The sequence below is a fragment of the Lepus europaeus genome, chromosome 3, assembly GCF_033115175.1.
Source record: "Lepus europaeus isolate LE1 chromosome 3, mLepTim1.pri, whole genome shotgun sequence".
NCBI classification, from domain to species: Eukaryota; Metazoa; Chordata; class Mammalia; order Lagomorpha; family Leporidae; genus Lepus; species Lepus europaeus.
The window spans coordinates 151,137,347-151,207,390 of record NC_084829.1 but is presented as its reverse complement, the minus strand read 5'-3'; the positions used below and the strand labels follow the sequence as shown (position 1 = coordinate 151,207,390).

General features: G+C 52.4%; 2 protein-coding genes across 2 annotated transcripts; one reads left to right on the top strand and one right to left on the bottom strand.

Moving 5' to 3' along the window:
- The first annotated feature begins 18,522 nt into the window (after positions 1 to 18,522).
- Positions 18,523 to 26,409, top strand: LOC133757153 (UL16-binding protein 2-like). The gene is made up of 6 exons (XM_062187762.1): positions 18,523 to 18,628; positions 21,040 to 21,143; positions 24,085 to 24,342; positions 24,727 to 25,002; positions 25,831 to 25,936; positions 26,291 to 26,409. The coding sequence occupies exons 2-6, from the start codon at positions 21,056 to 21,058 to the stop codon at positions 26,343 to 26,345; spliced, it is 783 nt and encodes a 260-aa protein (XP_062043746.1). The 5' UTR covers positions 18,523 to 18,628; positions 21,040 to 21,055; the 3' UTR covers positions 26,346 to 26,409.
- Positions 26,410 to 33,609: 7,200 nt separating this feature from the next.
- Positions 33,610 to 60,825, bottom strand: LOC133756255 (UL16-binding protein 2-like). The gene is made up of 3 exons (XM_062186922.1): positions 60,731 to 60,825; positions 37,446 to 37,703; positions 33,610 to 37,059 (listed from the first exon to the last, which is right to left on the bottom strand). Exons 1-3 carry the CDS (start codon positions 60,816 to 60,818, stop codon positions 36,770 to 36,772), a joined length of 636 nt encoding a protein of 211 aa, XP_062042906.1. The 5' UTR covers positions 60,819 to 60,825; the 3' UTR covers positions 33,610 to 36,769.
- Between the last annotated feature and the right edge of the window lie 9,219 nt (positions 60,826 to 70,044).

The following is a 70,044-nucleotide window of genomic DNA, read 5'->3' as shown; positions in this document are numbered from 1 at the left end:
TTGTCCCAATCAATCTAAGCGATGCCACGGGGGAGCTTTAAGAGCTAATTAGAAATGGCGCTGAGTGACTTTCCAGCTGACCAAGGTGAACCTGCATCCCAGCTCCTCAACGTTGCTCCTCAGCCTCTAGTTCTCACGTGGGTGCAGCTGGGACACAGGTGGTAAAACACAAGGGTAAGACTGTGGAAATGGAATTAAAGGGTCTGTTTATTTTGGTGCAAAAACATTTTGAAATGCATGCATAGTTTTTTCATAATATGCATTTCCTGTGAACTTTTTGAAATCCCCTAACACCTACAAGTAGAACATTCCAAGCCTGATATTAGGAGGAGCCCCACAGCTCAAAGACTTTCCAAGGACTCTCTCCTGCCAGCGGGTCCCTCTCCGGGCCCTTGCTATCAGCCGGGGTCTCAGGAGCCATAGCTGGGAGCCTCTCTCCCCGGCGTCAGGGCGGTGGGTGAGAAGTCACATAATTGCCCTGACCCCTGTGAGAGTGTTTATCAACCCTTCAAGGGGAGAGCCCTTTCCTGTCCCAGTTTTTGATTCCACACACGGAGAGAACTCGAGAGCCCTCAAAACGTCTGTGAGGTCAGCACAGCCTGAAGAGTATTTGCTGCCTTTCCAAAGACTCCTCAGAACTCATTGGTATGAAATTAATTATGTGAGGTCTGGAAACAATTGCCAACCGATGAGCTCACACATTGTGTGTTTTCTTCACAAGACACACGTCCAGCAAGGAGCTTTCTGGCACGAGGCTCAGAGACGACTTCAAAAAGTTTGATAGGATGGGAGCCAGCAGGATCTAAAGAAATAGCCCTTCCTTAATGTTGTCCCGGGGTATTTGAACCCCAATCTGCTTGGGTAGGGCCAAGGCTGATAACATCTGTGCAAGAGATTTGATCAGAAGTCTAGGGAATTGTAAATCAGAATGATTCTCTCATTTGGAGACTCACTGTTTTCAAATGTTATTCAGTTTTTCACTTATTCATCCATTCACTCTTTATTCAAGGATTTCGTGACGTTCCAAGTATGAGATTGTGGTAGGTGACAGTGACCCCCAGACACAAGGCAAACAACACCTGCCTTCATGGTGCTGTCAATCCATCAAGAAAGACAGAGGCACAAGCCCTGGAGGGAGTGAGGACACCAGGTAGACATATCCCAGGAGCACCCAGGCGGGAGTCCTTGGGCAAGTTGACCAGATGCTGGGTCACACACAGGGGGTACAGAGGAGTTTAGGGGACAAGAGGAGTGGGAATGCATTGCAGACTGATAAGACACAAGAGTGAAGCACTTAACGTCAATGTCTTCATGCAGACGGAGGAAGGCATAGACCTGTCACTCCTGGTGTCATCTCCAGAAGTCTTTCTTGGCAGGATTAGGGAGCGAGTGTGAGCACAGCGTCTGATTCTCAGTTGGTACTCAAGGAGCTTGGGCGAGTTCCCATCTCCCAGTGATGCAGGTGGGTTTATGAGGATTCCTTCCAGCTCTTACTTATTCCTCCCAGTAACCGGGAGCACCCAGGAGCACAACGAGGAGAAAGCCCCGTCAAGAACAAAGCAGAGCTTAGCAGTGGGGATGCTTTGATGAATCACCAAGCACAGCCTTAGCCAAGGGCAGGCATCTAGAATTGTGGGGAACCCACCTCTGAACTTCCATCAAAGTGACTTCAGCTGCGGGATTCATCTCTGGCCTCCTCCTCTTTACTCGGCACTTCAGATTTCACATCTGTTATCTGGTTTGATTCTCCTAACAACCCTGTGAGGCAAATGGGATGAAACACTGAATCCCTTGCTCAAGCCGCACGTGGGCAGGTGGCATGAAGAGACTAGAGTCATGGGCCTGCCTAGGCTGCTCCCTGAACCACTAGAGCATGCCTCTCTTCTTTTTTAAAATGTTTATTTATTTATTTGAGAAGTAGAGTTACAGATAGAGGGAGAGGTCTTCCATTTGTTGGTTCACTCCCCAAGTGGCTGCAACAGCTGGAGCTGGGCCAATCTGAAGCCAGGAGCTTCTTCCGTGTCTCCCACATGGGTGCAGGGGCCCAAATACTAGGGCCATCTTCTACTGCTTTCCCAGGCCACAGCAGAGAGCTGTATTGGAAGAGGACAGCTGGGATACGAACCAGTGCCCATATGGGATGCTGGCACCACAGGCAGAGGATTAGAGCAGATGCCACAGCACCAGCCCTGAGCATGCCTCTTCTAAATCTTGCAATTAGCCAAGACTAAGGCTGGGAGTGGCAAAAAAACAGCTAAGATTAAACTGAAGAAGGAAGGTGTATAAAGTACAGATCTCATTCATAAATGACAAGTCTTCTTTTGGTGCCAAATGAGATTGTTAAACAAGAATCTGGTCTCCAAACACTGCCCCTGTAAGTACTGTTACTGGAAGAAGCACTGAGCACACGTATTACTCCTGAGGATCAAAAACACCCCGCCCAAAGCAGCCTTTGCAAGAAAGAAATTTCTTTCAAGTTCTTCATTTCACCAGGGAAAATCTTGCATACAGTTCTGCACTGTGCTCCATAGGATAACTGGATTTGTTCTAACAAAAGCACAAATTGTTGAGTTTACCCCATACCAATTTTGACTGCCATCGACTCACTAGGGTGATGCATTCTTGCCTTCTTGTCCTGCAGGAGGGAGCCAACAGGGGCTCACAGTTCAGTGAGACACATCTCCTTTTTTAAGATTTTATTTATTTATTTGAGAGGCAGAGTTACAGACAGTGAGAGGGAGAGACAGAGAGATCTTCCATCCACTGGTTCACTGCCCCCAGTGGCTGCAATGGCCGGAGCTGTGCTGATCTGAAGCCAGGAGCCAGAAGCTTCTTCTTGGTCTCCAGGGTGGGTATAGGGGTCCAAGCACTTGGGCCATCCTCCACTGTTTTCCCAGGCCATGGCAGAGAGTGGGATCGGAAGAGGAGCAGCCAGGACTAGAACCAGCACCCGTATGGGATGCTGGCACCACAGGCGGAGAATTAACCTACTATACCACGGCACCGGCCCCCATCCCCACATCTTAAAGATCTGACCAGGGCCTCAAGTAAAAGTATTTAAAGTCAGGTTTGATAATGCATACCAAGAAGAGGTCACTTAATTACATTTGTATGTGCTCCATAATGGAGCAGACAGTCACCCACACCAACCTGGCCCAGGACCCAGCTGTTCCCCAGCAGGGCATCAGACAGGTGCCAAGCAAAGAGCTGTCAGAAAGCAAAACACCTGCTCTGAGCTTGACAGACGAGTGTGCCACAGTCTTTAGAACAAGACGTAACAACCAGGAATTCACTGTGCGAAGGAAAAACTACTCCATCATTCACAATCGCTAAGCGAGTTTACAGTCAACCGATGATGAGAGGCATCTGTGCTCCTTTATAGACGATGGCATCGCAAGCATCAGCTGAACTGCTGCTCTAAACAAGAGCTTCTTTTAACAGCTCTTGACGACCAAAAGCATTTTGCTAACCTTATTTAAGCACGTCTTTCTGTCGAAGTAGCTAATGTACTCCATAGGATGTGCTCGGTTTAGGGACTTTTCCTAAGTCAGAGCTGGCGGGTCCATTCCTCTCTGGGCTCATGGTGCTACAGCTGTGGCTGCAAGAATGTCTGACCCTTCAGGTCCCTAAACATGCAGTGCTGGGGTGAAGGTGAAGGCCAGCAGTGTGCTTGGAACTTTCTGTCCCTGATGGAGGCTTCATTGGTCTAGATTTTCATCACTTCTGAACTATTGGGCACTTCGTTGTTATAAAACTTCATTTCATAAAGCTCTTTATCTGTTCCCTTGAAATCATGGCAACTAGAAGAAAAAGTGTATATAGTGGAATAGAAACCCTTTTCATATAATCAGATACTGGGAGATCATCTAAGAGCCATGTGTGCAATTTACATTATTTCTACTCCAAAAAGTGTCATCTCTGTGAGAGTTAAAAAAATGGTTCGATTGAATAACTTCAGCTAATTGAAATTGCATTTCTATAATTATCCATCTTTTCCCCTCTCCAATAGTTGCTGCAGTCTTCACATGCATCTCTCTAAGCTCAAATCTCCCTGGGAGACAGAAGTCGCTCTGTGTATACTGCCACAGGGCTTATTTGTTTCCGGGGTCCTGTCCCCCTAAGTGATGTTGACAGGCTGTCCACCCAGATGTTTTCTCAGGCACCAAATGTGAAAATTCTGAACACATTTCCCATTACATAAAAACCCCAAGCAAAAGATAAGGCTTCATTTTTAATTGTTTTTTTTTTTTTTTTTTTTCTGCATGAATGTGACCCTCTAAGCTTTAAGGCAACATCCCAGTGAGGATAACAAAACCATACACAAACTCCATCCCCAGGCGTGCACATCGAGGTGGCTGAGGAAGAGTATCAACAGCACCTTTGCATTCGGCTTCCATGAGGGACCCAGGTCTGCTGCTTCCACTGCCAGGCCCACACTCGCATTTCCTCTCAGGCAACCTTGCTTTCTTCCACCGCACTCTGTGACGCAAGTGCCCTCTGGTGTTGGTCTGGATTTCAGCAACCAAAGCTACTAGCCTGCAACCTGTTTCTCTTAGGTGACAGCTAGAGACAAGTTAGAATTATCAGACTATGTAAAGTCGTCATCATCATCCAAGTGTCTGGGAACCAGGCCTCCCACCTGCTTACTGTAAAACGCTGGGTAAATGACTTCTTTTTTTTTTTCCCAAAGAAACCATTTATTTAATGAGTACAAATTTCACGAGGACAACTTTAGGAATATAGTGATTTTTCCCATCATGCCCGCCATCCCACCCGCACCCCCACGCCAACCCCTCCTCCCTCTCCCATTCCCAGTCCCAGTGGAGTGGGCTGCTGCAGCCTGTCTCACCTTGCTCTCCAACGTTACGGCAGAGGCTCTTGGCTGGTGGAGTCCTAAGTTGTGCACATCTTCGCCCTCCATGTAGGTCCACTGTGTTCCTCCAACTTACGTAGAGTTTCCTCTGCTGTTTTCTCCCTAACTCTTCCCTGAAATTACACTCTTTCCCCTTTTTTAAAACTATCTTCTAGAGTCGAGCAGCAAGCTCCCTCCCTACTCTGCCATCTTAGATTTTCCCCGCTGGGTAAGGACTTCTTCCAGTGCCTCGTTTTCTCCACTTAAGCACTTGGCGATGGTTAGCTCAGGAACTCCCCTTAAAGATCACCAAGGACAAGTTCTCGGCTGAGAGACCAAGATATCAAGACCCAGAGAAATTAGGTGGTTGCCAAGGTGATTTAATAAGTTGGCTTTACCACCTCTACCTTACAAGATAAATCTTCTGTTATCTTATAACAAAAAGAGGTAAAACTTGGGATGGGCATTTGGGGCAGTGGTGAAAACACCCCTTAAGATACCTGCATCCCATAGCAGAGTGTCTGCATTCAAGTCCTGACTCCACTCTTCTTGTTTTGTTTGGTTTTTGTTTTTGTTTTTGTTTTTAGATTTACTTATTTATTCCTATGTCAAAGTCAAAGTGAATCTGGATTTATGGCTGCCAAGTGGCAAATGACTGATACAGGCAAATGAAAGTCACTCTGAAGGAAAAAAAAATATCCTACACTTTATATGCTTTCAACAGCAATGATTAACATATCATCCCAGTACATAGAGAAAAGTATTCAAGTACACAAAGAGATAACAAGATGAGAACCCGCAGAAACACAGCAGAAGCACAGAGCTTCTAGATAAGTGCTCTAAGAGAAATACAATGCAAGCCACAAGTATGAGCCACACATGCGACTTTAAATTTTATAGCAATCATATTAAATAGGTACAAAGAAGAACCGGCGCTGTGGTGTAGTGGGTTAAGGTGCCATCTGCAGTGCCAGCATCTCATATGGGCACCAGTTGGAGTCCTGGCTGCTCCACTTCCAATCCAGCTCCCTGCTAATGTGCCTGGGAAAGCAGTGGAAGATGCCCCAAGTGCTTGGGCCCCTGCACTCATGTGGGAGACCTGGATGAAGTTTCTGTTTCCTGGCTTTTGCCTTACCAAGCCCTGGCCATTATGGCCATTTGAGGAGTGAATCAGCAGATGGAAGGTCTCTCCCTCTCTCTCTATTTCTGTCTCTCCCTCTCTCCCTCTCTGTAACTCTGCCTTTTGAAAAATAAATAAGTCTTTTTAAAAAAAGAAAAATGATCATTTTGGTGCAAACCTTTTTTTGCAGCAAAATGAACTTACGTTTCAACGCCCTTACCCATGCACTTTTGAAGTACCTTGTATGCCTGCTGCCTCATTTTGCTTTTGCATTGTCTCCTTACCCTCAGCACTAAAGCAAAATTTTTTTAAAACCACCTTTTCAGAATAGCTCAGCTTTATATGGTCTATTCAGCTTGATGCAATGCATACCCTAATCATTCCCTGGATTGGAATAAAATCTGAACCTTTCATCCAGCAAGGCTACCAACCAACCTCCACCACCCTCCCTTCCTCCCAGCAGCCTCTGGGGAGCTGACACCCACCTGTCTACCACTCCGTTCTTCAGTTCTCTTTTTATATTTGGTCCCTGGAATTTCCCACTCACCAGTGCGTGTGCATCTCTGTGTGGAACGTGAGAGCCACATCTCAAGACCCAAAACGCCACATTGCTCAGAGATGAGTAAATTCACCTGGAATGTTAACCTGTTAGAAACCGTAAGAAAGACTGCCATGAATGAGTCTCACGTGTTCTTATCCACATGTTCTTATCTGTGTAAACTTCAGGAGAATAAAATGTAGCCTGACATGTGTCAGCCAAGAACCTTATTATAGCAACATAAGTACTAGATTTTTCTCTCTGCATTTCCACCCGTTTTTTTTTTTAAGGTTTATTTACCTGTTTGAAAGGCAGAGTTACAGAGAGCCAGAGAGAGAGAGAGAGAGAGAGAGGTCTTCCATCCGTTGGTTCACTCCCTAGTTGGCAGCAATGGCCCGAGCTGAGACGATCCGAAGCCAGGAACCAGGAGCTTCTTCCGGGTCTTCCATGTGGATGCAGGGGCCCAAGGACTTGGGCCATCTTCTACTGCTTTCTCAGGCCATAGCAAAGAGTTGGATCTGAAGTGGAGCAGCAGGGACTTGAACCGACGCCCATATGGGATGCCAGCACGGTAGGCAGTGGCTTTACCCACTGCACCACAGTGCCAGTCCCTCCACCTGTTCTTCTTCCCATCTAAGCAGGAGCTTTCTGTATTCCTTCCACATGGCTGAGTAGAAAATAGAAAAGGCTCTCCTTTCATCCACAGCCCTGAATCCTAAGAGAATGACCTAGAGTCCCAGGGTGGGGAACGTCCCGCCTGCAGACCACTGATCTGGCCCTGCCAAGGCAACCCATGGTTGGGCGGGACTCAAAATTCCTGAAATCTACTGCAGGATCATTTTTAAGTTCATACTTTTGTATGGCCTGCAAATGATGCTATAAATATCCAAATGGCTCTTGGCAGAAAGAAAATTCCCACGCATCCATTCAGTGGAAGAACCCCAGGGGAGTGCTCATCACATGAATGACAGCAGTGCACCAAGCTCCTGCCCATGACCCATACGACTGACTGGCAGACTGCTCAGCCTCCTCTCCCCGCTCTTCCTCCCCTTCTTCCTCCTTTTTCCTCTTCTTCCTTTTCTCCTCTTTCTCCTCCTTTTCCAGGTCATATCTTCACATCTTTGCTAAGTGCCATAGTTCAGTCCACTCTCCCCTTCCCCAGTGACCACCGAACTAATGCATAGGCCAGGCTTCACGGGGAAATCCGTGTTACTAGCAGTAATCTTTGATGTGGCTTAGTGTCTTCCAGGAGGAGAAATAGAAATAAATATCACATCCGGGAAGTCGGGTCCTTTTGGTGGAGGGCAGGAAATACCTGCCCGGACACCCAGTGAGAGAGGGGAGAGGCAGGAGCTGAATCACATCTGCGAGGTTGCTGTGCACAGAGAGCAAACAGAAGGCAAGCACATCCCTTTGAGATAAGCAATACTGACAAAGAAATAATATTTTAACAATAATAAAAATGGATGGCGGCCTCTTATAGGAGCAATTTTTTAAAAAGATTTATTTATTTTAAAGTTGGAATTACAGACAGAGAGGGAGAGACAGAGAGATCGTCCATCCACTGGTTCACTCCCCAGATGGCGGCAAAGGCTACAGCTGGGCGAGGCCAAAGCCAGGAACCAGGAGCTTTAGCCAGGTCTCCCACATGGGTGCAGGGGCACAAGCACTTAGGCCATCTTTCACTGCTTTTCCCAGGCCATTAGCAGAGAGTTGGATTGGAAGTGGAGCAGCCAGGACTCAAACCAGAATTCACAGAGGATACCAGTGTCATGGGAAGTGGCTATACCTGCTATGCACAATGCCAACACTGATAGGAGCAATTTTTTAAACATTCAATTATGCGGGAGAAAAAATAAGAGAAAGGTCTTAAAATGTACAAAGAAAAGAAAAAATGAAAACTAAAAATTATCTATAAATATACATCAAATGAAACTTTTATCACAAGCTTGCTAATAAAGCAAAGTTTCCATGAAAAAAATTAGATTGTTAGCTTTTCATTTTATGTGCAAACACCAGTTCATCCTATTTATAATTTTTACTCACTGATACAAAAATCAAAACCCCACATGTTGCCTGTTGCTGTTGCTGCTATTGCCTGTTTGTTAGTTTGCTGGGGTTGGTGGGACCTTAGCCAAAGTGCTCTGCAAAAGAAGGCTCCAAATGAGTGGATTTCTAGAAAAACATTTCCCGGGTTTCATTGCCCTGCTGTTGCTATGTCACATGGTATCTGCCAGCCAGAGCTGAACAGTCAATTATGCCGTTTCTAGGCAGAAAAGTGCTCGCCTTGCAAGTAAATGTCTAGGCATCCCAGGAGGTGACTCTGGTAATATGCATTGCCACTGCTCATTTTTGTACTCTTAAAGGTACAATTTTCTGATTTTTTTTCACATATTTCCTGGGGTACCAGTCTGTGTGTTAAATCCAAAATTGATGATTTCTCCTCACATGGAAGGGGTTCTCGTAATTCACACAGCTTGGGTATGTTTTTTAAATGTATTTAAATCTATTTCAATGTATTCATTCAGCTTCTGTTAGAATCATAAAACTATCAAATAATATCTGATTGATTCAGTGGAGTTCAATTGTTAAAGGATGCTGTTGCTCTCCATGTGGTTCTTTGTGTTTAAAGCCTAGGATTCACATGTGTTTCCAGTGACTGAAAGGGATTGGATACTTGATTAAAAATCTATCATAAGCATCACAAAGCAAGGATTCTGTGGGCTGATTTTACGAAATCCATAAAATAGAGAAGTGACAGGAACTGAAAGTGAACCGAATGCAGTTCTAGCATTCTTTTTTTTTTTTTTTTTGAAAGCTCATAATTGTTCACTGAAAACATCCTAGGCTGTCTTCCTCTCTACAATCCTGAAGAAGCACTGTGTGGAAACAAGATTCCCCACGGCATTCACTGGTGGGTATGAGATTTGTGGCTGAAGTAGTATCACCGGTCTGCCTCTACCTGGATCATCTGTGGATACGCCTTAGGACGTGGCCAGTTGCCCACATGCTTCCAATATACTCCCAAAGACTAAGGACTTTATACTTCTTGCATTCAAAAAGCAAAGGAGTATTGTCTGTTCATTATAGCTCAATGAATTGGACTTTTATTTAAAGATTTATTTTATTTACTTAAAAGGCAGAGTGATGTGGTGAGAGGGAGAGACAGAAAGAAAGAGATCCTCCATTGCTGGTTCACTCCCCCAAATGACCTGATAACCAGAGTGGGTGAAGCCGAAGCCAGGAGCCAGGAGCCCCAGCTGGGCCTCCCATTTGGGGGACAGGGGTCCAGGTACTTGGGCTATCATCTCCTGCTTCCCAGGCATATTAGCAGGGCACTGGGTTGGAAGCAGAGCCAATACTTTTATAAAAGGCTGTTGAAGAGAAGACCATTGTGGCTGAACAAAACAATGAGCTTGGCACAACCACAAATACATCCGTGGAAAGTGGTGGGGGCGGGAATAAGGCTTCCTCCACCCCCACAAGACTATGATCAAGACCTACCATAGTTCAAAATCAACTGAAAGGATACAAAAAGCCACCACAGCCTTCAGGATCCCCCAACAAGTGAAAATCTAGAGAAGTGAAAAGGCGACAGCAGCAGCCAATTCTTCAGTGGCAGCCCTGGCCGGAGGGGAGCGTGGCCTAGAACTTTACAGCTCGTCAAATTCTCATTTAAATGGTACGGTGTGTTCATGCTTTTGTATTATAGTCATAAAAATTACCATAAACTTGATTGCTTAATCAATGCATGTTTATTTATCACGCAGATCTGTAGGTCGGAAATCTGTGACTCAATGGCTGTCTTCATTGTGGGTTTTGCAAGGCTAAGATCAAGGTGTCAACCAGCTGGACTCTTATTGAGCTAAAAAATACAAAATAGTGACCAGTGCTGTGACACAGTGGTCATCCTATATGGGTGATGCCGTCATCCTATATGGGTACAAGTTTGAATCCTGGCTGCTCTACCCAATTCAGCTCTTTGCTGATGTGTCTGGGAAAGCAACAGAAGATGGCCCAAGTGCTTGGGCCCCTGTCACCCACAGGAGAGACCTGGGTGGAGTTGCAGGCTCCTGGCTTCAGCCTGGCTTAGCCCTGACCCATTGCAGCCATTTGGGGGGTGAACCAAGAGATGGAATATATATATATATATATATATATATATATATATATATATATATATATATCACCTCTCTGTTTCTCTTTTTCTCCACCTCTGCCTCCTTTACCCTTGGCCTTGACACGGGAGACAGAGAAAGGCAAATTGAAGTTGAGGGGGAAAAATTGCAAGTTCAAAATTTTGCAAGCTTGGGAAATCTTCACTTAGACGCTGCATGCAGACCGGATAACGGCCAGAGGCCTACACAGCAGGTGCATCCAAAACCGCATGGAGGATCCCTTGCCCAAGACCAGTGAGTATAAAGTCACAGCCCCAACTGTCTGTGGGGCCCGGGGTCTCGGCCTCCGTCTGAGCTCTGGATCCTGGCTCGCTCCTGCATTCCTAAGTCATGTACTTCCTTCCCTAAAATTAATTTTGACCATTGTGCTTGATATCATGTCTGAGCCCTGCCCAACTTGTGTGACGTTCATAACAAGCTGGTCCACTCCTTAGGACTCCCCAACCGCACACATTCTTGGTGACTCTGCTGGGACAAGGTAAGCCCCTTTTGGGGGAAAGCTGTTAAAATCACCCCTAAACTCCTTCTTTTCTTATGATTGTTTGTCCTCTGAAATTTCTCTGGACTCTTCTCCTGATCACAGCCAACTTCCTATGGGTGGTGCGGCTGGCAGGGGCAGCTCACCTTGGGAGAATCCAGGCATTCTATTGGCTATGGGGGAGGATCCACAGGTGCTATTGGCTTTGGGGGAGAATCCACAGGTGCTATTGGCCTTCTGACCTCATTTCGATTTTTCTTCCTGGGAACCTCCGGGAACAGAGGTCTGTTAGGGCTACTCTCCAGGAGAGCTGGAAGGTTCTTGCACTGGACACTCAGGACCTAAGGGTGATGACCCTGCCTTTCCATGTCTCTCTCTCCGCCTTTGCCCCGGCTCTCCCTCTGTCCTGTGTCTTGATAAATGAAGCTACAGAGTGGATCGAGAGCTCTCCCTCTGCTTGCTGCTAACAGTCCTGCCTGAAACAACCTGGGTGTTAAAATGACCCTGGCTGAAAGAGTTAAGGTGACCGCTTTGCTCTGTTTGCAGATAAAATTGGGCCATCCTTCCGTGTCAGGGGTCATTCATAGCATCTCTGGGAGTCAAGGCAAAGGCAGGCAGTAGGAGGAGACACAGCCCAGAACAGGCAGGGCTAAGGAAAAGCCAGTGGCCACCACTCACTGTCAGCGAGACCTCTGCCTGGGTCAGCTGGGCACGCTGCTGCTCCATCCGCGTCAGCTTCCTTCATCCGAGGGCTCTCGGAGAACGCAACTGCACCTGGATTCCTTTATTCTCTTCCTGTGGGCTCTCCCAGGATGCAACGGGCAACTTCGCAGGGGTCCCTTCTGACCCCCCTGGGTTGTAATCTAAGGAGGTAGAGCTTTATGCTGAGTAGCGTCTTTAGGAAGCCACCTCAGCTCCTGTCTCTGGGGGAAGCTAAGGTTAGAGTCCTCCACACCCCTTGCAGTCCACAGCACACTCCTGGCCCATAGCCACCCTTGGAAGCTGCCTGGCAGCTACCTGAACATTTGTTTGTCTCAGCCATGCCCTAAGTAGCTGAGTATTGACCAGGCCACCATTGGCCTGGGGCACTTGATGGATTTTTTTTAAAAAATTGGCTTAAATTCAGTGTAAAATCTAGAAAAGTATCTTCGGTGAGAAACTGCTTCATAATATGCCAAATGTGTTTTGTAATTTGGTTTATAGGTCCACTCAGTCATAAGCAACAACGGGTGATCAGAGCTCTAGTCTTATAGCCCCTAGGGTGTATCTTACAAAATTAACAAGTTTTAGTTTAAGCTTACTTAAATTTAAAAAAAAAGATGGTGTTCTACTGTAAAACATCTGGACCTCAGTAGTCCTGAGATTAAGTGAAGAATGGCTATTTGACAGTATCCTGAGTTACATCACTGCTTTCCAACCTGAGTGTTTTACAAAGGAAAAAAAAATGATATTTTTGCTGGTCAAAAATGCTATATTTGATAGCGGAATATGGGGTGCCAATTATGATATCACTGTGTGCTTATTAATACATTCCCAATATTAATAAGCCTGTGGGTTCTTGCCTAATATTCAGAGAAGAATTCTAAATGCCGGCATAAATGAGCGAGGCAGCATGGTAAGCTTTAAGCTTTTTATTCAGTGAGAAAAATGCATAGGTGAGTGAGGGCCCTGTCTAAGAGAGGGAAGTCTGGATTCATATGGAGTACCAGGAGCCAGCCACGTGGAGGAGCTGCAGGCCAGAAAGCATGGGGCGGGCCCACCACGGCTCAATCTCAGGCCTTTTATCCACTTCCAAAGGGGCGTGGTTAAATAACCTGACACACAGGTGTGGGCAGGTAGGGGCAGGAGGTCACACAGGGGCGTGGTGAAAGCGTGGTCTTCCAGCTCACAAACGTAATCAATTTTATCCTGTATGTCTACAACATACTTATCGCTGTTTGTTATTAAAATCATCACAGTGGTATTTTGACTAAGAATAGTTCAGATCAAGTTATAATATGCACTGCATTCTGTGTATTAAGTATGAAGAACCGGCCTTTCCAGTTTTCTTTGACAAGAAAATGATTTAAAATGATGACTATCTTTTCCAATGTATCAGCTTCTTAAGTCATCTAGGACAGTTTCTAAGTATAAATGGGATAAATGTAAATGAGATAAATGTTTCTAAAGATAAATGTAGGCCGGCACCGCGGCTCAATAGGCTAATCTTCTGCCTGCAGTGCCGGCACCCCGGGTTCTTGTCCCGGTTGGGGCGCCAGATTCTGTCCCGGTTGCCCCTCTTCCAGGCCAGCTCTCTGCTATGGCCTGGGAAGGCAGTGGAGGATGGCCCAAGTCCTTGGGCCCTGCACCCCATGGGAGACCAGGAGAAGCGCCTGTCTCCTGCCTTTGGATCAGTGTGCAGCGCGCCAGCCGCAGCGGCCACTGGAGGATGAACCAACGGCAAAGGAAGACCTTTCTCTCTGTCTCTCTCTCTCACTGTGTCCACTCTGCCTGTCAAAAAAAAAAAAAAAAGATGAATGTAAGTCTTCTTAACATCTCAAATTCTGTTAAAAAGACTATTTGTGTCTGCTAACAAATATGTTTTTCTAACTTGTTATATTTTTATGAGTAGCATTTCATGACTGCTTTAAAGTAAGTAAGTGTCAAAATGCTATATGCCCTTTTATTTAAAATGTTTTTCTCTTAATTTAGAGGCTTTAAAGGATTATTTCAAAATACAAATTAGAAAACTTGTGGTAGGAGAGAGAATAAATTATATATATATATATATATATATATATATATATATATATATATAAAAGCTGTATAGGCATTAGAAGGTGTCTTGATAAGTGAGGCTATGGGATGGCACAGATGTGTTTTGACTATGGAAAAAACAAGGAATATTTGTCCTAAACTGAAATACCTGGCGTTCTACAAGACAGAGAAACCATATAGACAAGTAGCTGAGGAAATGCAGGAATGTTACAAAAGATAAGCTATGGAAGATAAAGCTTGTGTGAGATAATCTTGGCTGAGGTCTTTTTAGAGCTACTCACGTGATGCTCTAGGAAGTGGGCATTGGTGTTGTTAGCAGAGATGGCTGGGCTACCAGTTCTTGCTTTTGCACAAGCAAGAATTCGGATGAGAGACATCGTGGCGAGCAAGGAAGTAGGGCATAACGGCGAGAATACACCAGAGAGGCCAGGCAGGCTCTCAGCAAGCAACGGAGAGCAGAGTGCAGTCCGCATTCAGACTGGGGCTTCTAAGGGAATGGAGTTCAGCTCTTCTCACCGCAGGTCTGCTCCCGGACAAAGGGTTTGCTGGGTGTGAAATAGGTAAAACTCCCAAAATGTTATCAGACTGGGCAGTGCCGGGTCCAGCTCCAGCAGGTCCAGGGGTTCCCAAGATGTGGGAGGCGTCGGTGCAGGAAGAAATGAGAGACACTCACAGCAAGGCTGATGGCACGGCTCTGGCTCTCAAGCACCAGCCTTTATTTTTATATCATAAGTCACATAATGGTTCTTTTTACAATGACAAGTCTGTTGTCCATTTTTACCTAGTTACAATTTCTTTGACTTTTAAGAGCATCTTCAGAGCATGGGTTACAATCATGGACAGGTGTGAGATAACAGGCTGCCCACACAAGCCAAGGCCTGGAGCGCTGCCGAGCTATGCAGAAATTGGCTACACAAGCTAGAATAGTACCTTCCTAATCTAGTCTTTACTAGAAGCCTCAATGTTCAAAGCAGGTCCTTTTTAAAAATGTATCCCCTCTTTTGCAGTTCTTTCTGTAACTCTTTCGTTTCTTTATTGTATTTATCTAAAGGTTCACTTAGATCTATTCCACAGTTTTGACATCCTAACCATTGTTATATTTCTAGCACATATTGAATTAAACTTTAATAATGGAAATTTTGGAATTATGAGACTAAGCTCTTCCCTAAAATTAGGAATACAGCAATCGTTAGCGGGACCACCAGGAAGCTCCAGCTTCCTAATGCAGAGTGTAGTTCCCAACAAACCTAAAACCACCAACAGGACCTTAGCTGTCATTCTCATGCCTTGCTGAGACAGACCTTCTGCTGTGACCTTGTCAGCCAACCAGAGTTGCCTTGGCCTCGCCACAGAGGAGCTGGTAGAAAAAAGAGAGACTAAACCAAGGGGCTCGAGGTTTAGGGTCATTTGTATGCCTTTGGCACGTTATATCCAAAGGGAGATTGCAGCGGTTGTACGTCAGCTGCTGTGAAGGCAGGGGCAGCCTTAGTGGAGCCTTACGTACCTCCACCAAAACTAAATCTTGTTGTCTTTGGGCAAATGTTCGTCACAGTGGGCTTCCATCCTGTTCTGTTTAGTGTGTGCATGCTGGGAAGTAGCTGCAGCATACGCGCTGAGAAGAGGCAGCAAGATGGAGCCAGTATGGTCTGCTTCTAGTCCCAGGCTCCCTCATTCCCCCCTCTGCTTATGGAAACCCTGGCTGCTGACAGGGCTTAGGGCGATGACTGCCTTGGCTTCTTCAAACTGAGTGGAGGCCAAGTAGGGGCTCACAGTCAGCCACGGTTCCAGCAGGAAGTGGCCTTTCAAGGGGCCACAGCACCAATGTGCAAGCACTGTTTCCATCTGCAGTTGCCTTTGCATGACCATCTGGAGTGCTATTGCTTCAAACCTGGAAAAAACAAATCTAACCAGCAGGTTGAGAATACAGGGCCCAAACACTAGAGTAAGGATCATCATAGATGAAGTATCCGTGCTGTGGATTGCAACCAGGATTTTATTTGTCCCCAACTCAATCTGTCATTTGTGTCTTAACCGAGAGAAGTGGTTCAAATCAAAAACCTATTTGAGAGGACGAGGCTGCCCAAGGCACACAGCTACCAATGACAGTCAGAACGGAAACCCATCCAGTCCAACTTCAGCGCCCTGTGCTCACCTGCCTGTCCCACCTGTCCTCGTGCCCCTCTGTCACTGGGAGACAGGTCCTTCAGGAATGCATTCTTCACCTGCACACAGCACCCTCGGTAATGAAAACTGCAGTTGACCAAGTTACACACAACCCAGACTGATGCTCCAATGCTGCTTTAAAAAAAAAAAGTTTCTGTTCACTTACTCGAAAAGCAGCAAGAGAGAGAGAGAAACCTGCCATCCACTGGTTCACTCCCCAAATGCCAAGAACAGCCAGGGCTGGACCAGGCCAGGGCCAGAATTCCATCCGAGTCTCCCATGTGGGTGGCAGGAACCCAAGCACTTAAGCCACCTTCTGCTGACTCCCAGGTCGCATTAACAGGAAGCTGAACTGGAAACAGAGCAACCAAGACTCAGACGGGTTCTCGGATATGGGATGCAGCCTCCTAGCACTGTGCCATGAAACCCTCTGATGTCTCCCCTTGACTGCAATTGTGTCGTCCTTATCCCACTGCGGCTGAGTGCAGGCTGAGGTCCTGGGTGAAGTGGCAGCTGAGCAAATGCCAGGCAGAAGGGCCAAGCACCCGAGCTCTGCAGCAGAGCCTTCCGGGCCGAGTAGCTCCGGGGCTTCCATCTCCTCTTGGAGGGCCGCCATAATCCTCTTCTTGCATCTCCCCCGTATTTCTGGCCAGGTGAGCACAGTTATGTTGGCACACTGCTCAGATTCATTCAAGCTGGATTCTCTGCAAAAGCAGGGAAAATCTTTTCCTAAGGTCAGAAATTCTTCAATAAACTGGGCAAGCCACTCCCAGAAGGCAAAGCCAAGCTCCCAAGTACTGTCTCTGTTTCTTCCCTGTGTCCCTTTTTCTGTGAAGACGGCCTTTGCTCGAGTTTGCCGCACTCCCGCATCCCAGTGACTCATCGTCCTCGGCTGTGATAGGCCCTTGAGGGCGTGCCCGGCTCGTGTCCTGCCTTACCTTTCAGCTGTTTGGCTCGGTTCCCTTGTGCCCTGAACAGCCCCCTTTCTGTGTCTATAAAAACTTTTCCCCTCCCAACAAAGTGGAGAACCCGGCTGCGCCCTGGGCGTTGACTCATCTCCCGGCTCTGGGGTGGTTCCTTTGCCGCAGACACTCATCATCCCGCTAGGGCCCCGAGCTCCCCAGGCTGGCCCTGAGGAGCTCCATCGGACCTGCTGCCCCGTAGCGAGCAGCAAAGCAACTTCAACAGACTTGTCTGGAAGGTTCTTGGGGGCCAGCTACAGCCTCATGTCCACTCAAGGCCAAACACGGCAACTCCGCTTGAGCAGCACGAGGAAGCAAGCTCCTGGGCAGGGGGGGGGGGGGGGGGGACGACACCATATCTTCCAGCAGCCTACATTTTTGCTTCCTGCCTCCCTCCTTAAACTAGCACTAGCCTATTGGTTTTTTGCTCCCCCTCCCACCCCCATAATCACATTGTCTTTTAAGACATGTGGTCTTTTCTTAAGCTAGCCTATCTAGGAGAAGTGAGCAGAAATACCCTAAATAATCTCTTCAGGGCCCAGGCATGGTCACAAAACTATTTTTTGGGCTCCTTCTTGGCGGGGGCCACCTGGTCAGGGTGTGGGGACACGTGGTGGGCCCCAAAGCATCTTCCCAGGGCTGCACAGTGTTGTTTTTTTCCTAATTACCAAAGCACCATACATGCCTCCTGCCAAGGCCTTCTGGGGGGGGGGGGGGTGCTCCTAGTGGAGCCACCTCTGCGGGGACTTGGCGCCTTCTGTGGCCAGAGCAACTCAACTCCATCCCCTCAGCGTCATTGGCCCCTAAACAGAAACAACCCAGGCACTTTCCCACTGCCTAAAAACAGATCCCCAGCGGCCCCGCCCTTCCTCCACCTCTTTAAGGGGCGCTACCAGTGATGTGGAGGGAGCCTGCAGAAGCCCAGCCCTGCTGGGGCATTGGGGGATCACTCATTACAAATTCTCCGATACTGGCTTAGGGTATAACACGCTGAGCCGCCAGACTTTTTTTTTTTTTTTTTTGAGAAGTTAGCTTGTACTCTTAATGAGTTCTTTGTTTTATGAAGGGGGGGGGGGCACAGCTGATGAAGAGGCTGCACCGCGCAGCCTCAGGAACCCCAATCCCTTCGGGAGTGCCTGGGTGCAGTCCCTGCCACTCCCCCTGGATCCCATTCCCTGCAGCTGAGCGCTCCTGTACCAGCGCCCCTGTGACCCTCCCGGGAGACCCAGATGCAGTTCTTGGTTCTGGTTTCCTGGCCCAGCCCTGGCTGCTGCAGGCGTCTGGGGAGTGAGGCAATGAATGCGGGTCTCTGCTTCTCTGTCCAATAAAAATAAAATATTAAAAAAAAAAAAAGCTTTAAGAAGGAGGAGAAGAATGGAAGTGCGAGGAGAGGACTGGCTGCGCCGGGCAGCGGGCCCAGGGCTCTGAGTCACCACCTATGAGCACTTCCTACCAGCCCCATGTTTGCAGCGGCACCGCACACCCACAGGCCCCGTCAGAAGGGAACAAGTTCCTTCCTTGCTTCTGGGTTCCGCTCCAGCTGCGGGACCGCACCTTGCGGCGCGGGCAGCGGGCAGCAGGTGAGCTGGGCACTGGTGCTGCCGCACCTCCGCAGGGCGCGGGCGAGGAGAGTGGGGCGGGAGCCGGCTGGCCAGAGAAATCCGGGCACAATGTGTCCTCGGGGCGCGAGGTGAAGCCAGCGCAAGGGCAGCGGAAACCGGGAAACCGCGGGGCAGCTACAGTGCACGGGGAATGAGAGCACAGGCAGGAGCCTGAGCCACAGGGACCAGGACGGGAGCAGGTGACCAGAGTGTAACTGTGGCTGCCTCATGTCTGTCTCATTGTCACTTGCCTTGTGTGCAAGTGCTGTGGGCCTGCGATTGAATCTTTACTCCCGGTGCTTGCCTCACAGAGCTAAGAGTTTAAAGCAGAGGTTAAAAAAATAATAATAAATAAACACCATGCTCACTTGGAGCAGGATTTATTTAAAAGAGAATGTACATTCATGCGTGACTGTGGACCACACCACACAGAGATACCTGTCACGCAGGCCAGAGTTACCTGTGGGGGGAGGGGAAGCCGGAGAGGGACCGATTCACATGCTCCATCAGCCTCCTATGAGATAGAGGGTGGCACCCTGGGCTGACAGGTGAGGGGCACAGAGACACAGTGCGGGGCAGGCAGAAATTCCAGCTCACCTGCCCCTGCCTGGGCTTCCTGCCGACTTCCCCCATACCCAAGGCGGACAAAGACGGCATGCAAATGAATGGAGCCCAGAGTTGGCCGCCATGCTACTTTGCCTACCCCAGATGAGAACACCCAACTACTGGGGTGCAACCCTGCCATGGTGGCTTCAGGTGGGGTCCCTGCTGCCTGTGTAAGACGCGGCAGTGGGTCCTATCTTGCCTGTGGCTTCTGGTGGCCTCTAAGGATAGGAGGGAGTCCTGTGGTTTGGGGCCTACTGCTCCCTTCTCTCTTACCCTGCAGCCTTTTGGCTTATGTGGGCCAGAGGGTCAGTCCCGGAACTACAGGTGTGAGCTGAGGGCAGCAGGTGCTGCCTCAGTGCTGGTATCTCAGAGAACGGGTCGCCTGCTCCTGCAGTCGCTGAGTTCCCTCCGGCCCTGCTCCTGCCAGCTGAGAATCCTGTCCATCTGTGGCTGCCGGGCCTTTCTCATGATCTAGGGAGTGAGGAGTCCAGCTCATGATGGCAGCCCTGAGGCTGGTGGTCACCGAGAGCCCATGACCAGAAGCCTCCTCTCTCCCAGGGCCCAGTCTCAAACCAGGAGTCACACTCAAATGGTGTGCATGGCCCTGCTGTGAGTGGCACGGGACACTGGGAGCCCATGTCCGATTCTCCATTAGGAATAGCCCTGGGGGCTGGTGCTGTGGTGCAGTGAGTTAAGCCGCCATCTGCAGTGCCAGCATCGCATATGGGCGCTAGTTCAACTCCTGGCTGCTCCACTTCTGATCCAACTCCCTGCTGATGTGCCTGGGAGAGCAGTGGAGGATGGCCTGAGTACTTGGGTCCCTGCGCCATCTGCGGCCATTTGGCAAATGAGCCAGTGAGCCAGTGGATGGAAGATCTTCCCCTTTCTCTCTCTCTCTGTAACTCTGCCTTAAAAAAAAGAAAAGAAAAGAAATCACCATGAACTCCACACAGGATCTTTGGCCACCACAATTTCCTGTTGTTTGAGTGGCCCTGATTCAGGGCCACAGTGGCCAGCGCAGCCTCACTCATTCATTCATGTACTCTTCTGTGCTACAAAACCAGAGATGAGTGGATGTCAGTAGAACATCAGGGCTTGCAAAGCCTAAATATTTATAGAAACTTCTAGGAAAATAAAGATAAAAAAAATTAGTGCCAACAACCCACCACTGATTAACCAGGAAGGCATTTTGAAAATGGAAATGTGGAAAAATGCAAAAAGCTGCTTTAAACAGGACGGCGAAATCACTTCGGAATCTTAGACTTGGAGAACAGCTTTAAGGCTTTCTGTTAGGCACACGGTGGCCCGGGCTGTGCAGGTGCTGGCCTCTGGCCTCTGGATTGGACAAAAGCATCCCAAGGACAACTCCACTGGCCACTCGCTGCGCAGCCTCGCAGCCTCGCAGCCTCCGCACCCCTTTAACACCAGAGCCCAGTTAGCTCTGAGCACTCAGGGCAGGACAGGACAGGCTGAGCTGTCCATCAAAACGATTCAGGCTCCAGGGCGAGCTTCTCACTCTCTGCCCCTCCAACTACTGGGAAAAAAAAAAAAAATGAGAAATCTCACAAAGCAGCAAACTTCAAGAGGAAAAACCATTTCCAAAAGTAGAGTCTAACTTGGGAAGATGGGTGTCACAGCCACTACAGATAGGCCTTAGTGGCAGCTGCAAAACCCCAGCTGTAACTCTGTAGACAGGAAGAATGCTGTTGCCTAGGAGCTGGCTCAACCCCCCGCCCCTTCCACCAAAAACCCCCACTTACTGTGTGAAACCCCAACTCTGACAGAGTCACTCACTCCGGGATGGGGCTGCTGCCCGGGCACCGCTTCCCTTCTCTGCTGCTTCTGCTCCTGCGTCTGCTGCCAGCCGGGCTCCGGGCGCCGCCGGCAGGTGAGTGCTTTCAGGGCAGGGCACGGGGCCTGGGACAGAGGCTGGGGACCGGGCCTGCGCTTCCCTGCGGGGCTTCTCCCAGAAGTCACAGGAGGAGGATGGGAGGGGGCGGTGGAAACTGCTGATGCCCCAGCCCTGTCCTGGGGACGGTGGGTGCTGAGCCAGGGGGCACGCGGATGTCAACCCTGCAAGAAGGCGACATGGCCATTTCCGGACCCAGCTCTGCAACCACAACTTCCCCTCCACCCCACAAGCCTCCACTTGCTGCCACACCCCTCACAGCCTCATCAGGCCACTGCCCTCCTGAGTCCTGAGTCCTGTGAGCCCCTGGGTGATCCCAGCACGGACCAGGAACGCCGGGCTTCCCAGCCCAGTCTGCCTTTCTCATCCGGCCACTGCCCTCCTGAGTCGCCTAGTCCCTGTGAGCCTCTGAGCCAGTCTGGACACGGGACCAAGAAAGCCAGGCTTCGGGTCCAATCTCTCCTGTTCGAATCTGGTGGGTCCTGACTTATTCCCTACAAGATGGCGCCTATCCCCTGCCTGAGGCAGCCACAGGCAGGCACACCCAGTCCTAGCCCAGGACCTGAAGTCAAAGGGGTAGGGACACCATCCCCCACCCCAACCCCACACTTCTCCTGCACTTCCTCCTGGCTGCTGGGAGGCAATAATATAAAAGATCAGCCTTATTTTGCACAGAACTGGCCAACTTGTTGTGCAAAGGGTACACTGTACTGGCTCTGAGTCATCTGTGTCTCCCCCAGCTGCTCAATTTTTCTTGGTGGCCTCAGTGACACCACCAGCCAGGGACAACTTGCAAAGGAACTAGGGCCCAGATCTGAGCACGGTCCCATTAGCCCACCCCAGGTTTGTGGCATCCACAGTGCCCCGGCTGTTGGAGCCCCAGCCCGCAGGGTGTCCCTCTCCAGTGAGTCTCAAGTGTGTGGGTGAGAGTCAGCAGCGGGTGCTGTCCTGCGGCGGCTTCTGGTGGCCGCAGGGAGAGGAGTGGGGTCCTGTGGTTGCAGCATTACTGCTACTCCTGTGCTGTCCAGTGGGGTCCTGGGTCCACGTGGGGACACTCCCTGCAGCCGCAGGTGTGAGCTCACCTTGGGGTGAATGGTGCTGCCTCCCACTGGCATCAGGGGACAGGCTCCCTGCTCCTGCGGCTGCTTTGCTTCATCTGGCCCTGGCCAGGCCAATCCAGAGAATCATGTCCAGAGGCTACTGCCAGGCCTGTCACTTGAATGACCTCATGAGTGAGGAGCCCTGCTCATGATGCCAGCTTGGAGGCTGCGTAGTCATCCCTAGCACATGGCCTGATGTCCCTCTCTCCCTGGGCCCAGCCCCCTACCAAGAACCGCACTGAAGTGGTGTGGACATCCCTTGTGTAGTGGGTGTGGCCTTGCCTGTCCACACTGGAGGCCCAGGCTAGCATTCTCCAGGTAGGAGTTCCCTACACGGCCCCTTTCCCAGCACAGAGCTCTGGCCGTGGAGAATGGGGCACATACAACCGCGTTCATTCATTCATTCATTCACATCTTCAACAACTTTGTGGAGAGATGGATGAAAAGGTGTCTAATTGGGGGCAGGAAACATTTTGAAACCTGTGCATACATAGATTTGTTTTCCTGGGAACATGTATTTTCTGTGAGCACCTTGAAGACCCCACGTGTTGTCTGAGGTTCCTGTGGTGCTGGAAGTTCAGAGCTGGGTAGTTGCAGCTGATGCTACATGGCCTGCAAGCCTTTAGCTGGTTACCAGACATCCGCTCAGAGGGAATTCTGGGAATCAGCCTGCTATTCACCCGTTGTTCACCTGCGTCACCACCTGTCCAGGAGACTCAGCTGCGTTAGAGGGTGGTCTCACCCATCATGTGTGTTCAGGTTCCTGCAGGAGGAGGGTCGTCCACACTCAGGGGAGGATGACTCGCACCCTGCGTGTGGAGGGCTGCCGCTCAAACAGCTCCCAGCAGCTGAGAGGCCTCCCTGAAGGGAGGAAGGTGAGCTGGCAGATGTCCAGGTCTTGCCCAACCCCTGCTGACAGCCTCCCTGTGATCTCCAGCCATGGAGCCTGTGATCCTGCTGTGAACTGAACAGACCTGCTGCTCTCTGCCACCCTCCAGAGGCCCCTCTGTGGCCCAGGGTCCCTCTCCAACACCCTCCCTGCTGACTTCCTACCTAACCCACATGCCAGTACCTCCGAAGGAGTTAAGAAGACCCCTGCCTTTCACAGGGCAGCCCACCAGGAGTTCCCCACAGGCAAGGGGCACGGGTGGCTCCAGCTCAGGAAACCGAAGTTCTGGGCTCGATTCTGTGTTTTACCCAGGACCAGCCATCCATGGGATGTGCGTGGGGATCTGAGGTTTCTGGTGGTGGACGTTGGTGTCCTCGTGTGTTCATTCCCCAAGTTACCTAGGCTTTTCTTCACCCAGAGCCGTGCAGTGAAAGCTGTAGCTATTTCCCACTGCCCGCCACTCTGGAAACCTTGTTTCTCAGCCCTTCTCTCCTAGGCACACCTGTCTCTGTCTTCCTCTTGCCTCTTGAAGTCAGTTCTGCCAGATGCTCCCAGAAGACAGTGGCTGCCCGGGGACCATGCACACCATGGTGTGCACTTTCTAAGCACGTGGTGTTGGAGTTTCTGTTCAGATGGCGTGTGAGCTTAGGTACTGTGGGTGCTTACACAGGGCTCCTATCGTCGGCTCCCTCCAAGTCTCGGGGGCCATGCCGCGGACCCTGTGTACTTGGTCAGAGAACCTGAATGAATTACAAGGAGCACAGGAAAGAGGAAGTCAGGAGCCAGTGATGGAGTTGCAATGGCGGGAAGTGATTTCCTGCGTCCCAGCCCCGCCCTTCAGGTGGACTCCTGAGTGTCTTGGAGCTGGGGGAGAGCTTGAGTGTGAGTCCTTCTCTCATCCCCACGCCTCACTCGTGTTTCTCTTCCACAGACAGTCACTCCCTTTACTACAACATAACTGTCAATCCCAAGGCCGGACCTGGACAGCAACGGTGTGATGTTCAAGGTCACGTGGATGACAGGAGGATTCTGCACTGTGATTGCAGCTTCAGTAAGATCAGCTTTTTTGACCCCCTTGGGAGGGAAGTGGATGCCATTGACAACTGGGCAGAGCAGACAGAAATGCTGCGAGATGCGGTGGACGCCCTCAACCAGCAAGTGGCCGAAATGAAACATTCCACGAGCAAGGGTGAGCCTGAAAGACCCTGGGCAGAGGGCAGGTTTCGTGAACCAGGACTCAGGATTTCCACGTGCAGAACTGGACACTGGGCTTCCTTTGGAGGCCCAGCGTCAGGGCAGGAGTGGTGGGACATCAGGGCCAGGCGATGCAAAGGGGACGGAGTGGAGGATCCCAGGTAGGGCAATGGCTCTGCCAAGCCTGATCTGGGCACGGGGACTTTCTATGTTTCTGTGAAGTCACAAGTTGGCCTCACTCCAGTGACCTGGAGGAAGTGCAGGATCAGAGGACAGAGCAGGGCCAGGAGATACCAGAGGGAGGGGACAGAAGTGGATCCCAGGTGGGGCAGAGGATCTGTCAAGACTGATCTCTGCCGATGTCTTTCCAATGGGGCAGATCCCCCAAGCCTGCAGGCCAGGATGTGCTGTCGGCGTGGAGCCAGTGGCGGCACGCATGGGTCCTGGCAGTTCAGCTTCGATGGACAGATCGGCCTCCTCTTTGACCCGGAGGCCAGAAAGTGGACAGAGGTTCACCCTAGGGCCAGCTGGATGAAGACGACCTGGGAGAATGACAGGCAGCTGACTGAGTTCTTGAGGAAGGTGTCCATGGGAGACTGCACAAGGTGGCTGGGGAACTTCTCGTTGCCCTGGGAGGAGATGCTGGAGGCTTCAGGTAACTAGGGATAGGGGTGGCGGGAAGGGGTTTTCCCTGGAGATGAGGTGAAGCCACCCAGTGTGTGCATGCACGGTGTGGTTGTGTGTGCCTGTAAGTGTTAGAATATGTGCACAGGTGCACGTGCTGTGCCAGTGTGTACATGCAAGTGTTTGGGCGTGTGCATGTGTGTGTGCAAGAGTGTTGGTGCAATGGTGTGGTTGCCGGTGGATATGCGTGTGGGTACATGGATTTGTATGCATGGTGTGTGTCTGTGTGTGCATGTGAGGATGTAGGCATGAATGTATGTGTGTGTTGTGCCTGTGTGTACATGTTGTGTGTGTGTCTGAGAACGCGATCCAGTGCTATGTGTTTCTCCCTATGACAGCAACAGCATCACCGCTGTGCCTTCCCTCATGCCTCTCCTCCTCCTCCTACTCATCTCTTCCTCACGGCGTGGATTTCAGTCCCCTCACGTGCCCTCTTGCTGGCCTCCACCCATGCCTGTCACTGTTTCTAGACCTTCCCCTTCGCTGTCCCCTCCTCCTAGAATCCCAGTTTTCCCGTTTCCTCTGCTCTCTCTCTGAGTTCCTTCAGAACCATCTCCAGGTCCAGCTCCTGCCTCCCTTCCTGGCCACCACCCCAGCCTCTCCTGTCTTGGTCCCCAGGAGGGACGGTCTGCATGGTCACCCCGGCTTCTTCCCTGCTACCCCAGGACCTGTCCCAGCAGCAGCTCACAGTACGGGTGCCAGCTGTGTGCACGGCTGCCTTTCCCAGGAACAGGAGCTGGAAGGCCTCTCCAGGGTTTGGGGTCTGGACGGGGCCTCCAGTCTTCTGCTTCCATTTCAGCGTGGCCACCCCCAACCTCAGGAGCAGTCCCATCCAAGGCCACAGCCACCATGCCCATGCCCTGGACCTTTCTCCTGCTCCTCACCAGCTCAGTCATCTTTGTCAGGTAAGGGGAGCGGTTCTGAGTGACAGGTACGGAGGGCAGCACGGGGAGGGAAGCACGGGGCAGATGGCTGGGTTGGGAAATGGGAAAGGGATTCCCTGAGTCCACCCCTGCCCTCTGAGCTGGACCTGCTTGTGTGGAGATGAGTCCCGGAGAAGCAGTCCTCGTGTTCCTCATAGACTGCTCAGCCCCTCCCGCTGAGCCCCCAGCACCTTCCCCAAGGACTCTTAGCGTAGTTAGCAAATCCACACTGAGCATCTGAACATGCAGAGCACCATCCGCCCCTCCCGTCTCCTCCATTCCCGCCCCGCCCTTTGCCTTATCAGGTGATCTGCTATTTCTGCCTTTGTGCCTTAGGTGTCTCACTAGCCTGACCCGTGTAGTTGATGTAAGATGTGATGTGGAAGCCTGAAGAGCTCGAGGCAAATGGGATGAAGACATTGGGCTGCCAGAGAAGGCTGATGCACAAGTCTCTTTTCATGTCTTTCTTTCTTATTTAAAACTTCTATTTAATAAATACAAATTTCAAAATACAACTTTCGGATTATAGTGGTTTTTCCACCTAAAACCACCCTCCCGCATGCAAACCATCCCATCTCCTACTCCCTATCCCATCCTGTTCTTCATTAAGATTCATGTTTAATTATCTTTATATACAGAGGTCAACTTAGTATCTACTAGGCAAAGATTTCAACAGTTGATGCACAGGTTTCTTCCTGAGCACCACATCTGCACAGTCTGGAAAGGCCATGACGCACTGCTGAGCTACCTACATGGAACAGTAGAACCTAGTTAGCTGGCAGGGCTGTGGGGGAACAGGTTTTGTTTCTTTCTTTCTTTTTAAAGATTTATGTATTTCAAAGGTAAAGAGAGTGATGAGAGAGGGAGGGAGAGAGAAAGAGAGAGAGAGAGATAGCGAGAGAATCTTTCATCTGCTGATGCATTGCCCAGATGGTTGCAACAGCCAGGACCAGGCCAAAGCTGGGAGCCAGGAACTCCCTCTAGGTCTACCACCTGGGTGGCAAGTACTTGAGCCATCATCTGCTACCTTCCCTGGTACAAAGTCCCTGGATTTGAACTGACACTTTGACAGGGGATAACGGTGTCACAAGCAGTGCTAAACCCACTGTACCACAAAGCCAGCCACAAAAAGAATTTCTCAATGAGCTTCTGGAATCTAGATTAATAGAAATTTGTAGAGGAGAACTATTAGAAAATTTATCTTAAGGAAATAACCAGATAGCTAGTGAGGGAGAGTTATAGAGTATGTAAAGGTAGATCCATTGGTAGATAGGCCTATGGGAGATAGATATTCAAGATATACAAGAATATATATATATATTCAAGATATACAAGAATAGTAACTAAGCAATCTTTGAGATATACCAATTGTTCATAACACATGTTCAAATATTCTTCGTGTTGTATACACTAAATAAAATATTATATCAATAACAAATGTCATATTTTTGAAAAGTACTTAATGACAGAAATTTTATTACCATACTCATAATATTTAGCAAAAAATAAAAAAATATTTGGCGTTAAACTTTTTCCCCAGAAACCTTTTATTTAAGGAATACAAACTTCATGCATTTCATAAGTACAACTTTACAATAATTTTTTACAATAATTCTTCCCATTGTATCCACCTTCCCACCCACACTCGCATCCCTCTTCCTCCTCCCACTCCTATTCCCATTCTTATTTTTTTACTAAGATCTATTTTCAGTTAACTTTATAACACATATGATTAACTCTATACTAAATAAGGAGTTCAACAAATAGTATAAAAGGAACTGTTCTGTGGTGGAATGACAAGGCCATGCCAAGATGGCCGCTGGCAAGTGAGCATCAGTTACTCAGGAATGGCTTGAAAACCCACCTGGCAACGGAGCCTGCCTGGTAACAGGCTGTGATTGGATGGCTTTGGAAACCACATGGGAAATAGAGCCTGCCTGGCAACAGGCTGTGATTGGATGGCTTTGGATACTGCCTGGCAACAGGTTGTGATTGGTTAGGGCATAAACCATCCCTTGAACGGATTGGGTGCCTTGGCTATTTAAGCTGCTGTACCAACTGAAATAAATGAGTCTGCAGGCTGCTCGCCTCTGGCCCACTTTCACTCAACTCCCGGGGTCTGTGTGGTGATTCTGTGCCTCTTGCCCCCACCACGCTCCTCCACTCAGAACGAATCCACAGCAACACTGTTCCTCATGCATTTTCAGACTGCAATGGAATGAAGCTGGAAATCAGCAACTCAGGAAACTCTAGAGCATATGCATACACATGGAGGCTGAGCAACATGCTCCTGAATGAACAGTGTGTCGGAGAAGAAACCCAAAAAACTTCTGGAAGCAGATGAAGGTAACAATACAACATATCTAAACTTATGGGATACAGCCAAAGCAGTGTTAAGAGGAAAGTTTATAGCAACAGGTGCCTACATCAAGAAATTGGAAAGACACCAAATAAATGAGCTATCAATGCAGCTAAAGGATCTAGAACAACTACAGTGAACCAAATTGAAACTAGTAGAAGAGAAATAATTAAAATTAGAAAAGAAATCAGGGCTAGTGTTGTTGCGCAGTAGGTAATCCTCTGCCTGTGGCGCTGACATCTCATATGAATGCTGGTTCTGGTCCTGGCTGCTCCTCTTCCAATCCAACTCTCTGCTATGGCCTGAGAAATCAGTGGAAGATGGCCCAAGTCCTTGGGCCCCTGTACCTGCATGGGAGACCAGAAGAACCTCCTGGCTCCTGGATTTGGATCTGCTCAGCTCCGGCCATTGTAGCCATTTGGGGAGTGAACCAGTGGACAGAAGATCTTTCTCTCTGTCTCTCCTTCTTATTGCCTGTAACTCTACCTCTATAATAAATAAATAAAATCTTTAACAAAATTAGAGAATAAATCAACAAAATTGAATCCAAAACAACATTACAAAAGATCAGCAAAACAAAGACATGTTTTTTTGAAAAAATAAATCAAGTTTACACATCATTGACCCAACTAACCAAAAAAAGGAGAGAGAAGACTGAAATCAATAGAATTAGAGATGAAAAATGGAATGTAACAACAGACACCACAGAAATAAAAAGAGTCATCAGAAATTATTACAAAGAGTTATATGCCAACAAACTAAGAAATCGAGCAGAAATGGATTGGATGGATTCTTGAATATATACAACATATCTAAATTGAACCATGAAGACCTGGAAAACCTAAACAGATCCATAACCAAGTCAGAAATTGAATCAGTAATAAAGGCCCTCCCAACAAGGAAAAGCCCAGGACCAGATAGATTCATTGCTGAATTTTACCAGGCATTTAAAGAACTAACTCCAATTCTTCTCAAACTATTCAAAACAATTGAAAGAGAGGAAATCCTCCCAAATTCTTTCTTTGAAGCAAGCATCACCTTAATCCCTAAACCTGAAAAAGACGTAGCAGAGAAAGAGAATTACAGACCAGTTTCCCTGCTGAACATAGATGCAAAAATCCTCAATGAAAGCCTGGCTAATAGAATCCAACAACACATCAGAAAGATCATTCACAGACCAAGTGAGATTTATCCCTGGTATGCAGGGATGGTTCAACATTCGCAAATCAATCAATATGATACATCACATTAACAAACTGTAGAAGAAAAACCACATGATTATCTCAATAGATGCAGAGAAAGCATTTGATAAAATAAAACACCCTTTCATGATGAAAACTCTAAGCAAATTGGGTATAGAAGGAACATTCCTCAACATAAGCAAGGCAATTTATGACAAACATGTGGCCAGCATCCTATTGAATGGGGAAAAGTTGGAAGCATTCGCACTGAGATTTGGTACCAGTCAGGGATGCCAACTCTCACCATTGCTGTTCAGTATAGTACTGGAAGTGTTAGCCACAACCATTGGGCAAGAAAAATAAATTAGGGGCCGGTGCCATGGGGCACTAGGTTAATCTTCCAACTGCGGCACCAGCATCCCACACGGGCGCTGGTTCTAATCCTGGTTGCTCCTCTTCTAGTCCAGCTCTCCACTATGGTCTGGGATAGCAGTAGAAGATGGCCCAAGTCCTTGAGCCCCTGCACCCGCGTGGGAGACCAGGAAGAAGGACCTGCCTCCTGGCTTCAGATTGGCGCAGCTCCGGCCATTGCAGCCATTTGGAGAGTGAACCAATGGAAGGAAGACCTTTCTCTGTGTCTCTCTCTCTCTCACCATCTGCAACTCTACCTGTCAAATAAATAAATAAAAATCCTTTTTCTAAAATGTATTTTATTTGACAGTAGAATTATAGACAGTGAGAGAGAGACAGAGAGAAAGGTCTTCCTTCTGTTGGTTCACTCCCTTAATGGCCGCCATGGCTGGCACTGCACTGATCTGAAGCCAGGAGCCAGGTATTTCCTCTCGGTCTCCCATGTGGGTGCAGGGACCCAAGCACTTGAGCCATCCATTGCTGCCCTCCTGGGCCACAGCAGAGAGCTGGACTGGAAGAGGAGCAACCAGGACTAGTACCAGGTGCCTCAACTGGGACTAGAACTCGGGGTGCCAGCACCGAAGGCAAAAGATTAGCCAAGTGAGCCGTGGTGCCAGCCAGTAAATAAAAATCTTAAAAAAAATTATAGAGAAACAAATTGGGAAGGAAGAAGTCAAACTATCCCTCTTTGCAGATGATATGATTCTTTATTTAGGGGATGCAAAGAACTCCTCTAAAAGACTATTGAAACTCACAGAAGAGTTTGGCAAAGTAGCAGGATATCAAATCAATGCACAAAAATCAACAGCTTTTGTATACACAATGTCAAAGCTGAGAAAGAACTTCTAAGATCAAACCAATTCACAATAGCTACAAAAACATTAAGTACCTTGGAATAAACTTAACCAAGGATGTCAAAGATACCTACCATGAGAATTACCAAACATTATAGAAAGAAATAAAAGAGGATACCAAAAAATCAAAGATTTTCATGCTCATGGATTGGAAAAACCAATATCATCAAAATGTTCATTCTCCCAAAAGCAATTTATAGATTCAATGAGATACCAATCAAAATACCAATGATATTCTTCTCAGTTCTAGAAAAATTGATGCTGAAATTCATATGGAGGCACAGAAGACTTCAAATAGCTAAAGCTAAACTTGGACAACAAAAACAAAGCTGGAGGCATCACAATGCTAGATTTCAGACTTACTACAGGGCAGATATAATCAAAACAGCTTGGTACTAGTACAGAAACAGATGGATAGACCAATGGAACAGAATAGAAACACCAGAAGTCAATCTAAACATCTACAAGCAACTTATATTTGATCAAGGAGCTAAAACCAATTCCTGGAGCAGGGACAGTCTATTCAATAAATGGTGCTGGGAAAACTGGATTTCCACGTGCAGAAGCATGAAGCAAGACCCCTACCTTATACCTTACACAAAAATCCACTCAACATAGATCCAAATCTATGACCTGACACCATTAAATTATTAGAGAACATTGGAGAAACCCTGCAAGATATAGGCACAGGCAAAGATTTCTTGGAAAAAATCCCAGAGGCACAGGCAATCAAAGGGAGAATTAACAATGTGGATTACATCAAATTGAGATGTTTCTGTACTGCAAAAGAAACAGGAAAGTGAAGAGACGACTGACAGAATGGAAAAAGTATTTGCAAATTATGCAACTGGTAAAGGATTAATAACCAGAATCTACAAAGAGATCAAGAAACTCCACAACAACTAAACAAACAACACACTTAAGAGATGGGCCAAGGACTTAAATAGACATTTTTTCAGAAGAGGAATTCCAAACAGCCAACAGACAGATGATAAGATGTTCAGGATCCCTATGTTGGACCTCTCAGTTGCAGAGATTCCCACTTGCTCGGGAGGATGCCCAAAGATCCAGACTCCAAACCAGTTGATGCAAAAAGCATGAGGTTTTTATTGAACGTTTGCGCAAACGGGCCCCCACCTCAGGTAGTGAGGAGCCCTGAGCGGCAGTTTCACACAGGTTATATAGGCAACAAATTAGCATATTCCTAATGCGCATGCGTAGGATTGGTCAGTTCAGAGGGACCATTAGCATATGGGAGAATGCTGGCGAAGAATGCTGGTGGAGAGTGCTGGTGGAAAATGCAGAGGTGGCATGGGATTGGCTGGTTCGGAGGGACAATTAGCATACAGGAGAATGCTGAGGGAGAGTGCTGAGGGAGAGTGCTGAGGTGTTACAGGATTGGCCGGTTGCAGTGACATCATAAGTGCGCGCCTAGAGACTCTCCGAAGGGGAGGGGCAGCTCTGCTCTGGGCGCGCCCAGAGGTTTCCCGGAGGGGAGGGGCAGTTCTGCTCTGGGCGTGCCTAGAGATTCTCTGAAGGGGATTGACTGTTCCTTCCCAGAGAATGTCCTGCCCGCTGGACTCTGGGGAACATCTAACCTCTTAAGAAGCCCCTGATATTTGCCCAGGCCTAGTTTCTTGTCCCTCCCCCCATAAGGGTCCTTCACCTAGCCAATCAAATCAAAACCACAATGCAAATCAAAACCACAATGAGGTTTCACCTCACCCGGTTAGAATGGCTCACATTCAGAAATCTACCAACAACAGATGCTGGCGAGGATGTGGGGAAAAAGGGACACTAACCCACTGTTGGTGGGAATGCAAACTGGTAAAGCCACTATGGAAGTCAGTTTGGAGATTCCTCAGAAACTGAATATAGCCCTACCTCATCCCCCAGCCATCCCACACCTTGGAATTTACTCAAGGAAAATTAAATTGGCAAATAAAAGAGCTGTCTGTACCTCAATGTTTATTGCAGCTCAATTCATAATAGCTAAGACATGGAATCAACCTAAATACCCATCAACTGAAGAATGGATAAAGAAATTTTGTGATGAGTACACCATGGAATTCTACACAGAGGTAAAAAAAATGAAATTCTATCATTTTCAGCAAAATGGATGAGACTGGAAAACATCATAATTAGTGAATTGAGCCATTTCTAGAAGGATACATACCATACATTCTCATAGAACACCTAAAAGGTGAAATGATACTTTGAAATCAAATGACTTTTAACAGCCATTGTCTCAACTGTTGAGGAACAGATTCTTTTCGTACTATTTGTTGTTATGGGAACTCACACAATAATATTGTCACTAAAAACCTCAGAAATGTTTTTTAATTTTAGAAAAATTGAGTAGAGGGAAAGGTAAAACTACCATCTGTTTACAAAACTGTACCTTACCAAAGCACTAGAAACAATAGAAATCACAGGAAAATATTTTCCTGAACCTAGAAGACAAACATTGAAATTCACAAAACAATACTTGAAAAGAAAGACAGGAATCCACAAAGTCCATTAATTCACTGAGTCTTGTGGTGGAATGAGAAGGCCATGCCAAGAGAGCCGCTGGCAACAGAAACTGCCTGGTAACAGGCTGTGATTGGATGGTTTCTGAAACCACATGACAGCGGAGTCTGCCTGGCAACAGGCTGTGATTGGATGGCTTCAGAAACTGCCTGGCAACAGGGTGTGATTGGTTAGGGCATAGACCGCCCTTTGACTGGTTTGGCTGTGTTGGCTATATAAGCTGCTGTAGCAACTGAAATAAATGAGACTGCTGGCTGCTTGCCTCAGGCCTGTTTTCACCCCACTCCCGGGGTCTGTGTGGTGACTCCGCTCCTCTGCCCCCCCCACCCCCACGCTCCTCCTCTCAGAAATGAATCCCCAGCAATAGAGTCTCATGTAATTAATTCTTATATTCTTCACCATTCATTGTTTTGCTGATTTTTTTTTCTTTTTCCCCTCACAGTCCTGGAAAGTCTTATCTTGTCTTATCTCTTATCTTAAGGCAATCTGAAACCTATTATTTAAGAATTTTCATTAAAGTCTTCTCCATGAATCTGATTGCAGATGCTTTCAAAGAATAGAAGCTATAGATGACAAAAGGCTTACAAAAGCAATGGTTAAAATTATAAAACCCAGCCACTGATCAGGAAAGGCAGTTATGTCCACAGCATTCAGCATTTTGGAAAGTACCTGTAGGGTTTATAAAACTTTCAACTCCTTTAGGCCTCTGGGCCTGTGATATAGAGAGGCAGCCTCAAAGATCTTTGAAAGGCCCCTGGGTCTTTTTTTTAGTCAATATAACTTTCATTACTGGCAACAATACAACAGGACCACTAGACTTATAAAATTTTAAAGTCTTCAGTCCAGAGGATCCAAGATGGCTGACCAGGGAAAATAAGTGCTGATTCTAACCACAGGAAAAAAATGGAAGAAAAGCAGAGGAACTGCATACCCTGTGGGAAGTTGGAGAGAAGTTTGCAGTAGACATTCTATTTATTTATTTATTTGAAAGGCAGAGTTACAGAGAGCAGAGGCAGAGATAGAGAGAGAGAGAGAGAGAGAGAGAGAAAGAGAGAGAGAGAGGTTTTCCATCCGATGGTTCACTCCCTAGATGGCTGCAATATCTGGAGCTATGCCAATCTGAAGCCAGGAGCCAGGAGCTTCCTCCGGGACTCTCAAGTGGGTGCAGGGGCCTGAGGAATTTGGCCATCTTCCACTGCTTTCCCAGGCCATAGTAGAGAGCTTGATCAGAAGTGGAGCAGCTGGTACTCAAACTGATACTCATATGGATACTGGCACTGTAGGCAGTGGCTTAACCTGCTATGCCACAGCGCCACCCCGTAATAGATATTCTACAAAAATAAGATGGGCAGCATATAGCAGTGGGGTGGGATAGTCATGTAGACCCCAGGACACCTCCTGTGACACCCACAGCCAGTGGCTGAGGGAGAGGCCATCTCCTTGGAGCAAGGTGAGAGAAACCTGTAACATCCCTGTCACTGGGGATATTGCCTGAGGGACAACCTTGCGGTCCACAGTGACTTTCAGTCCAGCCTAGGGCACTAATGGGGGTCATGGTGCCCACCTAACCCTGTGAAGCGAGAGCACATTGCTTTCTTCCCATCCCCAGCAAGTTTGTTGGCAACCACCAGGAAGAAAATGCCACCTTAATAAGGAGAGCAGAGGCTGCTGTGGGCCACACATCTGAGGGATTTTATTGGAGGGATAAAATGCTGTGGTCCCCACTGACTTTAAACCTGGCCTGGATGATTGGTCAGGGGCAGGGTACTACTTAGGCCTATGAAGCACTAACCTCCCCTCACTCATCCAAGGTGGCTGAACTCAACTTGCTAAGGCACAGCACTGGCCAATTTTTATTGGGCAGGCAGCTGGCTCATACTGCTGCTCTCTCTGGACTGAGGGGGCTCAAGGGGCTGCAAGTTGATCCCCTTCTACCTGAGACCATGGGGCCTTACACACTATGACTGTGGGAATTCTGTGACTGTGTGATAGGGTGTGGGGTGTGGCTGGGTCTTTGTTTAATCATCGTGTGAATATTCAGAGATTGAGAGTTCCCTGAGTGCCTAGGGTGGGTTGTCACAGAAGGCTCTGTGCTCACATTGATGAACAGAGATGCAAAAATGCTCAAAAAAATACTAGCCAATCAAATCCAAAAACACATCAGAAAGAGCATTAACAAGGACCAAGTGGGATTTATCCCTGGTATAAAGGATAGTACAATATTCACAAATCAATGTGATACATCACATTAACAAACCGAAGAAAAAAACCATATTATTATCTCAATAGATGCAGAGAAAGCATTTGGGTGATAAAATACAGCACCCTCTCATGATGAAAACTCTAAGCAAATTGGGTAGAGAAGGAACATTCCTCAACACAATCAATTTATGACAAACACATGGCCAGTGTTGTATGAATGGTGAAAAGCTGGAAGCATTCTCACAGAGATCTGGTACCAGACAAGGATGCCCACTCTCACTCTAGTTTTAGCTAGAGCCATTTGGCAAGAAAAATAAATCAAAAGGATACAAATTGAGAAGGAGGAAGTCAAACTATCTCTATTTGCAGATAATGTGATACTATAGATAGGGGATCCAAAAGACTCTACTAACAGACTATTCGAACTCATAGAAAGTTTGGTAAAGTAGCAGGATATAATGTTAGTACATGCCACGCCCACAGCTGTGATACCCGCGTGGCAAGATGTTGCTGCGTCGGGGGTCTAAGGCTGCAGGGTTTTGAGGTCAGCGCTCTGTTGGAGTGGAGCCTCAGGCGGTTCCTGTGCAGTCCGCGGTTGTAATGACCCCCGACTCACACGATGGAAGCCCGAAAACATGTCCTTGCTGACTTTGGGGACACTGTGTCTCCGCTCTGTTGATGATCTCATTATGCATTATCTACCAGCTGTGTTTACACTTTACTGCTTGCTCTCACAATTATCAGAAACAAGAAAATCAAGAAAAAGAAGTTAACGTTTCCCATAAGATTATGGAGAAATTCAAACAATCTTTGCCCCTCTGTTTACTAAAGCTGTTTACGAGGGAGCTAGGAATGCAAGTCAAAACATATCATTAGGTTCCCATTATAGTGACAGAGAAATGTTAAGATTGCTCAGGGATTATCTCCAAGTATCTAAAAGGCAAGCAAAACTTTGGGCAGTAATTCCCCTAAACAATTCATAAAACAAAATTACCTATTAACCCTAAGGTCAACTCTCATTCTCAGTAAATTGTCTAAAAACATTAATTACAATGCCCCCACTATGTTCCTTGTAAAACCATTCATATGACATCATTGTTCCACTAAGCTTTAACTCATTTTGTCAACCTTTGTGATAAAAGTTTTACATTTGCCTGTAGCATTGTCCTTTACTATATAAACCCAAGCCTTACTACAATAAACCGCAGCAGCATACTCATAATGTGTGTGTCTGTCTGTCATTTCTCCCCGCCGATTCCTGATTCTCCTCGAGCCTTCACCCTTGTTCTCCCTCGGTCTGAGTCTCCACGAGAGCCGGTCCGCGGCAGTTCCCCAGCCACCTTGTGCAGTCTCCCATGGACACCTTCCTCAAGAACTCAGTCAGCTGCCTGTCATTCTCCCAGGTCGTCTTCATCCAGCTGGCCCTAGGGTGAACCTCTGTCCACATTCTGGCATCCGGGTCAAAGAGGAGGCCGATCTGTCCATCGAAGCTGAACTGCCAGGACCCGTGCGTGCCGCCACTGGCTCCACGCCGACAGCACATCCTGGCCTGCAGGCTCGGGGGATCTGCCCCCATCGGAAAGACATCAGCAGAGATCAGTCTTGACAGATCCTCTGCCCCACCTGGGATCCATTCTCCTGGCCGTCCCTCTGGTATCTCCTGGCCCTGCTCTGTCCTCTGATCCTGCACTTCCTCCAGGGCACTGGAGTGAGGCCAACTTGTGACTTCACAGAAACATAGAAAGTCCCCGTGCCCAGATCAGGCTTGGCAGAGCCATTGCCCTACCTGGGATCCTCCACTCCGTCCCCTTTGCATCGCCTGGCCCTGATGTCCCACCACTCCTGCCCTGACGCTGGGCCTCCAAAGGAAGCCCAGTGTCCAGTTCTGCACGTGGAAATCCTGAGTCCTGGTTCACAAAACCTGCCCTCTGCCCAGGGTCTTTCAGGCTCACCCTTGCTCGTGGAATGTTTCATTTCGGCCACTTGCTGGTTGAGGGCGTCCACCGCATCTCGCAGCATTTCTGTCTGCTCTGCCCAGTTGTCAATGGCATCCACTTCCCTCCCAAAGGGGTCAAAAAAGCTGATCTCAGTGAAGCTGCAATCACAGTGCAGAATCCTCCTGTCATCCATGTGACCTTGAACATCACACCGTTGCTGTCCAGGTCTGGCCTTGGGATTGACAGTTATGACATAGCAGAGGGAGTGACTGTCTGTGGAAGAGAAACACGAGTGAGGCGTGGGGATGAGAGAAGGACTCACACTCAAGCTCTCCCCCAGCTCCAAGACACTCAGGAGTCCACCTGAAGGGCGGGGCTGGGACGCAGGAAATCACTTCCCGCCATTGCAACTCCATCACTGGCTCCTGACTTCCTCCCTCCTGTGCTCCTTGTAATTCATTCAGGGTCAAGTACACAGGGTCCTCAGCAAAGACCCCTAGACTCAGAGGGAGCCAGCAACAGGTGCTTTGTGAAAGCACACACAGTGCCTATGTTCACACGCCATCTGAACAGAAACTCCGACACCACGTGATAAGAAAAGTGCAAACCACGTGGACATTCCAGAAAGCTGGTGCAGACGATGTTGACCAGGGCAGCAGCAGGGGAAGCCTGGTGTGTGTGGTCCCTGGACAGCCACTGTCTTCTGGGAGCGTCTGGCAGAACTGACTCCAAGAGGCAAGAGAAGGGAAGGAGGGAAGCGTTGACGAAGAAGGTTTCCAGAGTGTGGCAGGAGTGGGCAATCAGGGCAGATCAGTCAGCTGGGGGGTCCTACAGAGAAAAGTGTGAACAGACAGATGGACATACAGACGTGCACCTGTCACCTGAGTGCAGCCACACATGCTCCTACGTGGACCCAACCAAGGCTGACGCCACACACTGGGAAGAAGCTGGCAGAAGCAGTTAGCACAGTGGCTGGATGATGACCGCCTCCCCTACCTGCACCTGAGGCCAAATCTCCTGTCCAGCCAAGGACTGAAAACAGCAGCACTGAGCGGGACCCAGTGAGAGGAGAGGAAACTCTTTCTCAGGAAGGTCAGGGCAGTCACAGGTTTACAGTGAGAGACAGCAACCGCTTTACTGCAGGACTCTCTGGTTGTAGAAAAGCCTGGGTAACTTGGAAATGAACACACAAGGACTCAAACATCCGCCACCAGGAACCTCAGATCTCCACGCGTGTCCCATGCACGCCGGTCCTGGGTAAATCACAGAACTCGAGCCCAGAACATCAGTGTCCTGAGCTGGAGCCACAGGTGCCCCTCACCTGTGAGGAACTAACTCCTGGTGGGGTGCAGGAGCAGGGAGCCTGTCCCTTCACACCAGCATGAGGCAGCACCACTGACCCCGAGGTGAGCTCACACCTGCGGCTGCAGGGAGTATCCCCACGTGGACCCAGGACCCCGCTGGACAGCACAGGAGTAGCAGTAACGCTGCAACCACAGGACCCCACTCCTCTCCCTGAGGCCACCAGAAGCCGCCGCAGGACAGCACCCGCTGCTGACTCTCACCCACACACCGGAGACTCCACTGGAGAGGGACACCCTGCGGGCTGGGGCTCCAACAGCCGGGGCACTGTGGATGCCACAAACCTGGGGTGGGCAAATGGGACCGTGCTCAGATCTGGGCCCTAGTTCCTTTGCAAGTTGTCCCTGGCTGGTGGTGTCACTGAGGCCACGAAGACAAATTGAGCAGCTGGGGGAGACAAATGACTCAGAGCCAGTAAGTTGCCCTTTACACAAAAGTTGGCCAGCTCCTGTGAAAACAAGGCTCATCTTCTATAGTGCTGCCTCCCAGCAGCGAGAGGAAGTGCAGGACAAGGTGCCTGAACCCAGGGTGGTGGTGGGGGAATGGTGGCCCCATCCCTTCGAATTCAGGTCCTGGGCTGAGGTCCGGGTGTGCCTGCCTGGGGCGGCCTCAGGCAGGGGATAGACGCCATCAGGTAGGGGAGAAGCCAGGACCAGCCAGATGAGAAAAAGGACAGATTGGACTGGAAGCCCGGGGATCCTGGTCCCGTGCCAAGACTAGTCTACAGGCTTACAGCGACTGGTTACTCAGGAGGGAGGTGGCCAGAGAGAAAGGCAGACTGGCAGGGAATCGCGTGTTCCTGGTCCTGTGCTGAGATGGCCCCAGGGCTCACAGGGACTCCACAAGGCAGGAGCGAAGTTGCCGGATGAGGCTGTGAGCGGTGGGGATATTGGGGTGGTGGCTGGCAGAAAGTGGACTCTGGTGATTGGAGGGGGAGTTGTGGTTGCAGAGCGGGGTCGGGGGATGGCCTTCTTGCAGGGTCCGCACTCATTCGTGCACCCTGGCTCCGTGCCCACTGACCCCAGGACGGGCCTGGGGCACCAGCAGTTTCCATGGCCCCCTCCCATCCTCCTCCTGTGACCTCTAGAAGGGGCCTCAGGGAAGCGCAGGCCCGCGAGGAGGTCCTCACCCTCTCTCCCAGGCCCTGCTCCCCTGCCCTAAGTCACTGGCCGGCCGGCTGCGCCCGGAGCCCGGCTGCCAGCAGAGGCAGGAGCAGAAGCAGCAGGAAGTGAAGCAGCGCAGGGCCAGCAGCTCCATCCCGGAGTGAGTGAGTTCAGCGCTGACTGCGTATTTAAGGACAGCCAACTCATTTACATACAGAGTCCACTGACTTCCGCGCCACTGGCTGCTGGCCCTGTGCCCTGGAAATCGAGGGTGGGGTCAGAGCAGCTCTGAGGCAGCCTGCTGCTTCCTGTCTGCCAAGTTACCATGGTGGCTTCCTGGCTGCACTTACTAAGGCCGCCTGCAGGGCGCTGACACCCATCTGACACACACCTGAGACTCACTGGAGAGGGACACCCTGCGGGCTGGGGCTCCAACAGCCGGGGCACTGTGGATGCCACAAACCTGGGGTGGGCAAATGGGACCGTGCTCAGATCTGGGCCCTAGTTCCTTTGCAAGTTGTCCCTGGCTGGTGGTGTCACTGAGGCCACGAAGACAAATTGAGCAGCTGGGGGAGACAAATGACTCAGAGCCAGTAAGTTGCCCTTTACACAAAAGTTGGCCAGCTCCTGTGAAAACAAGGCTCATCTTCTATAGTGCTGCCTCCCAGCAGCGAGAGGAAGTGCAGGACAAGGTGCCTGAACCCAGGGTGGTGGTGGGGGAATGGTGGCCCCATCCCTTCGAATTCAGGTCCTGGGCTGAGGTCCGGGTGTGCCTGCCTGGGGCGGCCTCAGGCAGGGGATAGACGCCATCAGGTAGGGGAGAAGCCAGGACCAGCCAGATGAGGAAAAAGGACAGATTGGACTGGAAGCCCGGGGATCCTGGTCCCGTGCCAAGACTAGTCTACAGGCTTACAGCGACTGGTTACTCAGGAGGGAGGTGGCCAGAGAGAAAGGCAGACTGGCAGGGAATCGCGTGTTCCTGGTCCTGTGCTGAGATGGCCCCAGGGCTCACAGGGACTCCACAAGGCAGGAGCGAAGTTGCCGGATGAGGCTGTGAGCGGTGGGGATATTGGGGTGGTGGCTGGCAGAAAGTGGACTCTGGTGATTGGAGGGGGAGTTGTGGTTGCAGAGCGGGGTCGGGGGATGGCCTTCTTGCAGGGTCCGCACTCATTCGTGCACCCTGGCTCCGTGCCCACTGACCCCAGGACGGGCCTGGGGCACCAGCAGTTTCCATGGCCCCCTCCCATCCTCCTCCTGTGACCTCTAGAAGGGGCCTCAGGGAAGCGCAGGCCCGCGAGGAGGTCCTCACCCTCTCTCCCAGGCCCTGCTCCCCTGCCCTAAGTCACTGGCCGGCCGGCTGCGCCCGGAGCCCGGCTGCCAGCAGAGGCAGGAGCAGAAGCAGCAGGAAGTGAAGCAGCGCAGGGCCAGCAGCTCCATCCCGGAGTGAGTGAGTTCAGCGCTGACTGCGTATTTAAGGACAGCCAACTCATTTACATACAGAGTCCACTGACTTCCGCGCCACTGGCTGCTGGCCCTGTGCCCTGGAAATCGAGGGTGGGGTCAGAGCAGCTCTGAGGCAGCCTGCTGCTTCCTGTCTGCCAAGTTACCATGGTGGCTTCCTGGCTGCACTTACTAAGGCCGCCTGCAGGGCGCTGACACCCATCTGACACACACCTGAGACTCACTGGAGAGGGACACCCTGCGGGCTGGGGCTCCAACAGCCGGGGCACTGTGGATGCCACAAACCTGGGGTGGGCAAATGGGACCGTGCTCAGATCTGGGCCCTAGTTCCTTTGCAAGTTGTCCCTGGCTGGTGGTGTCACTGAGGCCACGAAGACAAATTGAGCAGCTGGGGGAGACAAATGACTCAGAGCCAGTAAGTTGCCCTTTACACAAAAGTTGGCCAGCTCCTGTGAAAACAAGGCTCATCTTCTATAGTGCTGCCTCCCAGCAGCGAGAGGAAGTGCAGGACAAGGTGCCTGAACCCAGGGTGGTGGTGGGGGAATGGTGGCCCCATCCCTTCGAATTCAGGTCCTGGGCTGAGGTCCGGGTGTGCCTGCCTGGGGCGGCCTCAGGCAGGGGATAGACGCCATCAGGTAGGGGAGAAGCCAGGACCAGCCAGATGAGGAAAAAGGACAGATTGGACTGGAAGCCCGGGGATCCTGGTCCCGTGCCAAGACTAGTCTACAGGCTTACAGCGACTGGTTACTCAGGAGGGAGGTGGCCAGAGAGAAAGGCAGACTGGCAGGGAATCGCGTGTTCCTGGTCCTGTGCTGAGATGGCCCCAGGGCTCACAGGGACTCCACAAGGCAGGAGCGAAGTTGCCGGATGAGGCTGTGAGCGGTGGGGATATTGGGGTGGTGGCTGGCAGAAAGTGGACTCTGGTGATTGGAGGGGGAGTTGTGGTTGCAGAGCGGGGTCGGGGGATGGCCTTCTTGCAGGGTCCGCACTCATTCGTGCACCCTGGCTCCGTGCCCACTGACCCCAGGACGGGCCTGGGGCACCAGCAGTTTCCATGGCCCCCTCCCATCCTCCTCCTGTGACCTCTAGAAGGGGCCTCAGGGAAGCGCAGGCCCGCGAGGAGGTCCTCACCCTCTCTCCCAGGCCCTGCTCCCCTGCCCTAAGTCACTGGCCGGCCGGCTGCGCCCGGAGCCCGGCTGCCAGCAGAGGCAGGAGCAGAAGCAGCAGGAAGTGAAGCAGCGCAGGGCCAGCAGCTCCATCCCGGAGTGAGTGAGTTCAGCGCTGACTGCGTATTTAAGGACAGCCAACTCATTTACATACAGAGTCCACTGACTTCCGCGCCACTGGCTGCTGGCCCTGTGCCCTGGAAATCGAGGGTGGGGTCAGAGCAGCTCTGAGGCAGCCTGCTGCTTCCTGTCTGCCAAGTTACCATGGTGGCTTCCTGGCTGCACTTACTAAGGCCGCCTGCAGGGCGCTGACACCCATCTGACACACACCTGAGACTCACTGGAGAGGGACACCCTGCGGGCTGGGGCTCCAACAGCCGGGGCACTGTGGATGCCACAAACCTGGGGTGGGCAAATGGGACCGTGCTCAGATCTGGGCCCTAGTTCCTTTGCAAGTTGTCCCTGGCTGGTGGTGTCACTGAGGCCACGAAGACAAATTGAGCAGCTGGGGGAGACAAATGACTCAGAGCCAGTAAGTTGCCCTTTACACAAAAGTTGGCCAGCTCCTGTGAAAACAAGGCTCATCTTCTATAGTGCTGCCTCCCAGCAGCGAGAGGAAGTGCAGGACAAGGTGCCTGAACCCAGGGTGGTGGTGGGGGAATGGTGGCCCCATCCCTTCGAATTCAGGTCCTGGGCTGAGGTCCGGGTGTGCCTGCCTGGGGCGGCCTCAGGCAGGGGATAGACGCCATCAGGTAGGGGAGAAGCCAGGACCAGCCAGATGAGGAAAAAGGACAGATTGGACTGGAAGCCCGGGGATCCTGGTCCCGTGCCAAGACTAGTCTACAGGCTTACAGCGACTGGTTACTCAGGAGGGAGGTGGCCAGAGAGAAAGGCAGACTGGCAGGGAATCGCGTGTTCCTGGTCCTGTGCTGAGATGGCCCCAGGGCTCACAGGGACTCCACAAGGCAGGAGCGAAGTTGCCGGATGAGGCTGTGAGCGGTGGGGATATTGGGGTGGTGGCTGGCAGAAAGTGGACTCTGGTGATTGGAGGGGGAGTTGTGGTTGCAGAGCGGGGTCGGGGGATGGCCTTCTTGCAGGGTCCGCACTCATTCGTGCACCCTGGCTCCGTGCCCACTGACCCCAGGACGGGCCTGGGGCACCAGCAGTTTCCATGGCCCCCTCCCATCCTCCTCCTGTGACCTCTAGAAGGGGCCTCAGGGAAGCGCAGGCCCGCGAGGAGGTCCTCACCCTCTCTCCCAGGCCCTGCTCCCCTGCCCTAAGTCACTGGCCGGCCGGCTGCGCCCGGAGCCCGGCTGCCAGCAGAGGCAGGAGCAGAAGCAGCAGGAAGTGAAGCAGCGCAGGGCCAGCAGCTCCATCCCGGAGTGAGTGAGTTCAGCGCTGACTGCGTATTTAAGGACAGCCAACTCATTTACATACAGAGTCCACTGACTTCCGCGCCACTGGCTGCTGGCCCTGTGCCCTGGAAATCGAGGGTGGGGTCAGAGCAGCTCTGAGGCAGCCTGCTGCTTCCTGTCTGCCAAGTTACCATGGTGGCTTCCTGGCTGCACTTACTAAGGCCGCCTGCAGGGCGCTGACACCCATCTGACACACACCTGAGACTCACTGGAGAGGGACACCCTGCGGGCTGGGGCTCCAACAGCCGGGGCACTGTGGATGCCACAAACCTGGGGTGGGCAAATGGGACCGTGCTCAGATCTGGGCCCTAGTTCCTTTGCAAGTTGTCCCTGGCTGGTGGTGTCACTGAGGCCACGAAGACAAATTGAGCAGCTGGGGGAGACAAATGACTCAGAGCCAGTAAGTTGCCCTTTACACAAAAGTTGGCCAGCTCCTGTGAAAACAAGGCTCATCTTCTATAGTGCTGCCTCCCAGCAGCGAGAGGAAGTGCAGGACAAGGTGCCTGAACCCAGGGTGGTGGTGGGGGAATGGTGGCCCCATCCCTTCGAATTCAGGTCCTGGGCTGAGGTCCGGGTGTGCCTGCCTGGGGCGGCCTCAGGCAGGGGATAGACGCCATCAGGTAGGGGAGAAGCCAGGACCAGCCAGATGAGGAAAAAGGACAGATTGGACTGGAAGCCCGGGGATCCTGGTCCCGTGCCAAGACTAGTCTACAGGCTTACAGCGACTGGTTACTCAGGAGGGAGGTGGCCAGAGAGAAAGGCAGACTGGCAGGGAATCGCGTGTTCCTGGTCCTGTGCTGAGATGGCCCCAGGGCTCACAGGGACTCCACAAGGCAGGAGCGAAGTTGCCGGATGAGGCTGTGAGCGGTGGGGATATTGGGGTGGTGGCTGGCAGAAAGTGGACTCTGGTGATTGGAGGGGGAGTTGTGGTTGCAGAGCGGGGTCGGGGGATGGCCTTCTTGCAGGGTCCGCACTCATTCGTGCACCCTGGCTCCGTGCCCACTGACCCCAGGACGGGCCTGGGGCACCAGCAGTTTCCATGGCCCCCTCCCATCCTCCTCCTGTGACCTCTAGAAGGGGCCTCAGGGAAGCGCAGGCCCGCGAGGAGGTCCTCACCCTCTCTCCCAGGCCCTGCTCCCCTGCCCTAAGTCACTGGCCGGCCGGCTGCGCCCGGAGCCCGGCTGCCAGCAGAGGCAGGAGCAGAAGCAGCAGGAAGTGAAGCAGCGCAGGGCCAGCAGCTCCATCCCGGAGTGAGTGAGTTCAGCGCTGACTGCGTATTTAAGGACAGCCAACTCATTTACATACAGAGTCCACTGACTTCCGCGCCACTGGCTGCTGGCCCTGTGCCCTGGAAATCGAGGGTGGGGTCAGAGCAGCTCTGAGGCAGCCTGCTGCTTCCTGTCTGCCAAGTTACCATGGTGGCTTCCTGGCTGCACTTACTAAGGCCGCCTGCAGGGCGCTGACACCCATCTGACACACACCTGAGACTCACTGGAGAGGGACACCCTGCGGGCTGGGGCTCCAACAGCCGGGGCACTGTGGATGCCACAAACCTGGGGTGGGCAAATGGGACCGTGCTCAGATCTGGGCCCTAGTTCCTTTGCAAGTTGTCCCTGGCTGGTGGTGTCACTGAGGCCACGAAGACAAATTGAGCAGCTGGGGGAGACAAATGACTCAGAGCCAGTAAGTTGCCCTTTACACAAAAGTTGGCCAGCTCCTGTGAAAACAAGGCTCATCTTCTATAGTGCTGCCTCCCAGCAGCGAGAGGAAGTGCAGGACAAGGTGCCTGAACCCAGGGTGGTGGTGGGGGAATGGTGGCCCCATCCCTTCGAATTCAGGTCCTGGGCTGAGGTCCGGGTGTGCCTGCCTGGGGCGGCCTCAGGCAGGGGATAGACGCCATCAGGTAGGGGAGAAGCCAGGACCAGCCAGATGAGGAAAAAGGACAGATTGGACTGGAAGCCCGGGGATCCTGGTCCCGTGCCAAGACTAGTCTACAGGCTTACAGCGACTGGTTACTCAGGAGGGAGGTGGCCAGAGAGAAAGGCAGACTGGCAGGGAATCGCGTGTTCCTGGTCCTGTGCTGAGATGGCCCCAGGGCTCACAGGGACTCCACAAGGCAGGAGCGAAGTTGCCGGATGAGGCTGTGAGCGGTGGGGATATTGGGGTGGTGGCTGGCAGAAAGTGGACTCTGGTGATTGGAGGGGGAGTTGTGGTTGCAGAGCGGGGTCGGGGGATGGCCTTCTTGCAGGGTCCGCACTCATTCGTGCACCCTGGCTCCGTGCCCACTGACCCCAGGACGGGCCTGGGGCACCAGCAGTTTCCATGGCCCCCTCCCATCCTCCTCCTGTGACCTCTAGAAGGGGCCTCAGGGAAGCGCAGGCCCGCGAGGAGGTCCTCACCCTCTCTCCCAGGCCCTGCTCCCCTGCCCTAAGTCACTGGCCGGCCGGCTGCGCCCGGAGCCCGGCTGCCAGCAGAGGCAGGAGCAGAAGCAGCAGGAAGTGAAGCAGCGCAGGGCCAGCAGCTCCATCCCGGAGTGAGTGAGTTCAGCGCTGACTGCGTATTTAAGGACAGCCAACTCATTTACATACAGAGTCCACTGACTTCTGCGCCACTGGCTGCTGGCCCTGTGCCCTGGAAATCGAGGGTGGGGTCAGAGCAGCTCTGAGGCAGCCTGCTGCTTCCTGTCTGCCAAGTTACCATGGTGGCTTCCTGGCTGCACTTACTAAGGCCGCCTGCAGGGCGCTGACACCCATCTGACACACACCTGAGACTCACTGGAGAGGGACACCCTGCGGGCTGGGGCTCCAACAGCCGGGGCACTGTGGATGCCACAAACCTGGGGTGGGCAAATGGGACCGTGCTCAGATCTGGGCCCTAGTTCCTTTGCAAGTTGTCCCTGGCTGGTGGTGTCACTGAGGCCACGAAGACAAATTGAGCAGCTGGGGGAGACAAATGACTCAGAGCCAGTAAGTTGCCCTTTACACAAAAGTTGGCCAGCTCCTGTGAAAACAAGGCTCATCTTCTATAGTGCTGCCTCCCAGCAGCGAGAGGAAGTGCAGGACAAGGTGCCTGAACCCAGGGTGGTGGTGGGGGAATGGTGGCCCCATCCCTTCGAATTCAGGTCCTGGGCTGAGGTCCGGGTGTGCCTGCCTGGGGCGGCCTCAGGCAGGGGATAGACGCCATCAGGTAGGGGAGAAGCCAGGACCAGCCAGATGAGGAAAAAGGACAGATTGGACTGGAAGCCCGGGGATCCTGGTCCCGTGCCAAGACTAGTCTACAGGCTTACAGCGACTGGTTACTCAGGAGGGAGGTGGCCAGAGAGAAAGGCAGACTGGCAGGGAATCGCGTGTTCCTGGTCCTGTGCTGAGATGGCCCCAGGGCTCACAGGGACTCCACAAGGCAGGAGCGAAGTTGCCGGATGAGGCTGTGAGCGGTGGGGATATTGGGGTGGTGGCTGGCAGAAAGTGGACTCTGGTGATTGGAGGGGGAGTTGTGGTTGCAGAGCGGGGTCGGGGGATGGCCTTCTTGCAGGGTCCGCACTCATTCGTGCACCCTGGCTCCGTGCCCACTGACCCCAGGACGGGCCTGGGGCACCAGCAGTTTCCATGGCCCCCTCCCATCCTCCTCCTGTGACCTCTAGAAGGGGCCTCAGGGAAGCGCAGGCCCGCGAGGAGGTCCTCACCCTCTCTCCCAGGCCCTGCTCCCCTGCCCTAAGTCACTGGCCGGCCGGCTGCGCCCGGAGCCCGGCTGCCAGCAGAGGCAGGAGCAGAAGCAGCAGGAAGTGAAGCAGCGCAGGGCCAGCAGCTCCATCCCGGAGTGAGTGAGTTCAGCGCTGACTGCGTATTTAAGGACAGCCAACTCATTTACATACAGAGTCCACTGACTTCCGCGCCACTGGCTGCTGGCCCTGTGCCCTGGAAATCGAGGGTGGGGTCAGAGCAGCTCTGAGGCAGCCTGCTGCTTCCTGTCTGCCAAGTTACCATGGTGGCTTCCTGGCTGCACTTACTAAGGCCGCCTGCAGGGCGCTGACACCCATCTGACACACACCTGAGACTCACTGGAGAGGGACACCCTGCGGGCTGGGGCTCCAACAGCCGGGGCACTGTGGATGCCACAAACCTGGGGTGGGCAAATGGGACCGTGCTCAGATCTGGGCCCTAGTTCCTTTGCAAGTTGTCCCTGGCTGGTGGTGTCACTGAGGCCACGAAGACAAATTGAGCAGCTGGGGGAGACAAATGACTCAGAGCCAGTAAGTTGCCCTTTACACAAAAGTTGGCCAGCTCCTGTGAAAACAAGGCTCATCTTCTATAGTGCTGCCTCCCAGCAGCGAGAGGAAGTGCAGGACAAGGTGCCTGAACCCAGGGTGGTGGTGGGGGAATGGTGGCCCCATCCCTTCGAATTCAGGTCCTGGGCTGAGGTCCGGGTGTGCCTGCCTGGGGCGGCCTCAGGCAGGGGATAGACGCCATCAGGTAGGGGAGAAGCCAGGACCAGCCAGATGAGGAAAAAGGACAGATTGGACTGGAAGCCCGGGGATCCTGGTCCCGTGCCAAGACTAGTCTACAGGCTTACAGCGACTGGTTACTCAGGAGGGAGGTGGCCAGAGAGAAAGGCAGACTGGCAGGGAATCGCGTGTTCCTGGTCCTGTGCTGAGATGGCCCCAGGGCTCACAGGGACTCCACAAGGCAGGAGCGAAGTTGCCGGATGAGGCTGTGAGCGGTGGGGATATTGGGGTGGTGGCTGGCAGAAAGTGGACTCTGGTGATTGGAGGGGGAGTTGTGGTTGCAGAGCGGGGTCGGGGGATGGCCTTCTTGCAGGGTCCGCACTCATTCGTGCACCCTGGCTCCGTGCCCACTGACCCCAGGACGGGCCTGGGGCACCAGCAGTTTCCATGGCCCCCTCCCATCCTCCTCCTGTGACCTCTAGAAGGGGCCTCAGGGAAGCGCAGGCCCGCGAGGAGGTCCTCACCCTCTCTCCCAGGCCCTGCTCCCCTGCCCTAAGTCACTGGCCGGCCGGCTGCGCCCGGAGCCCGGCTGCCAGCAGAGGCAGGAGCAGAAGCAGCAGGAAGTGAAGCAGCGCAGGGCCAGCAGCTCCATCCCGGAGTGAGTGAGTTCAGCGCTGACTGCGTATTTAAGGACAGCCAACTCATTTACATACAGAGTCCACTGACTTCCGCGCCACTGGCTGCTGGCCCTGTGCCCTGGAAATCGAGGGTGGGGTCAGAGCAGCTCTGAGGCAGCCTGCTGCTTCCTGTCTGCCAAGTTACCATGGTGGCTTCCTGGCTGCACTTACTAAGGCCGCCTGCAGGGCGCTGACACCCATCTGACACACACCTGAGACTCACTGGAGAGGGACACCCTGCGGGCTGGGGCTCCAACAGCCGGGGCACTGTGGATGCCACAAACCTGGGGTGGGCAAATGGGACCGTGCTCAGATCTGGGCCCTAGTTCCTTTGCAAGTTGTCCCTGGCTGGTGGTGTCACTGAGGCCACGAAGACAAATTGAGCAGCTGGGGGAGACAAATGACTCAGAGCCAGTAAGTTGCCCTTTACACAAAAGTTGGCCAGCTCCTGTGAAAACAAGGCTCATCTTCTATAGTGCTGCCTCCCAGCAGCGAGAGGAAGTGCAGGACAAGGTGCCTGAACCCAGGGTGGTGGTGGGGGAATGGTGGCCCCATCCCTTCGAATTCAGGTCCTGGGCTGAGGTCCGGGTGTGCCTGCCTGGGGCGGCCTCAGGCAGGGGATAGACGCCATCAGGTAGGGGAGAAGCCAGGACCAGCCAGATGAGGAAAAAGGACAGATTGGACTGGAAGCCCGGGGATCCTGGTCCCGTGCCAAGACTAGTCTACAGGCTTACAGCGACTGGTTACTCAGGAGGGAGGTGGCCAGAGAGAAAGGCAGACTGGCAGGGAATCGCGTGTTCCTGGTCCTGTGCTGAGATGGCCCCAGGGCTCACAGGGACTCCACAAGGCAGGAGCGAAGTTGCCGGATGAGGCTGTGAGCGGTGGGGATATTGGGGTGGTGGCTGGCAGAAAGTGGACTCTGGTGATTGGAGGGGGAGTTGTGGTTGCAGAGCGGGGTCGGGGGATGGCCTTCTTGCAGGGTCCGCACTCATTCGTGCACCCTGGCTCCGTGCCCACTGACCCCAGGACGGGCCTGGGGCACCAGCAGTTTCCATGGCCCCCTCCCATCCTCCTCCTGTGACCTCTAGAAGGGGCCTCAGGGAAGCGCAGGCCCGCGAGGAGGTCCTCACCCTCTCTCCCAGGCCCTGCTCCCCTGCCCTAAGTCACTGGCCGGCCGGCTGCGCCCGGAGCCCGGCTGCCAGCAGAGGCAGGAGCAGAAGCAGCAGGAAGTGAAGCAGCGCAGGGCCAGCAGCTCCATCCCGGAGTGAGTGAGTTCAGCGCTGACTGCGTATTTAAGGACAGCCAACTCATTTACATACAGAGTCCACTGACTTCCGCGCCACTGGCTGCTGGCCCTGTGCCCTGGAAATCGAGGGTGGGGTCAGAGCAGCTCTGAGGCAGCCTGCTGCTTCCTGTCTGCCAAGTTACCATGGTGGCTTCCTGGCTGCACTTACTAAGGCCGCCTGCAGGGCGCTGACACCCATCTGACACACACCTGAGACTCACTGGAGAGGGACACCCTGCGGGCTGGGGCTCCAACAGCCGGGGCACTGTGGATGCCACAAACCTGGGGTGGGCAAATGGGACCGTGCTCAGATCTGGGCCCTAGTTCCTTTGCAAGTTGTCCCTGGCTGGTGGTGTCACTGAGGCCACGAAGACAAATTGAGCAGCTGGGGGAGACAAATGACTCAGAGCCAGTAAGTTGCCCTTTACACAAAAGTTGGCCAGCTCCTGTGAAAACAAGGCTCATCTTCTATAGTGCTGCCTCCCAGCAGCGAGAGGAAGTGCAGGACAAGGTGCCTGAACCCAGGGTGGTGGTGGGGGAATGGTGGCCCCATCCCTTCGAATTCAGGTCCTGGGCTGAGGTCCGGGTGTGCCTGCCTGGGGCGGCCTCAGGCAGGGGATAGACGCCATCAGGTAGGGGAGAAGCCAGGACCAGCCAGATGAGGAAAAAGGACAGATTGGACTGGAAGCCCGGGGATCCTGGTCCCGTGCCAAGACTAGTCTACAGGCTTACAGCGACTGGTTACTCAGGAGGGAGGTGGCCAGAGAGAAAGGCAGACTGGCAGGGAATCGCGTGTTCCTGGTCCTGTGCTGAGATGGCCCCAGGGCTCACAGGGACTCCACAAGGCAGGAGCGAAGTTGCCGGATGAGGCTGTGAGCGGTGGGGATATTGGGGTGGTGGCTGGCAGAAAGTGGACTCTGGTGATTGGAGGGGGAGTTGTGGTTGCAGAGCGGGGTCGGGGGATGGCCTTCTTGCAGGGTCCGCACTCATTCGTGCACCCTGGCTCCGTGCCCACTGACCCCAGGACGGGCCTGGGGCACCAGCAGTTTCCATGGCCCCCTCCCATCCTCCTCCTGTGACCTCTAGAAGGGGCCTCAGGGAAGCGCAGGCCCGCGAGGAGGTCCTCACCCTCTCTCCCAGGCCCTGCTCCCCTGCCCTAAGTCACTGGCCGGCCGGCTGCGCCCGGAGCCCGGCTGCCAGCAGAGGCAGGAGCAGAAGCAGCAGGAAGTGAAGCAGCGCAGGGCCAGCAGCTCCATCCCGGAGTGAGTGAGTTCAGCGCTGACTGCGTATTTAAGGACAGCCAACTCATTTACATACAGAGTCCACTGACTTCCGCGCCACTGGCTGCTGGCCCTGTGCCCTGGAAATCGAGGGTGGGGTCAGAGCAGCTCTGAGGCAGCCTGCTGCTTCCTGTCTGCCAAGTTACCATGGTGGCTTCCTGGCTGCACTTACTAAGGCCGCCTGCAGGGCGCTGACACCCATCTGACACACACCTGAGACTCACTGGAGAGGGACACCCTGCGGGCTGGGGCTCCAACAGCCGGGGCACTGTGGATGCCACAAACCTGGGGTGGGCAAATGGGACCGTGCTCAGATCTGGGCCCTAGTTCCTTTGCAAGTTGTCCCTGGCTGGTGGTGTCACTGAGGCCACGAAGACAAATTGAGCAGCTGGGGGAGACAAATGACTCAGAGCCAGTAAGTTGCCCTTTACACAAAAGTTGGCCAGCTCCTGTGAAAACAAGGCTCATCTTCTATAGTGCTGCCTCCCAGCAGCGAGAGGAAGTGCAGGACAAGGTGCCTGAACCCAGGGTGGTGGTGGGGGAATGGTGGCCCCATCCCTTCGAATTCAGGTCCTGGGCTGAGGTCCGGGTGTGCCTGCCTGGGGCGGCCTCAGGCAGGGGATAGACGCCATCAGGTAGGGGAGAAGCCAGGACCAGCCAGATGAGGAAAAAGGACAGATTGGACTGGAAGCCCGGGGATCCTGGTCCCGTGCCAAGACTAGTCTACAGGCTTACAGCGACTGGTTACTCAGGAGGGAGGTGGCCAGAGAGAAAGGCAGACTGGCAGGGAATCGCGTGTTCCTGGTCCTGTGCTGAGATGGCCCCAGGGCTCACAGGGACTCCACAAGGCAGGAGCGAAGTTGCCGGATGAGGCTGTGAGCGGTGGGGATATTGGGGTGGTGGCTGGCAGAAAGTGGACTCTGGTGATTGGAGGGGGAGTTGTGGTTGCAGAGCGGGGTCGGGGGATGGCCTTCTTGCAGGGTCCGCACTCATTCGTGCACCCTGGCTCCGTGCCCACTGACCCCAGGACGGGCCTGGGGCACCAGCAGTTTCCATGGCCCCCTCCCATCCTCCTCCTGTGACCTCTAGAAGGGGCCTCAGGGAAGCGCAGGCCCGCGAGGAGGTCCTCACCCTCTCTCCCAGGCCCTGCTCCCCTGCCCTAAGTCACTGGCCGGCCGGCTGCGCCCGGAGCCCGGCTGCCAGCAGAGGCAGGAGCAGAAGCAGCAGGAAGTGAAGCAGCGCAGGGCCAGCAGCTCCATCCCGGAGTGAGTGAGTTCAGCGCTGACTGCGTATTTAAGGACAGCCAACTCATTTACATACAGAGTCCACTGACTTCCGCGCCACTGGCTGCTGGCCCTGTGCCCTGGAAATCGAGGGTGGGGTCAGAGCAGCTCTGAGGCAGCCTGCTGCTTCCTGTCTGCCAAGTTACCATGGTGGCTTCCTGGCTGCACTTACTAAGGCCGCCTGCAGGGCGCTGACACCCATCTGACACACACCTGAGACTCACTGGAGAGGGACACCCTGCGGGCTGGGGCTCCAACAGCCGGGGCACTGTGGATGCCACAAACCTGGGGTGGGCAAATGGGACCGTGCTCAGATCTGGGCCCTAGTTCCTTTGCAAGTTGTCCCTGGCTGGTGGTGTCACTGAGGCCACGAAGACAAATTGAGCAGCTGGGGGAGACAAATGACTCAGAGCCAGTAAGTTGCCCTTTACACAAAAGTTGGCCAGCTCCTGTGAAAACAAGGCTCATCTTCTATAGTGCTGCCTCCCAGCAGCGAGAGGAAGTGCAGGACAAGGTGCCTGAACCCAGGGTGGTGGTGGGGGAATGGTGGCCCCATCCCTTCGAATTCAGGTCCTGGGCTGAGGTCCGGGTGTGCCTGCCTGGGGCGGCCTCAGGCAGGGGATAGACGCCATCAGGTAGGGGAGAAGCCAGGACCAGCCAGATGAGGAAAAAGGACAGATTGGACTGGAAGCCCGGGGATCCTGGTCCCGTGCCAAGACTAGTCTACAGGCTTACAGCGACTGGTTACTCAGGAGGGAGGTGGCCAGAGAGAAAGGCAGACTGGCAGGGAATCGCGTGTTCCTGGTCCTGTGCTGAGATGGCCCCAGGGCTCACAGGGACTCCACAAGGCAGGAGCGAAGTTGCCGGATGAGGCTGTGAGCGGTGGGGATATTGGGGTGGTGGCTGGCAGAAAGTGGACTCTGGTGATTGGAGGGGGAGTTGTGGTTGCAGAGCGGGGTCGGGGGATGGCCTTCTTGCAGGGTCCGCACTCATTCGTGCACCCTGGCTCCGTGCCCACTGACCCCAGGACGGGCCTGGGGCACCAGCAGTTTCCATGGCCCCCTCCCATCCTCCTCCTGTGACCTCTAGAAGGGGCCTCAGGGAAGCGCAGGCCCGCGAGGAGGTCCTCACCCTCTCTCCCAGGCCCTGCTCCCCTGCCCTAAGTCACTGGCCGGCCGGCTGCGCCCGGAGCCCGGCTGCCAGCAGAGGCAGGAGCAGAAGCAGCAGGAAGTGAAGCAGCGCAGGGCCAGCAGCTCCATCCCGGAGTGAGTGAGTTCAGCGCTGACTGCGTATTTAAGGACAGCCAACTCATTTACATACAGAGTCCACTGACTTCTGCGCCACTGGCTGCTGGCCCTGTGCCCTGGAAATCGAGGGTGGGGTCAGAGCAGCTCTGAGGCAGCCTGCTGCTTCCTGTCTGCCAAGTTACCATGGTGGCTTCCTGGCTGCACTTACTAAGGCCGCCTGCAGGGCGCTGACACCCATCTGACACACACCTGAGACTCACTGGAGAGGGACACCCTGCGGGCTGGGGCTCCAACAGCCGGGGCACTGTGGATGCCACAAACCTGGGGTGGGCAAATGGGACCGTGCTCAGATCTGGGCCCTAGTTCCTTTGCAAGTTGTCCCTGGCTGGTGGTGTCACTGAGGCCACGAAGACAAATTGAGCAGCTGGGGGAGACAAATGACTCAGAGCCAGTAAGTTGCCCTTTACACAAAAGTTGGCCAGCTCCTGTGAAAACAAGGCTCATCTTCTATAGTGCTGCCTCCCAGCAGCGAGAGGAAGTGCAGGACAAGGTGCCTGAACCCAGGGTGGTGGTGGGGGAATGGTGGCCCCATCCCTTCGAATTCAGGTCCTGGGCTGAGGTCCGGGTGTGCCTGCCTGGGGCGGCCTCAGGCAGGGGATAGACGCCATCAGGTAGGGGAGAAGCCAGGACCAGCCAGATGAGGAAAAAGGACAGATTGGACTGGAAGCCCGGGGATCCTGGTCCCGTGCCAAGACTAGTCTACAGGCTTACAGCGACTGGTTACTCAGGAGGGAGGTGGCCAGAGAGAAAGGCAGACTGGCAGGGAATCGCGTGTTCCTGGTCCTGTGCTGAGATGGCCCCAGGGCTCACAGGGACTCCACAAGGCAGGAGCGAAGTTGCCGGATGAGGCTGTGAGCGGTGGGGATATTGGGGTGGTGGCTGGCAGAAAGTGGACTCTGGTGATTGGAGGGGGAGTTGTGGTTGCAGAGCGGGGTCGGGGGATGGCCTTCTTGCAGGGTCCGCACTCATTCGTGCACCCTGGCTCCGTGCCCACTGACCCCAGGACGGGCCTGGGGCACCAGCAGTTTCCATGGCCCCCTCCCATCCTCCTCCTGTGACCTCTAGAAGGGGCCTCAGGGAAGCGCAGGCCCGCGAGGAGGTCCTCACCCTCTCTCCCAGGCCCTGCTCCCCTGCCCTAAGTCACTGGCCGGCCGGCTGCGCCCGGAGCCCGGCTGCCAGCAGAGGCAGGAGCAGAAGCAGCAGGAAGTGAAGCAGCGCAGGGCCAGCAGCTCCATCCCGGAGTGAGTGAGTTCAGCGCTGACTGCGTATTTAAGGACAGCCAACTCATTTACATACAGAGTCCACTGACTTCCGCGCCACTGGCTGCTGGCCCTGTGCCCTGGAAATCGAGGGTGGGGTCAGAGCAGCTCTGAGGCAGCCTGCTGCTTCCTGTCTGCCAAGTTACCATGGTGGCTTCCTGGCTGCACTTACTAAGGCCGCCTGCAGGGCGCTGACACCCATCTGACACACACCTGAGACTCACTGGAGAGGGACACCCTGCGGGCTGGGGCTCCAACAGCCGGGGCACTGTGGATGCCACAAACCTGGGGTGGGCAAATGGGACCGTGCTCAGATCTGGGCCCTAGTTCCTTTGCAAGTTGTCCCTGGCTGGTGGTGTCACTGAGGCCACGAAGACAAATTGAGCAGCTGGGGGAGACAAATGACTCAGAGCCAGTAAGTTGCCCTTTACACAAAAGTTGGCCAGCTCCTGTGAAAACAAGGCTCATCTTCTATAGTGCTGCCTCCCAGCAGCGAGAGGAAGTGCAGGACAAGGTGCCTGAACCCAGGGTGGTGGTGGGGGAATGGTGGCCCCATCCCTTCGAATTCAGGTCCTGGGCTGAGGTCCGGGTGTGCCTGCCTGGGGCGGCCTCAGGCAGGGGATAGACGCCATCAGGTAGGGGAGAAGCCAGGACCAGCCAGATGAGGAAAAAGGACAGATTGGACTGGAAGCCCGGGGATCCTGGTCCCGTGCCAAGACTAGTCTACAGGCTTACAGCGACTGGTTACTCAGGAGGGAGGTGGCCAGAGAGAAAGGCAGACTGGCAGGGAATCGCGTGTTCCTGGTCCTGTGCTGAGATGGCCCCAGGGCTCACAGGGACTCCACAAGGCAGGAGCGAAGTTGCCGGATGAGGCTGTGAGCGGTGGGGATATTGGGGTGGTGGCTGGCAGAAAGTGGACTCTGGTGATTGGAGGGGGAGTTGTGGTTGCAGAGCGGGGTCGGGGGATGGCCTTCTTGCAGGGTCCGCACTCATTCGTGCACCCTGGCTCCGTGCCCACTGACCCCAGGACGGGCCTGGGGCACCAGCAGTTTCCATGGCCCCCTCCCATCCTCCTCCTGTGACCTCTAGAAGGGGCCTCAGGGAAGCGCAGGCCCGCGAGGAGGTCCTCACCCTCTCTCCCAGGCCCTGCTCCCCTGCCCTAAGTCACTGGCCGGCCGGCTGCGCCCGGAGCCCGGCTGCCAGCAGAGGCAGGAGCAGAAGCAGCAGGAAGTGAAGCAGCGCAGGGCCAGCAGCTCCATCCCGGAGTGAGTGAGTTCAGCGCTGACTGCGTATTTAAGGACAGCCAACTCATTTACATACAGAGTCCACTGACTTCCGCGCCACTGGCTGCTGGCCCTGTGCCCTGGAAATCGAGGGTGGGGTCAGAGCAGCTCTGAGGCAGCCTGCTGCTTCCTGTCTGCCAAGTTACCATGGTGGCTTCCTGGCTGCACTTACTAAGGCCGCCTGCAGGGCGCTGACACCCATCTGACACACACCTGAGACTCACTGGAGAGGGACACCCTGCGGGCTGGGGCTCCAACAGCCGGGGCACTGTGGATGCCACAAACCTGGGGTGGGCAAATGGGACCGTGCTCAGATCTGGGCCCTAGTTCCTTTGCAAGTTGTCCCTGGCTGGTGGTGTCACTGAGGCCACGAAGACAAATTGAGCAGCTGGGGGAGACAAATGACTCAGAGCCAGTAAGTTGCCCTTTACACAAAAGTTGGCCAGCTCCTGTGAAAACAAGGCTCATCTTCTATAGTGCTGCCTCCCAGCAGCGAGAGGAAGTGCAGGACAAGGTGCCTGAACCCAGGGTGGTGGTGGGGGAATGGTGGCCCCATCCCTTCGAATTCAGGTCCTGGGCTGAGGTCCGGGTGTGCCTGCCTGGGGCGGCCTCAGGCAGGGGATAGACGCCATCAGGTAGGGGAGAAGCCAGGACCAGCCAGATGAGGAAAAAGGACAGATTGGACTGGAAGCCCGGGGATCCTGGTCCCGTGCCAAGACTAGTCTACAGGCTTACAGCGACTGGTTACTCAGGAGGGAGGTGGCCAGAGAGAAAGGCAGACTGGCAGGGAATCGCGTGTTCCTGGTCCTGTGCTGAGATGGCCCCAGGGCTCACAGGGACTCCACAAGGCAGGAGCGAAGTTGCCGGATGAGGCTGTGAGCGGTGGGGATATTGGGGTGGTGGCTGGCAGAAAGTGGACTCTGGTGATTGGAGGGGGAGTTGTGGTTGCAGAGCGGGGTCGGGGGATGGCCTTCTTGCAGGGTCCGCACTCATTCGTGCACCCTGGCTCCGTGCCCACTGACCCCAGGACGGGCCTGGGGCACCAGCAGTTTCCATGGCCCCCTCCCATCCTCCTCCTGTGACCTCTAGAAGGGGCCTCAGGGAAGCGCAGGCCCGCGAGGAGGTCCTCACCCTCTCTCCCAGGCCCTGCTCCCCTGCCCTAAGTCACTGGCCGGCCGGCTGCGCCCGGAGCCCGGCTGCCAGCAGAGGCAGGAGCAGAAGCAGCAGGAAGTGAAGCAGCGCAGGGCCAGCAGCTCCATCCCGGAGTGAGTGAGTTCAGCGCTGACTGCGTATTTAAGGACAGCCAACTCATTTACATACAGAGTCCACTGACTTCCGCGCCACTGGCTGCTGGCCCTGTGCCCTGGAAATCGAGGGTGGGGTCAGAGCAGCTCTGAGGCAGCCTGCTGCTTCCTGTCTGCCAAGTTACCATGGTGGCTTCCTGGCTGCACTTACTAAGGCCGCCTGCAGGGCGCTGACACCCATCTGACACACACCTGAGACTCACTGGAGAGGGACACCCTGCGGGCTGGGGCTCCAACAGCCGGGGCACTGTGGATGCCACAAACCTGGGGTGGGCAAATGGGACCGTGCTCAGATCTGGGCCCTAGTTCCTTTGCAAGTTGTCCCTGGCTGGTGGTGTCACTGAGGCCACGAAGACAAATTGAGCAGCTGGGGGAGACAAATGACTCAGAGCCAGTAAGTTGCCCTTTACACAAAAGTTGGCCAGCTCCTGTGAAAACAAGGCTCATCTTCTATAGTGCTGCCTCCCAGCAGCGAGAGGAAGTGCAGGACAAGGTGCCTGAACCCAGGGTGGTGGTGGGGGAATGGTGGCCCCATCCCTTCGAATTCAGGTCCTGGGCTGAGGTCCGGGTGTGCCTGCCTGGGGCGGCCTCAGGCAGGGGATAGACGCCATCAGGTAGGGGAGAAGCCAGGACCAGCCAGATGAGGAAAAAGGACAGATTGGACTGGAAGCCCGGGGATCCTGGTCCCGTGCCAAGACTAGTCTACAGGCTTACAGCGACTGGTTACTCAGGAGGGAGGTGGCCAGAGAGAAAGGCAGACTGGCAGGGAATCGCGTGTTCCTGGTCCTGTGCTGAGATGGCCCCAGGGCTCACAGGGACTCCACAAGGCAGGAGCGAAGTTGCCGGATGAGGCTGTGAGCGGTGGGGATATTGGGGTGGTGGCTGGCAGAAAGTGGACTCTGGTGATTGGAGGGGGAGTTGTGGTTGCAGAGCGGGGTCGGGGGATGGCCTTCTTGCAGGGTCCGCACTCATTCGTGCACCCTGGCTCCGTGCCCACTGACCCCAGGACGGGCCTGGGGCACCAGCAGTTTCCATGGCCCCCTCCCATCCTCCTCCTGTGACCTCTAGAAGGGGCCTCAGGGAAGCGCAGGCCCGCGAGGAGGTCCTCACCCTCTCTCCCAGGCCCTGCTCCCCTGCCCTAAGTCACTGGCCGGCCGGCTGCGCCCGGAGCCCGGCTGCCAGCAGAGGCAGGAGCAGAAGCAGCAGGAAGTGAAGCAGCGCAGGGCCAGCAGCTCCATCCCGGAGTGAGTGAGTTCAGCGCTGACTGCGTATTTAAGGACAGCCAACTCATTTACATACAGAGTCCACTGACTTCCGCGCCACTGGCTGCTGGCCCTGTGCCCTGGAAATCGAGGGTGGGGTCAGAGCAGCTCTGAGGCAGCCTGCTGCTTCCTGTCTGCCAAGTTACCATGGTGGCTTCCTGGCTGCACTTACTAAGGCCGCCTGCAGGGCGCTGACACCCATCTGACACACACCTGAGACTCACTGGAGAGGGACACCCTGCGGGCTGGGGCTCCAACAGCCGGGGCACTGTGGATGCCACAAACCTGGGGTGGGCAAATGGGACCGTGCTCAGATCTGGGCCCTAGTTCCTTTGCAAGTTGTCCCTGGCTGGTGGTGTCACTGAGGCCACGAAGACAAATTGAGCAGCTGGGGGAGACACAGGTGACTCAGACTTGTACAGTCACCCTTTGCACAAGGAGCTGGTCACCTCCTGTGTAAAAAAAGCCTCATCGGCCGGCGCCGCAGCTCACTAGGCTAATCCTCCGCCTTGCGACAACGGCACACGGGGTTCTAGTCCCGGTCGGGGCACCGATCCTGTCCCGGTTGCCCCTCTTCCACGCCAGCTCTCTGCTGTGGCCAGGGATTACAGTGGAGAATGGCCCAAGCCCTTGGGCCCTGCACCCCATGGGAGACCAGGAGAAGCACCTGGCTCCTGATATCGGATCAGCGCCGTGTGCCGGCTGCAGCGCACCTACCGCGGCGGCCATTGGATGGTGAACCAATGGCAAAATAAGACCTTTCTCTCTGTCTCTCTACTGTCCACTCTGCCTGTCCAAAAAAAAAAAGGCTCATCATCTTTAGTGCTGCCTCCCAGCTGCCAGGGGAAGAAGTGAAGGAGAAGGTGCCTGAACACAGGTTGGGAGTGGGGGGATGGTGTCCCCACTCCTTCGACTTAGGGCCCTGGGCTGGGGGTGTGCTTGCCTGGAGCGGCCTCAGGCAGGGGATAGGCACCATCGCCATTGCCATCAGGTAGGGGAGAAGTCAGGATGAGAAAGGGACAGATTGGACTGGAAGCCCGGCGTTTCTGGTCCCGTGCTGAGACTGGCTCAGAGGCTCACAGGGACTAGGCAACTCAGGAGGGAAGTGTCCCGATGAGGCTCTGAGAGGTGCCATAGCAAGTAGGCGCCGGTGGTTGGAAGGGGATTTTGTGGTTGCAGGCGGGGTCGGGGGATGGCCGCAGTCGCCTCCATGCAGGGTGAGCTCTCATCCTCATACCCCCTGGCTCAGCGCCCACCGTCCCCAGGACGGGGCCGGGGCTCCAGCAGTTTCCACCGCCCCCTCCCATCCTCCTCCTGTGACTTCTGGGAGAAGCCCCGCAGGGAAGCGCAGGCCCGCGAGGAGGTCCCCAGCCTCTGTCCCAGGCCCCGTGCCCTGCCCTGGAAGCACTCACCTGCCGGCGGCGCCCGGAGCCCGGCTGGCAGCAGACGCAGGAGCAGAAGCAGCAACGAAGGGAAGCGGTGCCCGGGCAGCAGCTCCATCCCGGAGTGAGTGTCAGCTCGGAGGAGTGGCTGGTATTTAAGGACCCCACCTCCCCGCTTACTGGTTACTGGTGGAAGGGAGGGTGAACTTTTGGCAGCGCTGAGGTAATTGTCAGGCTCCTTGCCACTTCCTTCCTGTTCAAGTTTCAGACCAGCACTGAGGCTGAGTCTAAAACAGAGCAAAGGGCTGTCTCCCACAAGGGAACTCTAGCGGCTATTATTAGAAATGCTTTCTTGCCGGTGAAGTTTGGGGCTTTTGTTAAATGGGTGTGAGATTTCTCCTGTCTCTGTTTCTGATTTTCTGTTCACGTCTTTTGAGCAGTTTTTTTATTTGTTTATTTCTTTGTTTGTTTTCAGTCATTGGAGGGGCAGCGAGTGAGAAGCTCCGCCCCGCGCCCGAATCCTTTTGAGGGACAAGTGTCCTGCCCTGTCCTGCCCTGAGCGCTCGGAGCTAACAGGGCCCTGGTGTTAAAGGGGTGCGGAGGCTGCGCAGCGAGTGGCCAGTGGCCAGTGGAGTTGCTCCTTGGGACGCTTCTGTCCAATCCAGAGGCCAGAGGCCAGCACCTGCACGGCCGGGGCCACCGTGTGCCTAACAGAAAGCCTTAAAGCTGTTCTCCAAGTCTAAGATTCCGAAGTGATTTCGCCGTCCTGTTTAAAGCAGCCTTTTGCATTTTTCCACATTCCCATTTTCAAAATGCCTTCCTGGCTAATCAGTGGTGGGTTGTTGGCACTAATGTGTTATCTTTATTTTCCTGTTTCCAGGACAATAACTTAGTGGGGATGTTCGGGTTTTGTTGTCCAGAATATGTTTGGAGTTTATTTTTAAACTTTCAGCCTTGCACAGGTTTTATCCCCACCACCATTGGCTATTTTCACCACTTCTGCTGTTTAATATTATTCAATTAATGACATGAAAAAACGTTTATTTTTCCATGCTTATACATCCCGATAAAAGTGGCCTAAATGTGAATGGGGAAAACACACACTTTTTAAGTAGTCTCTTTCTTGAGTTTCTTTTGAGCCCTGGACTTCCTGAGGGACAGCAGTTTTATTCATCGAACTGAAATGTGTGGTCTCAACGGAACACCAGAGAAAAGTCACTGTGGTTCACGAACAGTCAGATACTTACACTGTTGAAAAATAAACTACAAAGCATACTTTCTGGTTAAAATTACCTTTTTTTCCTTCAAAATTCCTTTTTAGATGTTCTTTAATGATCATATTGATGATACCAAAGAGTGTAATCACCTGTATGGCCTTGGTTCTTCTTTGTCCTGTGTACAGAATGGCACAGGAAATGCTTACGAAGAGGAAGCCAACGAGCAGTCATGACATGAAATAGTCTTTTATTTTCTCTGAGCTACACACATGCTTGTATACAGGTTTTATCTCTGGTCGAATCTCTTGACCAATAGACAATACTACCCCCCCCCTTTCATAGCCCATTTTTTCCCTGCCTTTCAGCACTAAGTATGACCATTCCTATCTCAGATCCCAATACATAGAAATGCATTCAGGTAAAATTTGGTTAATTTAATACACTTGTTAGCAAGCGTGTGTGACAGAAGAATGGGGAAAGCTACATCAGACTGAATATTCGATAAACTTTACTGGCTCGAAGCTTGTTTTTCCCCTTTCCTAAATTAAGTAGCACTGACTGCAATGTATTTCCTGTTTCGTGTCTCTCACTTCTGTTCTACAGGAGTTCTAGCTATTTGAGATTGTGAACCATCGGTTTGGCACTTTGGAGAGTGATTCTGACTCAAATCCTCGGTTACATCAGATACTTTGGCTTTTCTTGCTCTTAGGCGGAAGATGGCCATCTGCCAACTTTATACAGTATTTACTTGTTTTTGAACCTCAAACTACAGCGCTTGCATGGTGCAAATTGTTAATTAAGCAAGACTAACAAGAAAAAAAAAAAAGACAAGAATACTGAGGAGCTTAGTGACTGTTGTTTCCATGTGTAGTGTTTAATCCTGCAAGTATCTGCTGTCTGTCAGTTTCTAATTGGCTTGTGTGGGCTGCTCTGGGACTGAAGAACTTGTAAACCAGCTTTACACCCTTCAGGAAAAATCCCTTGTGCTTGGACATTTAGTATCTGCCAGGAAACTGGTATTCATGTTGCTGAAGGTACAGTTGGTTTTGATAGCACACTACCCCGATCTGTTTATTATTCCGTCACTGTATACCCTTTTTTAAATTTTGTAACCATACTTATAATGTCCTTGATTTGCTAATTACACGAATCATTTCATTTAAAGTCCAAAGATAACAAGTCTTTATCTAATTAAAACACACACAAAAATTGTGCTTTCATAGTTACTACAAAGTTAAATAATGGAGACATTTGGTGCAAAATAAAGCACAAATATATATGTGTGTGTGTGTGTGTGTGTGTGTCGCTAATAAAACTACCCGAGGAGTGTAATGCTTATCTGTTTGCAGGCTTCGCCAAGGCGAAGATGCGGGGAAACATTGCCGCCACGGTTTGGCCACTGTAGGCACAATGACATCATGTGCACAGGTTGGCAACTGCTCACTTCATCAGGGTCAGGGGTCCACGCCCTCGCGTATGCTCCTTTGTGTCCAGGGGGAAAGTGGGTCTCAGCTTCAATAGCTGGCCTGAACCTCCGCACTGGCGAGCGCGCTGACGGACCCCGCGGGTCGCTGCTCCTGGCTGCCTGGGCGCCAGCCTCCCGGGCTCCCTGGAGTTTCCCCTCTTTCCCCTTCTCCGGCCCTGCCCCCGCCGGCTTGGAGTTTCCCCTCTTTCCCCTTCTCCGGCCCTGCCCCGCCGGCTTCCTGGGGGCGCCGCGGCCGCTGCGCCAACCGCGCGACTTTGACTCTGTGGTGCTGGGTGCCGCTGCAGCGGGGCGAGAGCTGCGGGCGGGCGGGACCGAGCGCAGCGCGAGCCCAGCGGGCGGCAGCGCCGGGGACGGGGACGTCGCCGCCTTTGCGCCCACGGCCCGGCCGGCCGCGCCCTCCCGCGCGCCAGCCACGTTCGGCCCCACGATGCTTGCTTTGAGAATACAGCCACAGGCTCCACTGTCCCTAGCTTGTAAATCAGAACAGTACATCTTGAACATCTTCCAAGAACGGATTTACTTCTTTTGAACTCTGCCTGCCGTTGGTGGCGTGACTGTATCACACTGTGAGTAATCCGTCCGTCATCTGTTCAGAAGTGAAAGACTGGAGGGCTGGCGCTGTGGCGTAGCGGGTAAAGCCGCCGTCTGCAGTGCCGGCATCCCACAGGGGCGCCGGTTCTGGTCCCGGCTGCTCCTCTTCCGATCCAGCTCTCTGCTATGGCCTGGGAAAGCAGTGGAAGATGGCCCAAGTCCATGGGTCCCTGCACCCGCATGGGAGGCCTGGAAGAAGCTCCTGGCTCCTGGCTTCAATTGGCTCAGCTCTGACTACGGCAGTCATCTGGGGAGTTAACCAGCGGAGGGAAGACCTCTCTCTCTGCCTCTGCATCTCTGTAACTCTGCCTTTTAAATAAGTAAATAAATCTTAAAAAAAAAAAAAAACAAAAAAAAAACCTGTCTTCAGTTAATTACTGTAACAAAAACAAAATGCTGCAATAAACTTCCATGGCTAAACCTCTATGCAAAATTATTGGAAAATAATATAGAATTGATATAAGAATTGAAAACAATTTACAAACATGTCATTTCACAGGTTGAAACACTAGCCAAATACTTGTCACTATTAAGACCTAGCTTAGGCAGAGGACAGTGGAATATATACTTATAGTAAGATTAAAAATGGTATCACTTTTCTGAAAGACAATGTGACAGTATTTTATCAAGAGCCTGAGATGTCAGTGTAAAATTAAGAACATTAATTTTTGTTTGAAAAGTTCTAATCTTAGCCATGTGGCCCATGAGAATGTATGCCAATTACCTATTGGTTTGATTATGAAATGTGAATATACTAAGGTGAGGAAGTAAATATAGGGGCTGGTGTTGTGGCACAGTGGATTAAGCCGCTGCTGGGACACCAGGATCCCATATGGACAACCAGCTCCCTGCTGTGGCCTGGGAAAACAGCAGAAAATGGTCCAACTGCTTGGGCCCCTGAACCCATGTAGGAGGCACAAATGAAAGCTCCAGGCTCCTGGTTTCAGCCAGGCCCAGCCCTGACCATTGTAGCTATTTGGTAAGTAAGCTATCATATGGAAGATCTCTCTCTCTCTCTCTCTCTCTCTGCCTTTTAAAAAAGTAAATAAATTTTTTTTACAAAAACTAATCATTTTGAGACATACTTATTGGCACAAAAATATGCAATCTAGTGTTTAAAGGAAAAGTTCCCGCATAAGATTTCCATAGTCTGCCCACATTTTTAAATGAATACGGTTCTACTCCTGGTGATTCGCTATCTTGCACTTCTCTCATCGGTTCCCAAATACAGGTGATGGAAAACCAAGACAAACCTTCATAGTTCTTGAGAAAGTCCAGGTGCACTCTGTCTAGCCACAGGCCACCTTTTTCCTATAAAGCCTCTTTTCTCCAATCTTTCTGGCATGGGCACCCTTCATGTTGCTTCTGCCCAAGACGTCGCTTCTGTCCTCTTTCTTTGGTCTCACTTCTGCTCTTGGTGGGGACTGGGCTCATACACAGGGTTCCCCCAAACCCCTCAGCACAGGTGTCCTCCCCTCTCCCACTCAGCCAGCGCTGCCCACGTCCTGGAGTCCAGAGGAGGAGGTACATGGGCAGGAGAAGGCTCAAGGGAATTGAGCTGTGGTTGGGGCAATGGACCATGAGCTTTGAGGAGTTGCAGACAACGAAAGCTTGTCAGGTCCCTAGAACTAAGGGAGATCCCTTCTGCAGGACCTACAGCCTCCACGGTAATTCAACACTACAAGTCCTCCTTCAGGTCGTCAGGTCATAAGCACTTACTGTGTGCGAATGCTTCTCCGAGAGGCTCCCCTGCGCTCAGAGAGGTGGGCAGCCCAGTCCGGGAGGCAGACAGCTTGCGTGTACCCACAACACAGTGACGCTCTTAGCACCCAGGGGGAAGAAAGCCAATTCTTTCTGGGAAACACTGGGAAAACTTGAGGGGGGGATGACATTGGGCCTGAGCCTGAAGAACTATGACCACTTATTTGGGTGAGAAAAGAAATGAGATCGACAAAGGAATGAGAGGAAGTTGCTGCACATCAGTGTGGGGACCAGCAAGAAGGGGGAGGAGGGCGGAGGAGCTGTCCAGAGGGCGGGGCCAGGCTGGGGGTGGGGGAGGCCGTAGCGGGGGCAGTCTCACAGAGAGATGCTCACTCACCACGCAATCTTTCCGCAGAGTAGAAGCTGGGCTTGTTTGAGCACATCTGCTTCTGTAAATTTGACTTTGGGGGTGTTTCAATATTTTACAGAATTAAGACGTCAAATCAAATTTGACAAAAAGCAATCTCTGAATAGCAAAAGCTAAATAAAATTAACCTCTCTACACACTCATTTCATTGCATAACCTCACACACCGGTAGTTGATGCTAAGTGAATCTTGTCGTAACCCCTCCACATTTTATATCCTTGCTGTTGGTAATCTCAGCTTGACTTTTTAAAATTTGTTTATTTGAAAGGCAGAGTTACAGACAGAAAGGAAGAGACAGAGAGAGAGGGGTCTTCCGTCTGCTGGTTCACACCCCAGACGGCCACAACGGCCAGGGCAGGGCCGAGTGGAAGCCAGGAGCTTCCTCCAGGTCTCCTACGTGAGTACAGGGGCCCAAGCACTTGGGCCGTCTTCCGCTGCTTTTCCCAGGCCATAGCAGGGAGCTGGGTGGGAAGTGGAGCCGCCAGCAAGAGGAAAGGAGGCTGCAGAGAGGAAGGAAGGCAGGACCCCAACACAACCTTGAAAGTGGCTGCTTGCGCTTGTCTGAAGCCGCTGCCCGCAGTTACCCTGTCTAGGGAGGGAAGGTGTCCTAGGCTCTGCCTCTGGAACTCCAGCCTAAATCTGCCCTAGAAACCTGCCCAGGTGTCTCCTTCACAAACACACCAGGCCCACCGACGTGGTCCTAAGTCACTTAGGCTGCAATTTAAACCCACCAGTGCTGTAACGCTTACGGCACGATGCTGATGAACCTACAAATATGGTGAGAAACCTGGGTTCCAGGCTGTCTCGGGAAATGATTCCCACTAAGGGCGGCGGGCATTAAAAAGCTGTTTTCCACCCTCCACTGTCTCCGGGCAGTTTTCCCAGCCCGGGTTTCTGTAACACCGAGAATCCAGGCATTGCTCATATGGGATCTGCGCACTGTGGGCGGCAGCTTTCCCTGCTGTGCCACAGCGCTGCCCCTAGTTTAACTACTGCTAATGATGCACACTAATCTCAGAACAGGTTTATCACTGAGGCTTTGCTCTGTGGCTTTTCAAGTTGTTCTGTTTTTCCTAGAAGTGCATAAGCAAATTGGAAACAGATTCATGAACCATTGAGTTTTCTTTTTCACAAAATGTGCATATGTATGTGCAAGTGCTTACTTTTAGAACCCAGAGAAGGTTCTATGCACTCTGCAGTAACCAGGTGAGCGCTCACACTATAGCACGAAGATCTTCTCGATCACAGTTTTAGCACAACATTTTCTGGAATGACCACATCACAAAATATGCAAATCTCTTATCTGTTTATGAGCAGCCCTGGCCATGCTTTTGTGGTCATTTGGGCAATGAACCAGCAGATGGAAGGTATCTATCTCTGTGTGTAACTCTGCTTTTTTTTTTTTTTTAAGATCTATACTTTATTTATTTGAAAAGGAGAGAAAGAGTGATCTTTCATCCACTGTTTCACTCTCCAAATGGCCACAATGGCCAGGGCTATGCCAGGCTGAAGCCAAGAACAAAGAACTTCAATTGGGTCTCCCACATGGGTGCAGGGGTCCAAGGGCTTGAGCCCTCCTCCACTGCTTTCCCAGGCACATTAGCATGGAGCTGGATCAGAAGTAGAGCAGCTGGGACTCCAGCCAGAGCCTGTGTCACAGGCAGCAGCTTAATCTGTTATGCTATAACACTGGCCCTGTAACTCTGCCTTTCAAATAAATAAATAAATCTTTAAAATATGTATATAATGCTTAGTGGAAAAGTTATGTCATAAAATATACACATCACGGTAATTTTTGACTCCTTTTTAATTAATCTATTTATTTGAAAGAGCAACAGAAAAAGAAAAAGAGAGCTTCCAACCATTAGTTCACTTCCCCAATGGCCTTAACAGCCTGATCTTGGGCAGACTGAAGCCAGGAGCCAAGAACTCCATTTGTGTCTCCCACACGGGTGCAGGGTCCAAGCACTTGGGGCATCTTCCACTGCCTTTGCAGGCGTATTTGTAGGGACCTGGGTCAGAAGCAGAGTAGCTGGGACTCTGACATAGGATGCCACTCTCACAAGCAGCAGTTTAACCCACTGTGCCGCAGCTCCAATCCCTACACTAAAATTTTTAAATAAATGCGTCCAGACTTGTGTGAGACCCCTGAAAGGAAATATAGCTCAGGTGACTGAGTTAGCTTACATTGATTTTATTTAGTTCTTTGATATATGTAATGTTCTCTTTTTTTAAGATTTATTTTATTTATTTGAAAGACAGAGTTACAGAGAGAGAGAGAGAGGTCTTGCATCCATTGGTTCACTCCCCAGATGACTGCAATGGTCAGAGCTGAGCTGATCCAAAGCCACGACCCAGGAGCTTCTTCCTAGTCTCCCACATGGGTGCAGGGACCCAAGGACTTGGGCCATTTTCTCCCACTTTCCCAGGACATAGCAGAAAGCTGGATTGGAAGTGGCACAGCCTGGACTTGAACTGGTGCCCATACGGGATGCTGGTGCTGCAGGCCAAGGCTTTAACTGGCTGCGCCACAGCACAGGCCTCTAATATGTGTAATTTTCAAAAGGTCATGATGACCTTGTATCAATTTTGTAATCATAAACTACAAGTGGTTATAAACAGTCTCTTCCTATGTCCGGTTCTTGCCATTAATCTTCACCACCACTCACAGCTTCAGAAATTCTGCTTCTCTGATGCCATTTGGATGTTTGCAGCCTCAAGCATTGTTCACTTCTGCCTAAGGACAGTGTGGTCAGGAATTCTAGCTTGGGGCCGGCGCTGTGGCATAGCAGATAAAGCCGCTGCTTGCAGTGCCAGCAACCCAAATGGGTGCCGGTTCAAGTCCTGACTGCTCCACTTCCGATCCAACCATCTGCTGTGGCCTGGTAAAGTGATAGAAGATGACCCAAGTCCTTGGGTCCCTGCACCCGCATGGGAGGCCTGGAAGAAGCTCCTGGCTCCTGGCTTCGGATTGGCGCAGCTCTGGCTGTTGCAGCCAATTGGGGAGTGAACCAGCGGAGGATGGAGAACACCTCTCTCTCTCTCTCTCTATTTCTCTGCCTCTCCTTCTCTCTTTGTGTAACTCTGACTATTAAATAAATAAATAAAGTCTTTTAAAAAAAAGAATTCTAGCTTTTAGGTAAGGGGAGTGACTCTCAAATTCAAAAGGACGGAACAAACCTTGTAAAGGGAAAAATGGAAATTCTTGGAGGGAGTAGCAAAAAGAGGAAGGATTCTCAGCGTTCTCAAGTCAAGCTTTCTGGCTCAAGTGAATCCCATTGCAGGGCTTTGAGCACTCTGCAAATAGGAGTACTGAGCCACTGTGGGGAGTATGCTACGTGTTACACACAAGGTCTCATGGACGGTGTATTACGGACAAGGACAGCAGTCTTCCACAGTGGAATTAGGTTTCTGCACCTCTCACTATGGATATCGCGGGCTGGATAAAGTTGTGACTGCTGGTGTTGTGTGCTGGAGGATGTTTGGTGGAAAACCAAACCCATCAGGTGCCGGTCGCCCCTAATTGGAGGGCAAAATCAAGTGCCGTTGAGAACCACGGTTTGCTCGGGAGTGTGTGAAGCCCACCCCTGTGAGTTTGATGGCAGTCCTAGAAGAGATTCCTGAACCGGCTTGTGAAGGCCAATTTGGAGTGAGGTATGCAGAGGTAATAATTTTCATTTAAAATTTTTTCATTTAAATTGTTTAAATTTTTACTTGTTTATGAGATTTATTTATTTAAAAGAGAGAGAGAGAGAGAGAGAGGGAAAGGCAGACACACAGAGAGAGAGAGAGATCTTCTATCCACTGGTTCACTCCCCAGATGGCCACAAAGGCCAAAGCTGGGCAAGGCCAGAGCCACCGTCTTCCATTGCTCTCCCAAGCACATTAGCAGGAAGCTGGATGGAAAGCAGAGCAACCAGGA

Coding starts and splice junctions, on each gene's coding strand:
- LOC133757153 (XM_062187762.1), top strand. CDS start 21,056: ATGGGGCTGCTGCCCGGGCACCGCTTCCCTTCTCTGCTGCTTCTGCTC. Junction 21,144..24,084: donor GCTCCGGGCGCCGCCGGCAG/GTGAGTGCTTTC, acceptor TCTCTTCCACAG/ACAGTCACTCCCTTTACTAC. Junction 25,937..26,290: donor AGCTCAGTCATCTTTGTCAG/GTAAGGGGAGCG, acceptor TTTGTGCCTTAG/GTGTCTCACTAGCCTGACCC.
- LOC133756255 (XM_062186922.1), bottom strand. CDS start 60,818: ATGGAGCTGCTGCCCGGGCACCGCTTCCCTTCGTTGCTGCTTCTGCTC. Junction 37,704..60,730: donor GCTCCGGGCGCCGCCGGCAG/GTGAGTGCTTCC, acceptor TCTCTTCCACAG/ACAGTCACTCCCTCTGCTAT. Junction 37,060..37,445: donor GAAACATTCCACGAGCAAGG/GTGAGCCTGAAA, acceptor CGATGGGGGCAG/ATCCCCCGAGCCTGCAGGCC.